The sequence below is a fragment of the Thamnophis sirtalis genome, unplaced genomic scaffold (genome assembly GCF_051295495.1).
Source record: "Thamnophis sirtalis isolate CommonGarterSnake01/CBP01778 unplaced genomic scaffold, rThaSir2_p1.2 scaffold_7, whole genome shotgun sequence".
Taxonomy (NCBI): domain Eukaryota; kingdom Metazoa; phylum Chordata; class Lepidosauria; order Squamata; family Natricidae; genus Thamnophis; species Thamnophis sirtalis.
The window spans coordinates 94,167,232-94,239,139 of NW_028261387.1; the positions used below are offsets into that span (position 1 = coordinate 94,167,232).

General features: G+C 42.8%; 3 protein-coding genes across 3 annotated transcripts in view; all 3 read left to right on the plus strand.

Moving 5' to 3' along the window:
• Positions 1-31,178: 31,178 nt before the first annotated feature.
• LOC148044781 (tyrosine-protein phosphatase non-receptor type substrate 1-like) lies at positions 31,179-35,096 on the plus strand. The gene is made up of 4 exons (XM_087720857.1): positions 31,179-31,254; positions 32,313-32,627; positions 33,531-33,848; positions 34,424-35,096. The coding sequence occupies exons 1-4, from the start codon at positions 31,179-31,181 to the stop codon at positions 34,591-34,593; spliced, it is 879 nt and encodes a 292-aa protein (XP_087576983.1). The 3' UTR covers positions 34,594-35,096.
• Positions 35,097-43,051: 7,955 nt separating this feature from the next.
• On the plus strand, positions 43,052-58,651 carry LOC106556100 (signal-regulatory protein beta-1-like). Its single transcript, XM_087720877.1, has 6 exons — positions 43,052-43,100; positions 43,822-44,160; positions 52,725-53,063; positions 53,895-54,221; positions 57,532-57,858; positions 58,632-58,651. The coding sequence occupies exons 1-6, from the start codon at positions 43,052-43,054 to the stop codon at positions 58,649-58,651; spliced, it is 1,401 nt and encodes a 466-aa protein (XP_087577003.1).
• Positions 58,652-67,687: 9,036 nt separating this feature from the next.
• LOC148044782 (signal-regulatory protein beta-1-like) overlaps positions 67,688-71,908 on the plus strand; it is a 13,685-nt gene continuing 9,464 nt past the window's right edge. The window contains exon 1 of the mRNA XM_087720637.1: positions 67,688-67,787. Within this exon, the coding sequence (XP_087576763.1) occupies positions 67,688-67,787 (100 nt within the window). The remainder of the gene's footprint in view (positions 67,788-71,908) is intronic.

Consider the following 71,908-nt stretch of genomic DNA (forward strand, 5'->3'; position numbering starts at 1 on the left):
TTTTCCCCCCCAGTTAAAAATGAGAGAAGAAAGTTCACATATAGGCTGCTGCGTGTCCTGGGTATTCCTAGTATATATTAGAGATTCTTGATGATCTCTAATGAAAGAGGTTTTAAATTTAGCAGTTGTAAAGAGGACAGTCAACAGGCAATTTTTAAAACCCCAAGATGACAGCCACAATCACATGACCAAGCCATGCTGCTTTTTTATATGCATAACCAGCAGTGGTGAGTTTCAAAAATGGTTCGAACCTACTCTCTGGGTGTGGCCTCCTTGGTGGGAGTGGCTTGCTGCCCATGTGACCGGATGGGAGTGGCTTGCCACCCATGTGACCGGATATGAAGATGCCGAGGAGATGGATTGACTATATTCAAAATAAATACGAGACTAAGAGATTCCAAATAATTTATGACTGAAGAAACAAGGAATGATATAATCTGTTTAGAGCTAGCCTAGCAAAGAGGAGTTAAAGCTCAAATGAAAGATGATACTAACTTTCTTTAAGTTTATTTTAGAACATCTTTGTTAAAGATTTATACCCTGTATTTGTTCTGGGAAGTCGGGGGGAGGGGAAGGTTGGGGGGGCTTCGGGGGGGGGAGGGCAGGGGGGGAAGGTAACTATTTGCAAAAGTTTTTTTTTCCTAAAAATTTTCAATTAAAAAAAGAGAAAAAAATGGGTAAAAATGCCATCCACTTTATCTTTTATTTGTAAATTTATTTATAAAGAGGACGAAATGTGATATCAATTTTTTTAAAATAGGAGAAATAAAACAGAAGGATTTTTCCTTCAGAACTAGTGTCTAATTTATAGTGTTTATTTCTGAGATCTTCCTTTTTCCTCACTCTCACAAAACTCATGTGGCATGTAGAGTTTTGGATCGCAAGCTCCTTTTCAACATTATCTTCTCTTATTATATGTAGATACATTTAACATTTGTGGAAAAATGGGGTGAAATCATCAGGATTCCATTATTATATAAGAAATTTTTAAATTTCTTGGTATTGTATTGTATTCATGAACACATTTTTTTCTACCTTATTGTTATATGCAGTTGGAATGTGTACAGAAATATAATAGAAATTGTCACAGCTTCAGTGACCTAATGCTTACTTTCCATGTAAAAAATTCATGGTTCAGTCCAGGGGTGGGTTTCTCCTTTGATTTTTTTGTTTTTGAATGTCTCTATTGGTTAGATTGAGTAGAGTAACATGGCTGGAATAAGGACTGTGCTTCAACAAATGGATGAAAAGAAATAAAACCAAACCAGGTGGCCAAGGAGCTTGGACTCCACCGCCGTAGATCCAGCCGAGACACAGGGGGATTACTTGGCAAACCATCTCTGGGTTGAGTTCCAGGATGTTGCCTCTGGGGATGTGGACAAGGCCATTCGAGCTGTAAGTGCCTCCACCTGTATTCTGGACCCGTGTCCCTCCTGGCTGGTTGCCAACAGCAGGGAGGTGACACATGGCTGGATCCAGGCGGTCGGGAGGGGCACTTCCCCGCCGCACTTAAGACGGCGGTGGTGAGACCCCTCCTGAACAAACCATCTTTGGATCCAGCCATTTTAAACAACTATCGTCCTGTCTCCAACCTCCCCTTTATTGGGTTGTCGAGAAGGTGGTGGCCTTCCAGCTTCAACGGGCCTTGGAGGAAGCTAGCTATCTTGACCCCTTCCAGTCCGGCTTCAGACCCGGCTACAGCACTGAAACCGCTTTGGTCGCATTGACCGATGATCTCTGGAGGGCCAGAGATGGAGGCCATGCGTCCATCCTGGTTCTCCTTGACCTCTCAGCGGCTTTCGATACCATCGACCATGGTATCCTTCTGCGAAGACTGCGGGAGGTGGGGGTGGGAGGCACTGTTTTGCAGTGGTTCTGCTCCTACCTCTCGGACAGGTCGCAGTCGGTGTTGGTCGGGGGGCAGAGATCGTCCCTGAGGCCCCTAACATATGGGGTGCCGCAGGGTTCGGTCTTATCCCCCCTACTATTTAACATTTACATGAAACCGCTGGGCGAGATCATCCGGAGGCACGGGATAAAATACCATCAATATGCGGACGATACACAACTGTATCTGTCCGCCCCGTGCCAACTCAATGAAGCGGTGGACGTGATGAACCGGGGCCTTGAGGCCGTTAAGGACTGGATGAGCGCTAACAAACTGGTACTCAACCCTGACAAGACCGAGTGGCTGTTGTGTTTCCCTCCCAACAATTTGGCTGACATTCCAACTCTCAGGCTGGGGGGGTCAAATTTTATACCCCTCAGATAGGGTCCGTAATCTAGGAGTCCTCCTGGATCCACAGCTGACTTTTAACCATCAGTTGTCGGCTGTGACCAGGGGGGCATTTGCCCAGGTTCGCCTGGTCCGCCAGTTACGGCCCTACCTGAACCGGGAGGCTCTCACAACAGTCATTCGAGCCCTTGTGATCTCTAGGCTGGAATACTGCAATGGGCTCTACATGGGGTTGCCCTTGAAGTGCATCCGGCGACTGCAGTTAGTCCAGAATGCAGCCGCCCGAGTGATAGTGGGCGCACCGCGGTTCACCCACATTACACCCATCCTCCGCGAGCTGCACTGGCTACCTGTCGGTCTCCGGGTGCGCTTCAGGGTATTGATGACCACCTTTAAAGCACTCCATGGTAGTGGATCTGGGTACTTGAGAGACCGCCTTCTGCCGATCACCTCCCTTCGACCGATTAGATCGCACAGATTGGGCCTCCTCCGGATCCCATCCGCCAGTCAATGCCGACTGGCGACTACACGGAGGAGAGCCTTTTCTGTTGCAGCTCCGACCCTGTGGAACGATCTCCCCGTTGAGATTCGTACCCTCACCACCATCCAGACCTTCCGCACGGCCCTTAAGACCTGGCTCTCCCAGCAGGCCTGGGGATAAGTTTTTAAATTACCCGCCCGAGTGTTGGTTGACTGTTGAATGCAAGTTGGTGTCTTATTATCTATTTTGTTTATTCACTGTTTGTCTTGTATTATTGCACCCCCTTCCCGTGATTGTAAGCCGCCCTGAGTCCCCTCAGGGAGAAGGGCGGCCTATAAATCGTAATAAATGTCTAAAATGTCTAAATATGTTCTGTTCTATTTTACTCTTGCTCTACTCTACTCTACTCTACTCTACTCTACTGTACTCTACTCTACTAAGAGGAATGGAATGGAATGGAATAGAACAGAACAGAACAGAGAATGGAATGGAATGGAATACAACACAACACAACACAACAATATATGGAAAGGAATGAAATGAAATGGAAAGGTAAGGAATAGAATGGAATAGAATAGGACAGAACAGGACAGGACAGAATAGAGGAATGGGATGGGATGGGATGGGATGGGATGGGATGGGATGGGATGGGATGGGATGGGATGGGATAGGATAGGATAGGATAGGATAGGATAGGATAGGATAGGATAGGATAGGATAGGATAGGATAGGATAGGATAGGATAGGACAGAATGCCCTTAACAATCTGGGTCCTCATTTTACCAACCTCAAAAGCACAAAAGGCGCATCAACCTTGAGCTGGTGAGGATCGAACTCCTGGCAGTCGGCAGAATTAGCCTGCAATACTGCATTCTGACCACTGCGCCACCATGGCAAGAATGGAATGGAATAATATCATCATCAGCATCATAACATGATACAGCTGTCGTAAACACACGGTGTTTGCCAAGAGTCTTAATTTTGATGACAATGGGGACTCTGAAGATGTCGTAAGCTCAAGAACTGGGGATAAGTCACTTTTTCCACCACTGAAACTTCGAAGAGACATTGTGCGGATAGTGGTATGCATTGCCTGCGGCTTGAATGAAGATGGCTGATCTCATGCAGGAGAGACCCTTGATTTCAATCGTGAATGGTTATGATGGTTACCAATAATCCATTGTCTTTTCTCCACAGGATCACAGCCACACTTCATTTTCACTCTTGGTATCATTCTTTTCCTCAGCAAAGTAGTCATCATTCTTCCCATCTCCTGCCTTTTCCAAATAAAAATGCACAGACGGGAGAGGACAAACTCCATTCCGGAACATTCCAGGGAGTGAGACTGTCTGGAACTTAAAGTTAGGAACTCCGGTTCCCCACAGAATTTCAGGATGGGAAAGGATCCCATTAGGAAATCAATAATAATAATAATATTAAAAAGCTTGTACAATGAGAGGTTCACTCTCCCAAGTGTATGAAGTTCTAAGCCTATAAAACCAAGACGGAGATTAAAAAATATTAATCTTACTTTATTTTGCCATAAAAGTGATTCAAATGTAATGCTGCTTCTTTATTTTTAATGTTTAAAAAAACCTTGAAAACCAAAGTACTTGTTGTTTTGACATAAATTGAAATGATTAGGCAAGAAGGACGAAAAGAATTTCCTTACGGAAGTGATAAAGGAGCAAATGTAAAAATCAGAGAAATCCCAGAACTAAGGAGAAAATTCCTAGCAGTGAGGACAATTAAACGGTGGAATAGCTTGCCTCCAGAAATTGTGGCTGGAGGTTTTCACTGAAATGGTGTAGTTTCCTCCTTGAGCAGGGGGCTGGACTAGAAGACCCCCAAGGTCCCTACCAGCCGTATTCTGATTGATTGGTATATATACTGTATATATACACACAGACACTTACATATAGCATACTTACTCATCTCTCTCTCTATATATATTATGCAACCAGTACAATTTGTTGTGATTTCAACTTCCCTCTGGTCTTCCAAGAACCTCTTGTGTTCAGCTGAAAGTGATTTGAGTGTGGCAATTTTGTGGTGCTGTGAATGTGTGATTGAGTAACCAGAAGGTAAATTTGCAAGCACTTGCTAACCTCTTTGTCTTTTGACTAGAGATAGAGGACATGTGGGTTTTTGTCAACAACTAAAAGGAGAAGCAAAGAAGAAAAGAGCAGCAAACTGTGTTAAAACCAGTGTATGTAGAGAGACAGAGAGAGAGGGAGGGAGAGAAAGAGAGAGGGGGGAAGAGAGAGGGGGGAGGGAGGGAGAGAAAGAGGGGGGGAGAGAGAAACAGAGAGAGATTTGTGAGCAAACGGAAGAGCTGTGATTAAATTTGTTTATTTACTCTACGCATGTTTGACGGTTGGGCACCTTAAATAACCCACCAACCTCATCTGACAGTGTTTACACGGATGATGGTGCATAGTGTGCACTGAAAGAATTTTTTTTTCTAAAATATTCTTTTCTTTTTCAAAATCAAATTCCACTCTATTTTCCTCGTGAGAAAACGGTCCATCCCTCCGATAAAGAGGAACGGGAAGAATAGCTCTACCACAAATTCAGTAATCCTTCACCACAGAATTTAGTTCCGTTCTGATTATCTGAAGTTTTACTTCTAGGAAAGGTGCAGAGCGTGTGGTGGCCCCATTTTCCCAACACACTGAAATAATTGAGAGGGGGGGGGGGGGTCCCTCTGAAAGGCTGGAGATAAGGGGGCAAAAGTCAAAGAAGGTGGAAGAAGCAGGGAGATGGTCTCAGGGGATTCTGGGAGAGGAGAATTCAGACCTCCAACCGGCTCCTTGGGCTCAGCCCTGAGACTGCAACAGAATCACAGAGTTGGGAGGGACACTGAAGGTCTTCTAGTCCAACCCACTGCTCAAGCAGGAGACCCTATATCATTTCAGACAAATGGTTGATACTAACATGATGAGTATCAGACCTTGTACTAAGGAAGAAGTTCTAGGCTGCATAAACAGAGGGATAGAATCAAGATCAAGTGTTAATACCACTTTATAAGGCCTTGGGAAGGCCACACTTGGAATACGGCATTCAGTTTTGGTCGCCACGATGTAGAAAAGATGTGGAGACTCTGGAAAGAGTGCAGAGAAGAGCAACAAAGAGGATTAGGGGACTGGAGACTAAAACATATGAAGAACAGTTGCAGGAACTGGGGATGTCTAATTTGATGAAAAGAAGGATAGGTGGGACATGATAGCAGTCTTCCAATCTCTCAGGGGTTGCCATAAAGAAGAGGGAGTCAAGCTATTCTCCAAAGCAACTGAAGACAGGACAAGAAGCAAAGGGGGGAAATTAATCAAGGAGAGAAGCAACCTAGAACTAAGGAGAAATTTCCTAACAGAACAATTAATCACTGGAACAATTTGCCTCCAGAAGTGGTGAATAATCCAACACTGGAGGTTTTAAAGAAGATGCTGGATAACCATGTGTCTGAAGTGGTCTAGGGTTTCCTGCCTAAGTAGGGGGTTGGACTAGAAGACCTCCAAGGTCCCTTCCAACTCTGTTATTCTATTCTATCCTATTCCTATTTCTATAATTCCATTCTCTGTGGATCCAATAAGGGCAGAAGAACAGTGGTGTATCCCCACTCTTACTGATGGAAGATAGAATAGCAGAGTTGGAAGGGATCTTGGAGGTCTTCTAGTCTAACCCCCTGCCTAAGCAGGAAACCCCTATACCGTTTCAGACAAATGACTATCCAACCTCTTCTTAAAGACTTCCAGTGTTGGAGCATTCACAACTTCTGGAGGCAAGTTAATTGTTAACTTGGTTAATTGTTCTCACTGTCAGGAACTTTCTCCTTAATTCTAAATTGCTTCTCTCCTTGATTAGTTTCCATTCATTGCTTCTTGTTCTGCCCCCAGGTGCCTTGGACAATAATTTGACTCCCTCTTCTTTGTGGAAACCCCTGAGATATTGGGAGACTGCTATCATGTCTCCCCTGGTCCTTCCTTTCATTGAATTAGTCATACCCTGATCCACTTTTAAAGGAGCTCTAATTCATGTCCTGTTGGATTGATTCCTTCTTTTCCTCCATTGGTGCTGTAGGTGTCTCTTGCCCCTTTAGGGGATCCACAATTGATCCATGAACCACAGGGAGTGTCAAGAGAAGCAACAGAGAGAAGCAATCAAAGCCTTGGCGATCCATTGGGTCCAGGATTCAACCAAAGCTTCGACAGGACCTTGCAGTAAAGTCTAACTTTCTAACATTTGGGATGACAGGAAGATTAGTCATTGGACACTGCAGATTTGGAGATGGTGTGTATTGCTCCTGAGTAAGCAACAGACGTTCTCTGACTTCATTGACTTCGTCAGTTACCCAGAAATCGAAACTTGAGACATTGGTCCAACTTTATGAGAAGGAAATGGGAGTTCCTCTTTTGCTCCTTCCATGGAAGAAAACATAAGTGAGGCAAAACGGAAAGTCACCTCAGATGTTTCTCCTGCTGCTGTCGGCATGGCTGCCTTGAGGTCCTTCAAGAGAATCGGTGGTCCTTTTCGGCTGCTGCTGCTCCTCCTTCTGCAAGGTCTGGGTGAGTGTTGGCAGTTGAGATCAGACAGAATCCATCCTCAGATTTGCTACTGGAATAAAATCTAGTGTAAGAGGAATATTAAGGTTGCTTCAGACCTGATGGGCTTCTCTGAACGTTGAGATGTTTCCACAGCAAAGGCCAGTGCCAGATATTAGATCTGGGAAGGAGGAGATTTCTTCCACTGCTTCCCACCCAAGTAAGTATGTGAATAAGTGAGGAAGATCATCAGAGCTCTGAAGTTCTGGAGATCAACCAAGGGTCCCAGAAAGACAACTGGCTTCAGGGAGAAATACTGTGGTCTCCCATGTTTCGTAGGTAGCCTCCACCCAGGGGTGAAAGGCTACGGGATAGGGCAGGTTTGTCCAAACCAGTAGTAATAAATGCTTTAAAAAGTTGAAAAAAAATCTCTGATGATCAGCTGTGTGACAATCAACTGTGCCTGATTGTTTGTGAGGTCCCTGCTTGTTGCAGTGGCCATTTTGTATGAAGTCCAGCTGCTTTTGCATTGTGTGTGAGACAGTTGTGCAGCCACGCCCATCTAGTCACATGACCACCAAGTCACACCCATCTGGTCACATGACCACCAAGTCACACCCACCTGGTCACATGACCACCAAGCCACGCCCACAGAATCAGTAGGGAAAATTTTTGAATCTCAACACTGTCCCCACCCCTATTTGATTTCCAGGGAGGGAGGGAGGGAGGCACTCCCAGTCAACGGAGAGAGACATGGGAGTAAATCAAATGTTTGGAAGCCGTGTCTCTGTGACCAAAAACATTCTTGGAAACTCCTGTGTTGTTTTCTGAGGAACGTCAATTGATGTCTCTCTATTTTCTCCCTCAGTCGAACCAAAGCAGCTTCCGAGTCCCAAAGCATCTCTCCCCATTTTCAAATGCTCTGCAAAATATTTTCCCTCCCCAAATTTGGACATTGTTTGGATGAAGGACGGGAAACGGATCGAGCCTAACAAGCCTGAATTCTTTTCTAAAGTGGAAAATGGGATAAAGGAGTACAGGGTGATAACCAATGTGTCCATACCTCCTGGGCAAGGAGATGTGAGGTCAGAGCTGAGCTGCCAGATCGAACACAAGTCAGGTCAGAAGAAGGATGTCCTGAGAGGTAGGTGAATCTTGGGTTGCAGAGCGGGAGGAGGTTATGGAGTCTTTACCTGGTAGAGGGGCCTCCACAGCAGAAGGAACAGCACCAAGGAGATCTGGACACTCGTCCCATGGAAGAAGAAATATAGAAAAACAGAGTTGGAAAGGACCTTGGAGGTCTTCTAGTCCAGCCCCCTGCTCAAGTGAAATACCCTATACCATTTCAGACAAGTGGCTGACCACTCTTTTCTGAAAAACCTCCACTGATGAAGCATCCATGATTCCTGGAGGCAAGTTGTTCCACTGGTTAATTGTCCTCACTGTTAGGAAGTTTCTCCTGAGCTCCAGATTGCTTCTCTTTCTTTCGTTTCCAACCATTGTTTCTTGTCCTGCCCTCTGGTACCTTGGAGGGTCAGTTGACCCCCCTCCTCTTTGGGGCAGCCCCTCAAATAGTGGAAGACTGCTGTCATGTCCCCTCTAGTCCTTCGCTTCTCTCGACTAGCCAAACCCAAATCCTTAAAACCTTTTTCATATATTTTAGTCCCCAGGCATTTGATCATCTTAGTTGCTCTTCTCTTCCCTGGTGATCAAAATGTCGCGGAATTCCAGGTGGGATCTTAGTAGGGTTTTATAAAGCAGGAAGTACTACTGCCCCTTTATAAAGCCCTAGTAAGACCACACTGCCACTGATTTAGGTCACCGTACCACAAAAAAGATGTTGAAACTTCGGAAAAAGTTCAGAGAAGAGAGACTAAGATGATTAAGCAGGGGTGTTGGGGTGTGAGGGTCACCTCTGGATCCAATACAAACTTCAGCATCAATATCCAACCATCAGCCCTGAAGATGCCTGGATCTACTGTTGTGTGAAATCCGGACCGAGGATCCCAGAAAGAGAACTGGCTTCAGGGAAAAACACTGTGGTCTCCATGTTTCGTAGGTAGCCTCCACCCAGGGGTTAAATGCTACTGGTTAGGGCAGGTTTATTTAAATCGGTAGTAATAAATGCTTTAAAAAGTTTTTAAAAATGCTCTGATGATCAGCTGGGTGACAACCAGCTGTGCCTGATTGTTTGTGAGGTCCCTGCTTGTTGCAGGGGCCATTTTGTATGAAGTCCAGCTGCTTTTGCATTGCGTGTGAGACAGTTGTGCAGCCACGCCCATCTGGTCACATGACCACCAAGTCTCGCCCGCCATGTCACATGACCACCAGGTCACACCCACCTGGTCACATGACCACCAAGCCACGCCCACAGAATCGGTAGGGAAAATTTTTGAATCTCACCACTGCCCCCACCCCTATTTGATTTCCAGGGAGGGAGGGAGGGAGGCACTCCCAGTCAATGGAGAGACACATGGGAGTAAATCAAATGTTTGGAAGCCGTGTCTCTGTGACCAAAAATGTTCTCGGAGGCTCCTGTGTTGTTTCTGAGGAACGTCAATTGATGTCTCTCTATTTTCTCCCTCAGGTGAATCAAACCAGCTTCCGAATACCAAAGGCTGTCAACCCACTTTCACATGCTCTGCAGAATACTTCCCCTCCATCGACATCAAAATTGTTTGGACGAAGGATGGGAAAATTATACCCTCTTACCCGCCTAAATTCTTTCAGACAGTACATGGGATAAAGCAGTACAGTGTGACAAACAATTTGACAATACCTCTTGGGCAAGGAGATGTGAGGTCAGAGCTGAACTGCCGGATCCAACACAAGTTGTCTCAGAAGAAGGATGGCCTAAGAGGTAGGTGAAGCTTGGATTGCAGAGTGGGTGGAGGTTATGGAGTCTTTACCTGGTAGTGGGGTCTCCACAGCAGAAGGAACAGCACCCAGAAGATCCCATGGAAGTAGAAATATAGAACAACATAATTGAAAAGGACCTTGGAGGTCTTCTAGTCCAACCCCCTGCCTAGGCAGGAAACCCTATACCGTTTCAGACAAATGGCTATCCAACATCTTCTTAAAGACTTCCAGTGTTGGGGCATTCACAACTTCTGGAGGCAAATTCTGTTCCACTGATTCATTGTTCTCACTGCCAGGAAATTTCTCCTCGGTTCTAAGTTGCTTCTCTCCTTGATTAGTTTCCACCTGTTGCTTCTTGTTCTACCCTCAGGTGCCTTGGAGAATAGCTTGACTCCCTCTTCTTTTGGGCGACCCCTGAGATACTGAAACACGCCTGTTATGTCTCCCCTACTCCTTCCATTCATTAAACTAGACAAGGGAACTGAGGCCAGCCACACTTTCTCATGCTTCCTCAGAGGGCTGCGTTTGTGGGGAAAGATCTCTTCTCTCTGATTCCCTTTCCCAAGGACTGAGCCAAGATGAGCTATATATCTTCCCTACCCTGTGGGAGATATATATATTTAATCCTGATTGCCCTGCAATTGCTTCACATTCCTTTAGTGGTTATACTCTGTTATTTGAGGGGGGAAATGCTGACTCTGTGAAACCGCTGAGGGACGGCTGGAAAAGCACCATGAAGCGGAATATAAGTCTAAGTGCTTTTGCTATTTCCTTTGTATTTTCTTGCTCAGTGGTTTTGCACGCTGCCCAGAGTCACATGATTTGAGTTGGGTGGCCAAATGTGTGTCGTAGAAAGAAGGCGGTGGAGAAGCTGACTGTTGTGGTCCTGTGAACTATATTACAACATGGTCCTCCAGCGGCCTGTGGAGCTGGCAGCAGAGTCAGACAGTGGGGAGGTTGGGAAGGAAGATGGGCCAATCTTGGAGTCTGGGGAAGATTAGATTAGATTAAATTTATTACATTTATATGCCGCCCTTTTCCCCGAAGGGGACTCAGGGCAGCTCACAATTCAGTCAGGAAAGGGGATACAGACAGGGGGAACATAACAGTACAAAAATTTAAAAAACACACAACAACCATACCATTCGAGAAGGGGGGGCAACAGCTCTTTAGCCCCAGGCCTGTCGGAACAGCCAGGTTTTAAGGGCTTTGCGGAAGGCCTGGAGGGTGGTGAGGGTTCGAATCTCTACGGGAAGCACGTTCCAGAGGGTCGGAGCAGCCACAGAGAAGGCTCTCCTCCGGGTAGTCGCCAGTCGACACTGGCCGGCGGATGGAATTCGGAGGAGGCCTAGTCTGTGGGATCTAATGGGTCTGTTGGAGGTAATTGGCAGCAGGCGGTCTTTCAAGTACCCAGGTCCAATAGGCTCGGATGAGGGCTTTGCGTCGGATGAGGCTCGGATGAGGGCTTTGCATCGGAGGCAGAGAGGGGCCAGTTATGATAATTGTACCTCCGGAGTCTGACATCAGCCAGGCAGAAGAACAGCAGGAGCCTGGTCCCAGTGTGTTCATGCGCAGGGCTGCCAGAAGGAAAGAACAATTAAGAAAAGAGGGTTGACTTGGAAGTAAGGCTTGGAGATGATTGGCCCCTCCCATAAGACATAAAAGAGGAGCAAAAGGGACGTGAGCTTTTGCAGGAAGCAATTAGTTCATCTAGTCGGTTCATACTCTGAGAAGTCCTGTTTGACTCTGTGCTAAGTTTGGCCTTGCGGAACTAATTGGCAGCGTTTCAAGGGAGATAAAGGTGGGTGCTTATCGATATTCCCCTGAAAGACGGTGGCAACTCGAGCAGACATCTGTCGGAAGCTTCACAGACTTTTTGTGAATCATTGTGGGCTGTAAGAACTTCGTCCCTCCTAAATCTGAGCCAACACAAGAAAGTGAAAAAAAAAATACTAATTTTGCTGCTCGGAAGCTTAATGTCTTCGTGCTTCAAAGCTCTGCAACTAAAAGTGATAAGAGTCAAGGCCATAAATTGTTTACCACAGCTGTCTCTTGAGAGCCTTATCGGTACTGGGAGAAGGGGAAAAAAACAAAACGGAACCTCTCTCTTGTGAAGATTAAAGCTACAGCGGCAGTAATTTACAATTTGGAACATGGAGTGATTTACAGAAGAGGAAACTCTAATTTTGCAAACGATTTGGGATGCAATTCAAGAGTTATTGGTAACTTGGAGAATTGACAAGAACGTAGAGTTTATGCCAGGAAAAAATGAGGGAGGTGGAGTTCCAAAAACTGAAGAGAAAAAGGAACACAAAGATAAAAAAAACTAATGGTTTGATTTCTGAACTGAAAGTGGTTGAATGCGAAAAAGATGGGAGTTTGGAGGGGGGAATTCGATGGTCTGGAGCTCTACCCCAAATTTCAAGGCACAAACGAAGAAAAAAGAGAAAAAAATGATGGTTTAAAAAAAAAAAGCCTTCTCAGAAACAGGACTGGCAATCAAAGAGAAATCAATTGAAGTAGCAAAAGGGCACCGAGATTGCCTGAGAGATCCAATAGACAATAAGATTCGGAGTGATGTCCATAAAAACTTTACCAAGGAAATAAATAGAAAATTAACTCCACAAATGGCAAAAGAAATAAGACTACATGCCTTCGGGAAGGACACAGGTTGATATATGAAAATCGATAATAAAAATAATAATAATAATAGCTAAGTTTGATGATTAGTAAGTAGGAATTTAGTACTTCTTTAGATTGCTTGCTTAAATAAATAGTTGATAATGGTAACAAGGTATATTTCTATGTTGGCTGGAGGTGAGGAAGCTGGATATAAGTAATAAATGATTTTGTTATATAAACATTAATGATAATAATAATAATAATAATAATAATAATAATAATAATCCTTTACTGAAAAGGCAATGAAACAATGGAGAACTGAGTTGGCAGTAGGGAATGAGAGCTACGGAATGGTTAATATCAAGCGAGGAATTTTCCAGGGTGATTCACTTTCACCTCTTCTCTTCATCATCGCAATGATCCCACTATCAGTAATCTTTAAAAAAATGAAATTAGGCTACCAAACAGCCAAAAAAGCTGAAAAAATTTCGCATTTACTATATATGGATGATTTGAAACTCTATGGAAAGTCAGAAATAGAAATCCAATAATTGACAAATACAGTCCGAGTATTCAGCACTGATATTTCAATGCAGTTTGGCATGGAAAAATGCACCACTGTATCCATAAAAAGGGGCAAAATCACTGCATCTGAGGGAATTGAAATGCCCAATGGCCAACTAATTAAATGCAAAGAAAATGAAGCCTACAAATACTTAGGCATTCTGCAGTTGGATAACATCAAGCATGGAGAAGTAAAAACTATTGTCAGGCGAGAGTACACCAACAGAGTTAGGAAAATTTTGAAATCTAAATTGAATGGTGGAAATACAATCAAGGCCATAAATACCTGGGCAATACCAGTTATAAGATACACAGCTGGCATAGTTAACTGGACACAAGCTGATTTGGACCTTTTGGACCGAAAAACCAGGAAACTAATGACAATGCACTACAGTTTACATCCACGTGGTGATACTGATAGACTGTATCTGCCCCGAAAATCAGGTGGCAGAGGATTATTACAAGTGAAGCAAACAGTTGAAGAAGAAAAACATGCACTGGCTGATTATTTAAAAGAAAGTCAAGAACATCTATTAATCGAAGTAAAGAACAAAAATCTACTGAAGGCCCAACAGACAAAACAAGAATACAGAAAAGATGTGATAAAATCAAGAATGGAGAGTTGGCAGAACAAAGCACTGCATGGTCAATTTCTGGAAAAAATAAAAGATAAAGTGGACAGGGAACAAACTTGGTTATGGTTAACAACAGGTACATTAAAGAAAGAAACAGAGTCACTAATCCTGGCTGCGCAAGAACAAGCTATCCGCACAAATGCCATTAAGGCCAAAATCGAAAAATCCTCTGATGATGCCAAATGCAGACTTTGCAAAGAAGCTGACGAAACTGTTGATCACATACTCAGCTGCTGTAAAAAAATCACGCAGACTGATTATAAATTGCGGCACAATTCAGTAGCACAAATGATCCATTGGAATTTGTGCAAAAATTATAATATTAAAACAGCAACAAACTGGTGGGAACATCAGCCTGAAAAAGTCACAGAAAATCAGATGGTCAAGATCTTGTGGGATTTCCGTATACAAACCGACAAAATACTGGCGCATAATACACCAGACATCACACTGGTCGAGAAAAATAAGGTCACAATCATAGACATCGCAATACCAGGTGATAGCAGGGTCGCCGAGAAGGAACATGAAAAAATCGCAAGATACCAGGACTTAAAAATCGAAATTCAACGACTATGGCACAAACCAGCAGTGGTAATTCCAGTGGTAATTGGCACACTGGGTGCTATTCCAAAAGCACTGGAATTACATTTAAAACAGTTAAATATTGACAAAATCACCATCAGTCAAATGCAAAAAGCCGCACTGCTTGGATCTGCACGCATATTACGAAAATACGTTACGACGTCCTAGGCCCCTGGGTGGGGCCCGACTAGTAACCAATGCCAAATCCGGCGAAACAACTGGCCGCTGTGATACAATTGTATAATAATAATAATAATAATAATAATAATGAAATGATAAGAGTTATAGTTAATGACATATATATGTACTGGCTTAATATAAGGAATTTGGATATAAATTGCAAACAATGATTCTTATAGATGGTTATGTTAAATAAATAATTGATAAGGGCAATAAGGTATACATATATGTTGGTTTGATGAGAAGAAAATAGATATAACAGTAAAGGGTCTTTTGTTAACCAATATTAATTATAACAACTAACAATGGAATGATAAGGAGAAGGGATACAGTTAATGATACATATATGTTCCATCATAACAAAAGAAACATGGACACAAATTATAAACAGTGATTTGGGGGGGAGAAAAGGGCTTAGAAATTTTGTCAACTAATTTTTGTTTAGAATATGTTATAAATCTTTAAGGCTATTGGATGACTCTGTAATAATTAATGAAATGCCATCAGGTGATTGTGTTTTTTAACTATGGATTATTCTAGGCAAAAGGACTTTAAAACAATTTCAGCTAAATGAGAACTAGGATATGTTGAAAGTTAAGACTCATCAAGAACTTTGACATTTGATATGAATGTAAGAAATGACTCTGGAAGAGATGCACGGAAGCTAATTGTAACCAATTGACACACTTTCTACAAGATGTAATGTAAGATGATTGTTTTGTGTGTGTGTTGTTTGTTTTGTAAAAATAAAAAAAATGTTTTTAAAACAAACAATAGGAACAATTGGAACAGTGGAACAGCTTGCCTTCAGAAGTGGTGGGTTCTCCATCACTGGAGATTTTTTTTAATGAGATCGTATAGCCATTGGTCTGAAATGCTAGAGAGTCTCCTGCTTCAGCAGGGGGTTGGACTAGAAGACCTCCAAGGTCCCTTCTAACTCTGTTATTCTGTTTTGTTAATCCACAGACTCCCAGAAACATTCAGTTGTTTTTCTCTACATCGGCTTTTTCCTGACCAAAGTAGCCATCCTCATTTTCATCTTTTGCCTTTTCCTAATAAAAGTGTATGGACGCAAGGGGACAGATGAGATGACCATTCCGGAACATTCCAGGAAGTGAGACAGTCTGGGATTTCAACTTAGGGATTCCGCTTCCCCACAGATTTTCAGGACGGGAAAGGATCCCATTTGGAAATCAATAATAATAATAATAATATTAAAAGTATGTATGATGAGCACTTCACGCCACGAAAGGTATAAAGTTCTAAGCCTATAAAACCAATATGGAGTTTTTAAAATAATAATAATAATAATGTTTTGCCCTGTTTAAAATGTAAATGCTGCTTCTTTATTTTTCATTATTTTTTAAAAAAATAAAAACCTCGAAAACTGAATTGTTCTTTTGAGATACATTTAAAAGATTAGGAAGGAAAGGTGAAAAGTATTTTTCTATGGAAGCGTTAAAGGAAGAAATGTAAAAATCAAAGAATTTGGGGGCTGTAGAAGAAATATGAAGAAGTGGACAAAACGTTAAATGTCCATGTTCAATATTTGCATCTCTGCTGTTTGTGGAGACAAAAGATAATTTGCCAGAAATTATGTCAGTCAAATAATTTATGTTGTGGATACAAGGAAAGAGAAGGTATTGGTTTCCGTTCCTTTGCTTAATTAATTGAATTAATTGCCTACCTCGTACAGCTTTCATTTTTTTTGAAAAAGTTTTTTTTTATTTTCATACATATAAGCACAAGTATAGGATTACATCTAGACAAAAGTATTTTGTATTATCCAATATTATATCATTTCCTCTTTCCATCAAACCACAACAGCTATCATTTGTTCTTCTGCTTCCCATACACCATTTTATACCCTATTTCACCCTCGCCCTTTCTCCTCTCCTTCTCTCCTCCTCCCTACCTCCTTTCTTCCCTCTGCCATCCCTCTCTTCTGCCCCTTCCTCTCCTTCTCCTCTCTCCTCTTTCCATTCCTTCTCTCTCTCCAGCTTCTCATCTCCCTTCTATTTCCCTATCTTTTCCTCCTCCCTACCTCCTTTCTTCCCTCTGCCATCCCTCTCTTCTCTACTTCCCCTTCCTCTCTCCTTCTCCTTCCCCTTTCCATTCCTTCTCTCTCTCCTGCTTCTCATCTCCCTTCTATTTCCCTATCTTTTCCTCCTCCCTGTCTCCTTTCTTCCCTCTGCCATCCCTCTCTTCTCTACTTCCCCTTCTTTTCTCCTTCTCCTTCCTCTTTCCATTCCTTCTCTCTCTCCTGCTTCTCATCTCCCTTCTATTTCCCTATCTTTTCCTCCTCCCTACCTCCTTTCTTCCTTTTGCCATCCCTCTCTTCTCTACTTCCCCTTCTTCCTCTCTCCTTCCCCTGTCTCTTCTTTCCACTCCTTCTCTCTCTCTCCTGCTTCTCCTTTCCTTTCTATTTCCCTCTCTCCTATCCCCTCTCTTCCTCCTCCCTACCTCCTTTCTTCCCTTTGCCATCCCTCTCTTTTCTACTTCCCCTTCTTCCTCTCTCCTCCTCTCTCCTTTTTCTACTCCTCCTCTTTCTCCTGCTTCTCCTTTCCCTTCTATTTCCCTCTCTCCTATCCACTCTCTTCCTCCTCCCTACCTCCTTTCTTCCCTCTGCCATCCCTCTCTTCTCTACTTCCCCTCCCTCTCTCCTCTTTCCACTCCTTCTCTCTCTCCTGCTTCTCCCCCACCACCCCAGATATGTTAGCTTGTATTTGATTGTCTTTCAATTAAGATCCTTACTATTCAAACTATTCGAATATCTGTTTTTTTTATTGTCCTTCCCTTTTAATACTTTTTCTATCTTATCGTCTCTTTTCAACTGTAATGATTCATGCATGTTTCTTACAATCTGACATATTTCTTCAAATTCCCAACGCTCCATAATTGCCGGTTAGCAGTTTCAAATCCACTTTGAATTTATATCTCAGCTCGTTACAGTCTAAAATCCACAATCTCTTCTTATATATCAGTTCCAGTCCATTTTAAATGTTCCAGTTCCTCTCCAGCAAGGAAGAAGATTCCCCCTTTCTTCCACAGCTGTGGAGGGAGAAAACCAAACAAATCTTCCCTAAGGGTTTTCACCATTCCCCTTCGCATCAAAGACGGGGAATTTAAGTGTCACTTTCTCTGTTGCTAACAAAGTAAACCTTCCTTCCTTCCTTCCAATAGATGGCTCCCCTCCTCAGTTCTTCACTCCAGTACATTTCCAAAAGAAACGGTTTTCAAATCCAAAAAATAAAAATAACATCCAAGGAGAGACAAAAACCGCTTCTTCTTTGATTTTCTCTTCCTTAGTTATTCCAATTTAATTGAAACTAATTGTGCTGCCTCAGCAGTATAGCTAGTGTAGGAATTAAGAACTGTCTCCTTTAAGAAACTACCTTATGGGAAATGTAGTTCCATGACATGTGATCACATCTCTGTTTATGATTGGCCACCGGGGGGCATCTTGCCCACATGCAAAGTTTATAGCCGGGCAGTTCAATTGCTTTTGTGAACCGAAATAGTAGCATTCTACGTCTCCGCTCAGCATGGGGATAAAATCATCATCTTTTTACACTACGTGATGGGACAGATCATGGAAAGTCAGGAGAATCTTAACACTGAACTGTAAGTTTTGCTATTAAGGAAGGGAGGGAGTGTATCGGGGGAGAGGAGTGGTAGAGGGGGAGGGGAAGTAGGGTAGAGGGGAATGTTGGAGGGAAGATGGAAAGTTGGAGGGGGGCGAAATAAAGGGTGTATGGAGGGTCGAAGAGGTACATTGGGTTTCTATTTTGGGAGGTATTGTCGACAAGAGGAATGGCTGTGTTTATTGTTTAATGTTATATGGCCCCGGTTATGCACAGTATATATGTGACTGTACGAAAATGAAATGGAAAATAAAAACACATTTACAATAAAAAAAAAGAAAGAGAAATAAAAAAAAATAAAAAAAATAAAAAAAAACCAATAAAAAAGAAATATAAAAGCAAAATAGAAGCAAAAATAAAACACAAACAAAGTTTATAGCCGGGCAGTTCAATTGCTTTTGTGAACCAGAATAGTAGCATTCTACATCTCCGCTCAGCATGGGGATAAAATCATCATCTTTTTACACTACATGATGGGACAGATCATGGAAAGTCAGAAGAATCTTAACACTGAACTGTAAGTTTTGCTATTAAGGGTGCCTGATAATAAACGTGATTTGAAAGAGATTCCTAAGCGTGGAGTTAACTGGCTGCCCGAGCAGAACCTCATTGCCCGGGGCAGAACATTAATACATTGAAAACAAGACAAGTCCCCTTGATTGTAGCATTTTAACCACTGTTTTCTTCCTCCACCGCTTTTCCTGTGAGGTTTCTGATTGCCAAATTAGTCGCTATTTTAAAAAAACCAAATCTTTCCAGCTTCCAAATTCATCGTTTTTATGCCAATGGGTTATCCAATCCATTTCTCATTTCTGCTTCCAAAACATTTAATACAATAGCAGAGTTGGAAGGGACCTTGGAGGTCTTCTAGTCCAGCCCCCTGTCTAGGCAGGAAACCCTCTACTGTTTCAGACAACTGGCTATCCAACATCTTCTTAAAGACTTCCAGTGTTGGGGCATTCACAACTTCTGGAGGCAACCTCTGTTCCACCAATTCTTCATATGTTTTAGCCTCTGCGGCTTTTTCACACTTCTGATGGGCCGCTCATGCTTGTAGCTGAATGGGAAGAAGAAACACCGGACAAATCCTTCTTGTGATGAACTCTGGCCCCGAGCAATGCCCGGGAGAGCCTTTTTATTAGTCCCAAACAAAGGAAAGGTGTATACAATATTACATCAACAAGCACATGACTAAATAATCCAATGATAAATATACAGCGTGGCAAAAAGCTTCGTCTCTGGGCAAAAGAGGGGGTGCGTGGCAAGGGGGGCTGCTTCTTCCCCCCGGCAGGAGAAGAGAGATAAGGAATAGGGAGGGGGAAGGGAGGAAAGTGAGCAGCTCCGCATTCCTGCCTTTGAAGTGTTAACTGCTACTTTGAAGTGCTAACTGCTAGATAAATGCTGGTACAGAAAGGCACACTAATTAATCAAGAATGTTTTTGTTAGTATCCATCTTTGGCCTATATTTTCCAGACAGCCTTGGCCGTCCTATATACAGAGATAGCAATGGGTCTCAACATCTCCTCATTTTTGTTTTAAAATGAGAAGGAGGAAAGCAAACATATCAAAATGCAGATTCTTCATCATCACTGGTTATAGCAAACACCTTTACAAACGAATTGTTGTCCAACTCATGGTCGTCCTCAGCGTCCAGAAGGGACTTAGTTTCGTGGATAAGCACGTTCTTCCTAGCTGAGGAAAAAAGGCCTTTGAATAGCTGAAATAGGGAGGGTAGGCATTGAATGCAGCAGCAAAGGGACACCAGCACTACTATAATACATATAATGGAGGAAAAAATGCTTCTTAACCAGGAGCCATCCGGTAGCCAGGACCACAGACCATCCCACCAGGCTGGCAGGACGTCTTCTCGAATCTGGGAAGCCAACTCCTTTAAGGAACTGATCTGATGCTTAACCAAGTGAGAGGTGTCTGACAGGTTAAAACAACACATGTTTTTGACAGATTCACAGCCTAGATGATGTACCAGTAACAGAAAATCAATGGCAGCACGGTTGTCTAAGACAGCATGTCTGATCTCTGCCTGTTCCATATTCAAGGCAGCTATGGCTGCAGATGTGATGTTTATAGTTTTTGCAAGGGAACAGGCAATGCGATGGGCTGTCCTGTGGTTATGCATTGCTAATGCCGGAACACCAACTATAGAGGTAGCAAGGGAAAGATATTCAGCCTCGTTAAAAAGATTAATTGAGCTGTCACATGTTTCATCAAGGACTACCGACCTCTGTGGTCGTGAAGTGAGGTCCTGTTTGGTTGGTAGAACCGCAGTGAGGCGACTCAGACAGCAACGTGTATCTGATAGATTAGCAGGTATGTAATTAAAAGTTTTTTGACCACATGTGAAAAACCAACCAGCAGGAAGCAGAACGTGAGCCCGATTATAGGAAATGTTCTCGTAGGTGGAACAGTTGGCGGGAAAGATTCCCGTGGGCATACAGGATTGTGTGAAAGAAGCAGTACAATTTTGAATGCGTGCACATGTAACGTTGGGTCCACTAGCTACAAAGGGTGTGGTGAGAGACATGGCATCAGCTGGGAGCCGTCTTGTGAAAGGGCCCCACACCATAGAGTCACCGTAATTAACTTCCTTCCTTTTTTTAAACATTGCTAGCTGGGTGTCTTTTAAAATAACAGAAAGAGGTGTGCAAACTGGTATTAAACAATTCCCTAATAACATGTTCAGGTCCACAGCTTCGCTTAGGCAAAAATTGGATACGTTTGCCTGTTCTGCCAAACGCATCCACAGGTTGTATGTCATTCGAGTGTGCAGACTGTGAGAAGCAGCTGACCTTTTCACCCTGTGTGTGAGAGATCTAGTAGGCACATGTAATGGTTCCTGTAACTTGTAAGAGGCACGATGGGAAATTTCACAGCGTATAAAAAGTGCAAGCAATACTAAAACTATGCCACACAGTGAAAAAATAACATAATGATATGAGAAAGTTCTAAAACTAAAAGGTTTCATACACTCCTGCCACCGCGACAGGGGATAACCTTGAGGTCTTCTTCGAAATAAGGGACATCCTTCTGGTGGTGAATACGGTGGAGGGTGTCCTTCCCCGTTTTCCTGGTCAGGGCAGGAAACAGCCTCTGTGTTCTCATATGGTGGAGGGTGTCCTGGCCCGTTCTCCAGGTCAGGCCAGGAGGCAACCTCCACAAGCTGTACCTCATTTGGGGACTGACGGACGATCGCCATCCCTGGAAGTGTGTGGTGGTGATTTAGGAAGAAAAGGTCTTACGTGTCTTCCTGGCACCCAGAGCACCTTGTCTTTTAGTTGAATGGCAGCGTAGCCCCGTCCCCAAGTGATCAGGTCAGCAGGTCCTCGCCACGTCAGGTCAGGCAGGCAGCGATAGTAGACAGGTGGACGGGGGGTGTCTGCAGTAGGTGGAGCTGCAAAATGACGAGTCGCTGCTGAGGATGGTGGGCTGCCGGTAAGATTTAAAAAATTCAGGGTATAAAGGCAGAGGTTAAGCGTGTCTTGCACTGCTGGGAGGCCAGGGGGTATTTTTCCCCTATTGCCAATATATCTGTCCAGGGCATGTTTTAATGTCTGGTTGGCGCGCTCAGCCAACGCCTGACCCTGGCTGTTATAAGGAATGCCAAATTTATGTACAATGCCCCATTGGTTACAAAAGGCAGCGAAGGCTGCACTTGTGTAAGCAGGGCCATTGTCTGTTTTTAATTCTTTTGGGCGTCCCAGCGATGCAAAGGTCCGAATACAATGATTAATAACATGTTTGGTGGCTTCGCCCCTTTGGGGGGATGCCATAATGTAGCCTGAATACGTGTCAATGGAAACATGTAAATTTTTCCAAGGGGCAAATTGAGGATATTGAGTAATATCCATTTGCCAAATCTGGCAACACTCTGTCCCCCTGGGGTTTACCCCCATAGGGAGAGAGTTTGCATGCCGGCTACAGGAAGGGCACTGCTGAATAATAGCAGAAGCCTCATTTGCAGTAATGCCAAATTGTTTCATGAGCGCTTTCTTGTTCTGATGAAAGTAAGAATGACTCTCCCATGGAGTGGGAGCTGTCAAGGTTAAAAGAGAAGAAGAGTTGGCAGCAGCCGCTGCTGCAGTGTCGGCCACATCATTGCCTTCCTGGAGAGGCCCAGGAAAGGGCTGATGGCTTCGGATGTGGGAAACATGAAAAAAGTGGGTGCGGGCAGAAATTAACTTCTGCAAAGATAAAAAGAGCGAGAGTAATTGTGGTTCTAATGAGGGAGAAAGATAGGCCTCATAAATTGATTTCACAATCTGAGTTACATAGAGGCTATCCAAAATCAAGTTAAAGGGTGTATTTGGAAAAGTTGAAAAAGCCAAAATGGAGGCAGCAAGCTCCGCACGCTGTGCAGAAGTCTGCGGGGGGGTGATTTTTGTACACCACTGACCATTCTCCTGCCAGGCACAAGCACCATAGGTTTTGCTTCCGTCAGCAAAAATAGTCATGGCCTGAGGAAGTGGGAGGGGGGAATATGGAGTGTGCCATTGCAAGGGAACGGTTTTCAAAAGAGCCAATCTTGGGTCAGGGGGTGCATGGCAAGAAATCTCACCTGGCCAGTCAGCGAGTGCAAATTGAAGGTTTTCCGAATTAGCAAATAAGGTCTCCCAAGTTGATAAAGAACAAGGGACAAAAATCGTGGAAGGTTCAATTCCTGCCAACAATTTTGTTCTGACACGGGCTTTTGTAATTAGAGCTGCAAAAAGTGCAGGTTTCTGAGAAATTGTGGATTTTGGGGTGTGAGACAATTGTACCCATTCAATAATTAATAATTTTGAAGTTTTTTGCACCACGGCTCCTGTTGGGAGTCCAAGAGTGTTACATATGATGAAAGCTAAGGGGGTGTTATCCTGAAAACGATCCACCCAAATTTGTGAAAGGGCCTCATTTACCTCTTTTAAAACTTGCTGATGTGTTTCATCTAATTTAATAACATCTGCAGGGTTTTTGCCCATTGTTAATGCAGAAAACAATGGAGCCAATTGAGGGGTTGTGAGCCCCATATATGGGCGTGCCCAATTAATGGAGCCCAAATATTGCTGTAACTGTACTAATGTGGGAGTGTGTGGCAAGTCCAATTTTGGCATTGCAGGTGCAGCATGAGAGGCCAAAAGCTTATGACCCAGGTACGAAAAAGGTTGTGCTGTTTGAACCTTTTCTGGAGCTATGTGCAGGCCATTTTTATGGAGAAGATTAGTTAAAAATGGTAATGTTGCTAAAACCGTGCCTGGGGGCCCACATGCTGCCACCAAGATGTCATCCATAAAGTGGTAAATTAAAAAGTGAGGATGTGCCGTCCGATACGGCTGCAAGGTTTTGTCTACAAAATATTGACACAAGGTGGGGCTGTTGAGCATTCCCTGAGGCAGGACTGTCCATTGAAAGCGAGAAGCAGGTTTGGAGTTGTTAAATTCTGGGACAGTAAAAGCAAACAGTTTGCGATCTTTTTCATGGAGTGGTATAGAAAAAAAGGCATCTTTTAAATCAATAATCATGAGATCCCACCCTTGGGGAATCAAATTTGGATTGGGGAGGCCGCACTGCAGTGCTCCCATCGGTTGGAGAATTTTATTAACAGCCCTCAAATCATGCAAAAAACGCCATTTACCAGATTTCTTTTTTATAACAAACACTGGGGTAATGTAAGGGCTGTGGGATATCTCTTTCCTCTTTCTCTCTTCTCTCTCTGTCTCTCTCATACTCTTTCTCTTTGTCTCTTTCAGTCTCAGTCACTCTTTTTTCTTTCTTCCTCTCTCCCACTCTTTTATCACTTTCTCTTCACTCTCTTTTCCATTCTTCAGTCACTTTCTCTGTTACTCCCTCAAACACACACACACACAAACACACTCATGCATGCACAAAAGCATTTTTCTCCATTCCAATTCAAATCCTATAAATCAATTGCTCTGTGAAACATCTGTGAAAAAGATTCAGGTGCTCAGGCATGAAAATATCATCAAAGCAACAGAAAAGAAATCAGAAGAGCCAGTAAGAAAAGGAATAGCAAGAACTGAACTCACGATGAGGAAAGACTAAGAGAGGCATCGTAGGGGGTAATGGAAGAGAAATAGCCGGGATCACTGGAAGGAAATAGGAAGAGCCAGGCATTGAAGCATCTATAGATTCACTTGCCAAGAGATTGAAATAAGAAGGAAGATAAGAAACAGCCTTTTTTGTGAGGCTGGCTTAGTTTGCCGACTATGAGTCAGGTTGGAAAGCAGGCAGAAGCTTCCTCTAAAGGGATGTGATGCCGGGGAGCTTCAAAGGCTGAGGGTGACAAAGGCATGCATACAAGGGAAGAGAAAGCCTTGGATTCAAAGTGTGAATTTAGTGAAGAGGTTTCCAAATATGGCAGGGGGGGGTCCGGTCCCCCCATCATGGCCTTTTCATGAACTTTTAAGCATTCCATGACAATCTGCCAAGTAGAGAGTATTTTCGCTGGTGCCCTTGGGGGCTGGTGAAAATACTTCCCTAATTTTGCCCAAATGTTTGTTCGAATTGAGCCCTTCTCAGGATATGTGGGACAAATTTGATAAATGTACCTGAGAAAATTAGTAAGATCTTTTTTTGAAGGGATGGGGAGAAAGTTCCCATTGTTTTTTAAGATTAATATTGAGGATTTGGACAATTCTCTAAGTTCGAAAAGGTGTGCAACCTGAGGCTTAGAGAATTCTGCCCCCATTACTCACGAATCTGGGAGGATGCTCCGTCTACGACGGCCGGTCCTGGTATGCAAGAGGCGTTCCTTCGCCGATGAGTAAGAGGACTCCAAATGGGACGGATGCAGCGACGTGTTTGATCAGCAATCACGTCGGAGGTCACCAGTTGCGGCTTTTTCACACTTCTGATGGGCCGCTCATGCTTGTAGCTGAATGGGAAGAAGAAACACCGGACAAATCCTTCTTGTGATGAACTCTGGCCCCGAGCAATGCCCGGGAGAGCCTTTTTATTAGTCCCAAACAAAGGAAAGGTGTATACAATATTACATCAACAAGCACATGACTAAATAATCCAATGATAAATATACAGCGTGGCAAAAAGCTTCGTCTCTGGGCAAAAGAGGGGGTGCGTGGCAAGGGGGGCTGCTTCTTCCCCCCGGCAGGAGAAGAGAGATAAGGAATAGGGAGGGGGAAGGGAGGAAAGTGAGCAGCTCCGCATTCCTGCCTTTGAAGTGTTAACTGCTACTTTGAAGTGCTAACTGCTAGATAAATGCTGGTACAGAAAGGCACACTAATTAATCAAGAATGTTTTTGTTAGTATCCATCTTTGGCCTATATTTTCCAGACAGCCTTGGCCGTCCTATATACAGAGATAGCAATGGGTCTCAACAAGCCTCCAGTCCCCTAATCCTCTTTGTTGCTCTTCTCTGCACTCTTTCTAGAGTCTCCACATTTTTTCTACATCGTGGCGACCAAAACTGAACGCAGTAAAAAGAAATGAATGCATTTAAAAGACACAGTTCTCTTTAAGCTTTGATCGTTTAAACCGCCATTTTTTTCCTCTCTCTCCCTTTCCCATGAAATTCCCAGTTTCATCCATTAACGTTGTTTCCAATACGGAAAATTCTCTCCCAGTTTCAAATTCCAAGTTATTAAATCAGTAGGTTTTTTATAGCAATAGCAATAGCAGTTAGACTTATATACCGCTTCACAGGGCTTTCAGGCCTCTCTAAGCGGTTTACAGAGTCAGCATATCGCCCCCACAATCTGGGTCCTCATTTCACCCACCTCGGAAGGATGGAAGGCTGAGTCAACCTTGAGCCGGTGAGATTTGAACCGCCAAACTGCAGATAGCAGTCAGCTGAAGTGGCCTACAGTACTGCACTCTACCCACTGCGCCACCTCGGCTCTCTTATATCTTCTCACCCGGTCTCACGCCTTCATCCAGATGCGGCTCCTGGACCGATGCTTAGTACAGTTGTCCCAATTTGGTGACTGACATTTTGCAATGTCCCCTGCACCTCTGACGCCGGATAGAGAGAGAGCCAGTCTCTGGCCTGCGAGGATCCGGTTTTGTTCCTCTTGGATGCTCGAGACGCAGCTCTGTTTTTACCGTCCCTACAAGACATTTCCAGTCCAAAGACTCCCGGAAGGCAGTTTTTCAGCCCTGGGTTTCGTGGAACTCGTCCTGCTTTCATTTTTGATCCGACATCTTCTCCAGAAACCTCAGGGAGAATCCAGAACCACAGCAGAAGATCCTTGTCTCTTAGTTGAAATAGATCTCTAGGTAGATTTCATGCTGCATGTCTCTCTTCTCTGTTTTAGCCTCCAGGAAACTGATAAATCTCCCCACAAGTTCCTTATCTATCTTTTCCTCAATCTTTGCTGCCCCCATCTAAATTCCTTAAGGTGTTTTGCTTGAGTCATCTTCCAAAATACGTCTTGCCTTGAATCTCTCATTTCCTGTTTGCTTCTACTAGAAATATCTGATCATTCAGACACTGTCCCAAAATTGTGTATTTGTGGGGCTTCTTCTATTAAATTAGTCCTTGACAGGCAATATTTCAGTCCCTGGCTCCCCCCGATGGTCAAGCAGCATCAATGCATTGGTTTCTTTTGGCATGAATATTATTTCGCAAAATTTAGTTTACAATTAATCAAATCATAAAACCTACGCAGTGGCCATGAGATACAAGGAAAGAAGAGGATGAGGAGAAATAGATCTATAGGGTCTCCTGTTTGAGCAGGGGGTTGGACTAGAAGACCTCCAAGGTCTCTTCCAGCTCCCTTCTGTGATAGATGATTGATTGATTTTGATTGATTGATTGATTGATTGATGGGTGGATGGACGGACGGATATACATACACAGACACATACTGCAAATACACTCTTACATATAGCATACATACTCATCTACACACATACACAGACCATAAGCAGTAAAATTTGTTGTGACTTTAAATCCCCTGAGTCCTGTGTCTTCCAAGAACCTGTTGTGTCTCAGTGTTTGGTTGAAAATGATTTGAGTGTGGCAATTTTCCATGGCTGTGAATGTGTGAGTGAGTAACCGTCAGATAAGGTAGCAAGCACTCGCTAACCTCTTTGTCTTTTGACTAGAGATAAGAGAACACGTGTATGTTTTTCAGCAACTGCAATGAGAACCTAAAAAGAAAAGAGCAACAAGCTGTGTTAAAACCAGGGTGTGTAAAGAGACAGAGAGAGAGGGAGGGAGGAAGAGAGAGAGATGGGGGGAGGAAGAGAGAGAAAGAGGGAGGGAGAGTAAGAGGGAGGGATGAGGGAGGGAGGGGAGACACAGAGAGAGTGGGGAGAGGAAGAAAGAGATCGTGTGAGCAAATGGAAGAGCTGTGATTAAATTTGTATTTTCTCTTTGCATGTTTGACGATTGGGCAGTTTAAGTGACCTACTAACCTCACATGGATGATGGTGCATAGAATGTATTGAAAGAAGTTTTTATAAAATATTCTTTTCTTTTTTAAAGTCAAATTCGACTCTATTTTCCTCTTGAGAAAACGGTCCGTCCCTCTGATAAAGAGGAAAGAGGGGATAACCCTCACCACAAATTGAGTAATCATTCACCGCAGAGCTTAGTTCCGGTCTGATTGACATTTTACTTCTTAGAAAAAGACGCAGAAGGTGGTGGCCCCATTTTCTCGACGAACCGGAGTAATTGAGAGGGGGGGGGTCCCTCTGAAATGCTGGAGATAAGGGGGCAAAAGTCAAAGGAGGTGGAAGAAGCAGGGAGATGGTCTCAGGGGATTCGGGGAGAGGAGAATTTCAGACCTCCAATGGGCTCCTTGGGCTCAGCCCTGAGACTGCAACAGAATCACAGAGTTGGGAGGGACCCTGAAGGTCTTCTAGTCCAACCTCCTGCTCAAGCAGGAGACCCTGTATCATTTCAGGCAAATGGTTGATACTAACATGATGAGTATCCAACTCCAGCCATCAGGAGAAACTTCCTGATGGCTGGAACAATGAACCAGTGGAACAGTTTGCCTTCAGAAGTAGAATGGCTTCCTGGTTAAACAAGGGGTTGGATTAGAAGACCTCCAAGGTCCCTTCCAACTCTGATGTTCTGTTATCTCCAGAAGGGACAGGAATCTAACTGGCAGGGGGTCCAACAGAGAGGGCTCTCAAGCTCTGTTTTCACTGGCAGAGGCACAGTGGACAAGTCCTTCACTGTTTCCAGGACATCCCTGCAGACCAGATCTAAGCACCCAGTGGGCTGAATCTGGCCCTCGGGCCTTGAGTTTGACACCCCTGATGTAGAGGGATACAAGATCCCAAGGGAGGAATATGAGAGATTGATCACAAAATTAAAAATAGGAGTTTTGGATAAAAATATGGTGGATTATGCAAAATGTTCTTTAAAAAAAGGATAAAATTTACCCCTCAGTTATTCCTGTTAGGTATAACTACTGATTGTACTGTTATAGAGACTAAGTTGATTTTGTATTTAATAACGGCAGCAAGACTGCTGGTGGCGCAATACTGGAAGAAGGAAGATTTGCCTACTATTCAAGAATGGACATTAAAAGTCACAAACTTAGCAGAGATGGCTAAAATATCAACATATCTCAAGGACCACTCAAATGAGAGCTATAAACTGGAATGGAGAAGATGGATTGACTATATTCAAAATAAATACGGGACTCAGAAATTCCAGATAGTTTATGACTGAAAAAGCGAGGAATGATATAATCTGTTTAGAGTTAGCCAAACAAAAGAGGAGTTAAAGCTCAAATGAAAGAGGATACTAACTTTTTTAAAGTCTATTTTAGAACATCTTTGTTTAAGATTTATACCCTGTATTTGTTCTGAGAAGTCGGGGGGGGGGGGTTTCAGGTGGGGAGGGTGGGGGAGGGGAGGTAAATATTTGTAAAATCATTTTTATTTCAAAAATTTTCAATAAAAAAAATTAAAAATAAGAGCTGAAATACTGAAGAGGGCAAGAGATGATGGATAAATACAGAATGCATTTTAACATGATCGTTGTCTTACTAAAGATTAGAAAATAGAGCTAGAAATTAGAAATTGGGAAAATGCTATTATGCATACTGCCACATGATATAAGCTACTATAATTACTATGTACATCAAAATGTTAGAAGTTGAAAGACTACTATCACATATGCTTAAAAAGTAAAGGATAAGAGATGATGGATTGAAACATAATATTTTTTAATACGGAAATTGTTGCAAAATCAAGAAATCACATGTGGTGATTATGCCCAAAGGCTAAACAATATTGGAATAGAATAAGAAAATGGCTTGAAGGAATTACTAAATAGCAAGTAGATATGAAACCAGAATTATTTCTGTTGGGAATACCTACAAGGAATTATGACGAAAAAGCCACAATAGTTAATTATACATATCATAACAGCAGTGAGAATAACATATGCACAAAATTGGAATAATAATAATAATATACCAACAGAGGGGAATGTTATAATGAAAGTGTTAGAGTGTGCAGGGATGGATAAATTTACAAATGAAATAAAAGAAAAGGAGGAAACAGAATATTATATGGTGTGGAATGTGTGGTACAAATGGCTAGAGGAAATAAATGGAGAGGAAATCTATCTCAAAGGGCAAGATATAGAAGAAGAAGAAGAAATTAAAGAATTTATGGACTATGAAACCTTATCAGCAAAAATATTATAACACTGCTGACAATCAATGATAAGTGGAATAAAGAAACAGAAAGAGGGCATCAAGATTATATGAGTTCTTACAAGCAAGGAGTTGCTAAGAGAAGTCCATACAAAGCTGATCAAGAAGATGTTTAGAAGATTAATACCACAAATGGCAGAAGACATGAAACTGTTTTGTCACTGGAAAGATACAGGTTGATAGATGGAAGAGTATAATTTAAAACTAGTTAAACTTAGTGAAATTTAGTGACAATAGGTATAGTTAAATAAAAAAATTGATAATAATAATAATAATGTATACAATGTGTAGTGCTATGATAAGCAATAATTGGATATGAATATTGAATGATACCCATGAAGGGAAGATCAGAAAACCGTTTTGGATTTTTTAATTTAAAAAAAAGAACTAAATTAGATAGAGTTAAGTTTTGACTATTAGGGGGAAAATGTTATGATATAGGATATAGTCAAATAAAGAAGGGATAATGATAATAATTTATGTATGTGTATATATATACATACACACACACACACACACACTCACGTACATAAGGAAACTGGATGTAAATTGTAAACAGTGTTCTGAAAAGGAGGATTGGAAATTTTTGTTACTAAATATTATGGATGTTTAGCTAGAATAGGACATAAGGACTCAGTATTATTGGAGGGTTTTAGAAATAGTAAATGAAATGCCAGTTTGTGGTTATGTATTAAATTTTGGTATATTTTATGATGAAGGAGGTCTAAACAATGATAATCAAATAAAATTGGAGATATGATGATGGTAACATGTATAAACATTTGAGTTAAAATACTTGAGTTAATATGAACCATACTTGATGGCTGTGGAAGAGATGCACGAAAGCCTTTTGTAACCAACTGAAACACTTTCTACAGTATGTAAAGAAAGAAGATTTTATGTGTCATGCTTGTTTTGAAAATAAAAAATAAAAAAGAAATGGATTAAAAAAAAAACAATGGATGTATACCAAGTTGGAAAAGTTGTACAGAAAGAAATTGCAAAAACAAAAAACTGTTTAATAAAAAATATTTTAATAAAGAAGAAGTTGAAAGACACTACCCAATCTTAACCCTTACAAAAAGGAAATGGGAGTTCCTCTTTTGGTTTCTCCGTGGTGGGAAAGATCTGTTGGGCAAGACGCAAAGTCACTTCAGATATTTCTCCTGCTGCTGTCGGCATGGCTGCCTTGAGGTCCTTCAAGAGAATCGGTGGTCCTTTTCGGCTGCTGCTGCTCCTCCTTCTACAAGGTCTGGGTGAGTGTTGACAGTTGAGATCAGACAGAATCCATCCTCAGATTTGCTACTGGAATAAAATCCAGTGCAAGAGAAATATTAAGGTTCCTTAAAATCTGTTGGGCTTCTCTGAACATTGAGATGTTTCTACAGAAAAGGCCAGTGCCAGATATTAGATTCTTCCACTGCTTCCCACCCAAGTAGCTACATGAACAAGTGAGGAAGACAATCAGAGCTCTGAAATTCTGGAGATCAACTGGGGCCACCTGGTTTGATCTGGTCCTTGAGATATGGTCACCTTCAACTCCTGATAGATTCCAAAATCTGGAACGGAAGGGACCTTGGAGGTCTTCTAATCCAACCCTGCTAAAGGCAGGAATCCTCATATCAGCTCAAAAAATGGTTGCCCATTTTTTTTCTTAGGAACTTAGAGGCTTTATGAAATAAATGTGAAGGTAACACAACTTCTAGACAAACCATACAGATGGCAGCCAGAAGGAACCTCACTGTAAAGCAGTGTTTCTCAACCTTGGTGACTTTAAGTCCTGTGGACTTCAACTCCCAGAATTCCCCAGCCAGCTGTGGGAGTTGAAGTCCACAGGACTTAAAGTCGCCAAGGTTGAGAAACACTGCTCTAACGTATACACTGTCTAGGGCAAATTTTCCCGGGGGAGGAGTTTGTGTGACAAGACCAAGACAAGGAGAAAAGACCACCACCTCATTTACAGTGATAAAGGAGGAGCTTCCAACCTGGGCTGTGTGCGTGAGGGTTATCCAACATCTCCAACACAAACTTCACCACCAACATCTGCCCTGAAGGGGCCTTCTGTTGTGTTCAGACCAAGGGTCCCAGAAACAGAACGGGATTCGGGGAAAGGCACTGTGGTCTCCACCATTGGCAGGTAGCTCCACCCTCCCTCATTCGATGGGATGGAGAGAGATGCTCCCAGTCAACCGAGAGACACCTGGGAGTAAATCAAATGTTTGGAAGCCGTGTCTCTGTGACCGAAAATATTCTCGGAGGCTCCTGTGTTGTTTCTGAGTAACGTCAATTGATGTCTCTCTACTTTCTCCTGCAGTCGAACCAACCCTGCCTAAGATTCATGGTCCCAAAGGCAAAATCACGGCAGGATCTCTGGCCACTTTCAAATGCTTTACGGGATACTTCCCCTCCAAGGACATCAAAGTTGTTTGGATGTATGATGAGAAAACCATACAGTCTAACAAGACTTCATTATTTCATAAAAGAGTAAATGGAAGTGATGTGTACCGCCTGACATGTGATGTGACAATCCCTCTTGGGCTAGGAGATGTGAGGTCAGAGCTGAGTTGCCAAATCCAACACAATTCAACTCAGATGGCTCAGAAAGTCCCACTTGGTGATTTCCTAAGAGGTAGGTGAACCTTGGGTTGCAGAGAGGGAGGAGCAGGGGTGAGTTCCTGCCAGTTCTAGCCTCTTCTATAGAAGAGGTTCCACAAATCTACAATGCTGTTTAGATACAGTTCCAACTCTGCTTCACCATTAAACCCGCTTTCCAGTCAGCCTCCATGTTTCCAGTGCCTTCCTTCCGGCCTGGAACTGTACCAGATGGATATTTCTTCCAACAACAGGAATGGCAGGATAGGAATCTCACAAGCCGATTTGACATAAACCAATGAGGACAGAGATTGGCTGAACATCGGAAGGGGTTCCTTATTCCTTTCCTTTTTTAATAACGTTCAGTTCTGACCTTGGGTTTCCTACTACCAAGCTCTGGGTTGTGTTTTGAGAATGTACTTGTTTTCTCAACGCCACAATCAGAAGAATCCGTGACCCGTCAAAACCGCGTTCCACAAAAGCGCGGTCGATGAAATCGCGTATGTGACGTCATCACAACGCGACGAAAAAGATCGAAAAATTGAAATAAAAATTAAATTACAGCAAGCCGATTCACATAAAGTTAAGGGTTAGGTTAAGGGTTAGGGTTAGGGTTAGGTTAAGGGTTAGGGTTAGAGCGTTAGCGTTACGTTTAGCGTTAGGTTAAGGGTTAGGTTTAGGTTTAGGGTTAGGTTTAGGGTTAGGTTTAGGTTTAGGTTTGGGGGGGTTAGGGGAAGGTTTTAGCTTTATTTTTACATTTTTCGATCTTTTTCGATCTTTTTCGTCACGCTGTGATGATGTCACATACGCGCTTTCGTCGACCGCGATTTTGTCGTCCGCGGTTTTGTGGTAGAACCAGAAGAATCATCTGGTTTTTCTATCTTATTCTGCATGGAGGAACCATGCGTCTGAAACTCTCTATTTGGCTTCCTTTGCTCAGTTCCTCCCAAAATGCGTCTCGAGACCATTCCAGCTTCCCCCGTCCAGATGGATGCCCCAGTGATGATCACTTGCAACGCAGAAAGCTTTTTTCCAGATGGTGCTACAGTGGAGCTGTTTGCCGAGGATGCCCCGAGCAGAAGAGGAACGGTTGCCCCGAGAATTTCAAATCCCGATGGGACCTTTTCCCTCAAGAGCTACCTGGAGGTGACGGCCACTGAAGACCAGAATTCCTCCATGTTCCTTTGCCAGGTCCAGCACGATTCCCAGCCTCCGGTCAATGAAACCACCAGGCTGTTCATTATGAAAAAATCAGAAAGTAAGTATGGAATTTCTAAACTCCTGAGGTTTTGTTGATATACAACCTGCAGGGTTGACCTTGGCTTTGAGTTTGTGTGTCAGAAGGTCGTAAAAGGGGATCATATGATCCCGTCATAAATACGAGTCAGTGATCAAGCATCTGAATTTTGATCATGTGACCCGGGGGGGTGCAGCGGTTGTGTGAAAATCGGTCATAAGTCACTTTCTTCAGTGCCGTTGCAATCTAAGCAGTCACTAAATGAACTATTGTAAGTCGAGGACAATGTTCTGACCTAGGCTTCCTGATACAGTTACTCTGTTATTCTGTAATTCTGTAAGGGTCTCCTGCTTGAGCAGGGGGCTGGACTAGAAGACCTCCAAGGTTCCTTCCAACTCTGTTATTCTGTAATTCTGTAAGGGTCTCCTGCTTGAGCAGAGGGCTGGACTAGAAGACCTCCAAGGTTCCTTCCAACTCTGTTATTCTGTAATACTGTAAGGGCCTCCTGCTTGAGCAGGGGGCTGGACTAGAAGACCTCCAAGGTCCCTTCCAACTCTGTTATTCTGTTTTTTTAACACACTGTTTTTTCTCCACAGGCTCACAGAAACACTCCATCCTTGTTCTCTGCCTTGGGCTTTTCCTGGCCAAAGTAGCCATCTTTCTTTTCATCACCTGCCTTTTCCTAATAAAAGTGCGTGAATGCAAGAGGACAGAAGATCATTCCGGAACATTCCAGGAAGTGAGACTGCCTGGAACGTCAAGTTAGGGACTCCGTTTCCACATGGATTTTCAGGATGGGAAAGGATCCGATTAGGGAATCAATAACAATATTATTAAAATGTTTGTATAATGAATGGTTCCCTCTGCTCAATTTGTAAAGTTATAAACCTGTAGAACCAACATGAAGATGGAAAAGAAAAATATCCTTACTTTGTTTTGCTATGTCTGAGACGTCATCGAACCTTCCTTAAAATATAAATGCTGATTCTTTATTTTGAAAAGGAAGGAAGGAAGAAAACTGAAGAAATTGTTCTTTTGGACACGCGTTGAAATTATTAGGAAAGAAAGAAAAAGAAAAAGTATTTACTTACAGAAGTTATTAAGGAGCAAATAATTCTGGGACGTGAGGGACGCAGTGACTCAGGGGTTCAGATGCTGAGCTTGTCGATCGGCAAGGTCGGCAGTTTGGCGGTTCGAATCCCTAGTGCTGCATAATGGAGGGAGCTCCTGTTACTTGTCCCAGCTTCTGCCAACCTAGCAGTTCGAAAACACATAAAAAATGCAAGTAGAAAAATAGGAACCACCTTTGGTGGGAAGGGAACAGCGTTCCGTGCGCCTTCGCAGTTTAGTCATGCCGGGCACATGACCACGGAGACATCTTCGGACAGCGCTGGCTCTTCAGCTTTGAAATGGAGATGAGCACCGCCCCCTAGAGTCGGGAACGACTAGCACATATGTGCGAGGGGAACCTTTACCTGCAATTCTGGGATGCAGCTATGCTTCTCTCCAAGCCACTCCTTGTATTTTTCTACTAACCATGTGTGATAATTCAGAAACTGTTACAAAACTACCTGTATGTATTTTGAGTCTTATTCTAATGAATTGCTAACCAATGGACCTTATTTTAGTTCTTGGCTAGAGCCGAGGTGGCGCAGTGGTTAGGGTGCAGTACTGCAGGCCACTTCAGCTGACTGTTATCTGCAGTTCGGCGGTTCAAATCTCACCGGCTCAGGGTTGACTCAGCCTTCCATCCTTCCGAGGTGGGTGAAATGAGGACCCCAGACTGTGGGGGCGATATGCTGACTCTGTAAACCGCTTAGAGAGGGCTGAAAGCCCTATGAAGCGGTATATAAATCTAACTGCTATTGCTATTGGCTCCATCTTATGCTTAAATAGCATCACTATGGTTTTTTTTTGCATAAATATTAATTTATAAAATTTAGTAAAAATGAATAAAATAATACTACATAGAGTTATGTATTTGCTTACAGAAGTTATAAAGGAGCAAATATTTTAAAAACACATGTAATTCAGGTGTGCAGGCAGGCAGGGTCGCAGTGGCTCAGTGGCTAAGATGCTGAGTTTGTCGATCAGAAGGGTTGGCAGTTCGGTGGTTCGAATCCCGAGTGCTGTCTAACGGAGTGAGCTCCCGTTGCTTGTCCCAGCTTCTGCCAACCTACCAGTCCGAAAGCAGGTAAAAAATGCAGGTAGAAAAATAGGAACCACCTTTGGTGGGAAGGGAACAGCGTTCCGTGCGCCTTCTGCTTTTAGTCATGCCGGCCACATGACCACGGAAACATCTTCAGACAGCGCTGGCTCTTTAGCTTTGAAACGGAGATGAGCACAGCCCCCTAGAGTCTGGAACGACCAGCACATCTGTGCAAGAGGAACCTTTACCTTTAGACATGCTTTCGAAATACGAAGAAGTGATATAAAATGTTAAATGCCTACCTTCAATACTTTTTTATCTATATATTATTTGTACAGAGATAATTTGCCAGGAATTATGTCATTCTATAATTTACATCATGGGTACAAAGAAAGATATATTTTAAATATTTTGCTGTACTTATTTGACATATTGGTATCTATGCCTGCAAAAAAATGAACACAGAAATAACTGTTGGAAGAAATGCCCACCTGGTTCAGGGGCAAGTGGGGAGAAAGACACTGGAAACATGGAGGCTGCTTGGAAAGATGCTTTAATGAAGCACATGGTTCTCTGGTGCACTGGATGGTGGGAGGCTACTGGTGGCAGTAGGTGGTCTCGCAGGTACCCTGGGCCTAAGCCATGGAGCGCTTTAAAGGTCATAATTAGTACCTTGAATCACACCCGGAAGACAACCAGCAACCAGTGCAGGCTGCCTAAAAGGGGTGTAACATGGCAGCACCTAGGTGCCCCCCATGACAACCCGCGCAGCCGCATTCTGGACCAGTTGAAGCTTCCGGGTGCTCTTCAAGGGCAGCCCCATTTAGTGAGCATTACAGTAGTCCAGGCGAGAAAGGACGAGGGCATGAGTGACTGTGCACAGAGCATCCCGATCCAGTAAGGGGCGCAACTGACGTACCAGGCGAACCTGGTAAAAAGCCCCCCCCCCCCGGTCACGGCCGTCAGGTGTTCTTCTAAACTAAGCCGCGTATCCAGGAGGACGCCCAGATTGAGGGCCCATTCTGAGGGGGCTAAAATTTCTCCCCCTATCATCAAAGATGGAACAAGATGCACAAATCGGGATGACGGAAACCACAGCCACTCAGTCTTGGAGGGATTGAGCTTGAGCCTGTTCCTCCCCATTCAGATCCGCACAGCCTCCAGGCATCGGGACATCACGTCGAGGGCATCTTTTGGGTGGTCTGGGGTAGAGATGAAAAGTTGGGTATCATCAGCATATTGATGATACTGTACCCCCAAACCAGGGATGATCTCACCCAGTGGTTTCATATATATGCTGAAGAGGAGGGGTGAGAGAACTGACCCCTGGGGCACCCCACAAGTGACGCGCCTCGGGGTCGATCCTTGCCCTCCAGTCAACACAAACTATGACCGATCCGACAGGTAGGAGGAGAAGCACCGTAAAACAGTGCCCCCCACTCCCAACCCTCCGAGTCGTCACAGTAGGATACCATGGTCGATGGTATCGAAAACCACTGAGAGGTCTAATAGGACCAGGACAGAGGAGCAGCCCCTGTCCCGGGCCCGCCAGAGATCATCGACCAACGCGACCAATGCCGTCTCCGTGCTGTATCCAGGCCTGAAACCCGACTGAAACGGATCCAGGTAGGCAGCTTCATCCAGGGACTGGGGAAGCTGACGTGCTACCACATTCTCCACAACCTTTGCTACAAAGCGAAGGTTGGAGACCGGACGATAGTTGGCTAAAGAAGCTGGGTCCAGGGAAGGCTTCTTAAGGAGGGGCCTCACCACCGCCTCCTTCAGAGCCGAGGTAGCACAGTGGTTAGAGTGCTGTACTGCAGCCACTTCAGCTGACTGTTATCTGCAGTTTGGCGGTTCAAATCTCACCGGCTCAAGGTTGACTCAGCCTTCCATCCTTCCGAGGTGGGTGAAATGAGGACCCAGACTGTGGGGGCAATAAATGCTGACTCTGTAAACCGCTTAGAGAGGGCTGAAAGCCCTATGAAGCGGTATATAAGTCTAACTGCTATTGCTATTGCTATTCAAGGCGGTGGGAAAGAACCCCTCTCTCAATGAAGCGTTGGTAATCGCCCGGAGCCAGCCTCGTGTCACCTCCCGGGCAGCCGAGACTAACCAAGAAGGACATGGGTCCAGCACACAAGTGGCAGCACTGAGTCTCCCCATAATCCTGTCCATGCCCTCGGGGGTCACAGGATCAAACTCATCCCAGATGGTCTCCACAAGAGTCGTCCCCGTCGACTCGCCCGAGTCTACCCAGTCAGAGTCTAAGCCTGTCCAGATCTGAGCGATTTTATCCTGCAGATACTGAACAAATTCTTCAGCCCTACCCTGCAGGAAGGAAATGGGAGTTCCTCTTTTGCTATTTCGACAGGAGGGAAGACCTAAAGGTCAAGCCACGAAGTCACCCCAGATGCTTCTCCTGCTGCTGTCGGCATGGCTGCCTTGAGCTCCTCCAGGAGAATCCCTGGTCCTCTTCCACTGCTGCTGCTGTTGCTGCTCCTCCTTCTGCAACATCTGGGTGAGTGTTGACAGCTGAGATCAGGCGGGCTCCATTCTCAGATTTACAACCGGAGTAAAATCCGGTGTGAGATGAATATTAAGGCTGCTTCAAACCTACAGTGAGAAGATCAGATTTCGCTGAAAAAGCCAGCTCCAGATGTTAGATTTTGGGGGAGCAGGAGAAGATTTCTTTCATTGATTCCACCCCAAGAGGCTAAGTGAGGAACAAGTTAGGAAGACCCTCAGAGCTCCGGGATTCTGGAGATCAACTAGGTCCATCTAACTTTGATTTGATCCTGGAGGTGGGGGACTTCAAGATATTGGGACCACACCTTCCTTAACTCATACAATCTGGGTGGGAAGAAGCTTAGAGTTCATCTCATCCAAACCTCTGTTCAATAGAGGAGTCCTCACACCATCTTAAAAAAAGGTTGATTATTTTGTTCTTGAAAACCTCAGTGATGGGGCGACCAAAACTTCACGAGGCAAGTTACTGTACTCCATTGATCAATAGTTCTCACTGTCAGAGAAGTCCTCCTTTTTTTGTTTAGCAGATTTTTTTATTATTTTTTCCCTTCAACAACAAGCATCAGGATGAAGAGCAGAGGTGATAGTGGGCATCCCTGCCTTACTCCTTTCATTATTTTAAAGGTCTCTGTACTTTCCCCTTTTAATAATATATTTGCCTTTTGGGTGGAGTATATTGTTTCTATTAATCTTTCAAATTGGTCCCCTAATTTCATATTCTTAATTTGTTGTATCATGAATTCCCAATTTAAATTGTCAAATGCCTTCTGGGCACCCAGAAAGACGAGTGCCACTTGTTTCTCTGGATGCGCCTCATAGTACTCTAAAATATTTGCTATTATTCTAATGTTATTCCTGATTTGTCTTGTTGGGAGAAATCCCTTTTGGTCTGGATGTATCTAGCCATTTAATAGTTTTTTTTCAATCTCTCCGCTATTATTGTGGTGAATATTTTATAGTCGGCATTCAACGACGAGATTGGCCTATAGTTTTGAATCTGTTTTTTATCTGCACCTTCTTTAAATATTAATGTAATATGTGCTTCCCTCCACGAATCCGGTATTTTTCCTTTCATCAGTGCCTCATTATACATCTATTAAATTAACAGGGTTCTATCAATTTGTTCAATTCATCTATTATTTTGTACCATTCTGCTGGGAATCCATCTGGGCCTGGCGTTTTATTATTTTCCTGTTTCTGAATCTCCTATTTCAATTCTAGTTTTGTTATTTTTTTTACAACATTTCTTTCATATCTTCTGCTATTGTCGGGGGTTCTTCTCCATTAAGATATTCTTTTATTTGTTTCCCATCTACTTGTTCCCCTTTATACAGATTCTCAAAGTACTTGTATGCAATCTTTTTCTTCCCTTCTATTGTATGTTGTAATTCACCGGTTTCCTCTTGAAGTTGATATATTAATCTTTTTTCTCTTTCTTTTCTCAATCTATATAACAGCCATCTCCCCAGTTTATTTGCATGCTCAAAGAAGTTTTGTTTTGTTAGTTTAGGCCCTTTACCATTTCTTCCTGGTCTAATATATTTAATTTATGTTTTGCTAACATCCAATCCTTTCTAATTTTGTCACTTTGTGGTTTATTTTGCAATTCTATTTCTAAATTTTTGATTTCCTCCTCTAATATCTTCTGTTGTGCCCATTTTTCTTTATTTCTTATTGCTGAATACGCTATAATAATTCCACGGGAATAAGCTTTCGTGGTGTCCCATAAATTTTGTATAGATGTCTGTTCTTTTGTGTTTTCCTTAAGGAATAACGCCAATTCGTTTCTACATTTTTGAATAAATTTTCTTTTAACATTTGCAGATTTAACATACATCTTTGCCTAGTCTTTTTTCCCCCTTTCCAGATTATTTTAATGGGGTTGTGATCTGCCCAAATATTTGGTAATATTTCAATTGTATGTATTTCTGCCCCAGTTTCTCCATTCATCCATGCCATATCAATCCGTGACCAAGATTGGTGTGGGTTGGAATAAAAAGTAATTTTTTTTTCTGGTTCCATTTTTCTCCAAATATCTATCAAGTTTAATTCCTCAATCATCTCAAAACAGCTTGTTGGTAATACTTTTTTTTATTTTTAGTTTTTTTGTCACTTACATAATCTTTTTTACTGTCTACTATGGCATTATAATCTCCTATTATGCAGATATTCCTCACTCCAATTTCTCTAATTTTTTCATGTAATTTTTTATAAAAGTCCTTCTGATTTTCATTTGGGGCGTATATTGCTACCTGTGGCATTGATTTTTTATTTATCCATATCTCTCTCATTAATATGAGAGAGATACAAACAATATTGTTTGTACTGTTTGAATATTGCAAACAATATTCTTTGTTTGCAAAATCTGATAAAGAGCCAAGGGCACAAGTTGTTTTTCGCAGGTGCTCTTGGAAAATATTTTGGCAAGAGAAGGAAAAGGAAAGAAAAAGATAGAACCCTTCTCTTTTGAAGATTACAAAAGAACTTATGCTTAAGTTAACTTTACACACACACACACACACACACACACAAACAAAAGAGGCTTGGAAGGCTAGAGTGGCTATCAGACTCATTTTTTCTTCTTTTCTTCTTCATTTTTGGGGGGTAAAATGGATCAATATGCAGATGAGGAAACCTTAAAATTTTGAAATATCCTGGCAATAATTCAAAATATTTTGGAAGGATTTGGGAGATTTGAGAAGAAGTTGGATAGACTATCATTTCTCACAGCAAAAGATGATAGTGTTGGAGCCCCAAAAATTAAAGAAGAGAATGAAAATATAGAAGATAAAGACAAGACAATAGATGAACTTATTAATGGAGCAAGCATGGGTGAAAATAGAAAGAAGGGAAGATGGAAAAGTGAATTTGATAATTTGAAGCTTTATCCCAGACTTCAAGATACACGAGAAAAAAAAAGGGGTGATAATGATGGAGTTAAGAAGAGAAACCTTTTCAGAAATAAGTTTGACAACCAAAGACAAGATAATGTTAATAACAATTCAAGAGCAACGAGACTATTTGAGAGATCTTTTAAGCAATAAAGTGTGAGAGAAGTTTATAAAAACGTTATAAAGGAGCTGAAAAGAGAATTGACACAACAACTGGCAAGAGAGATAAGACTGTTTTGCAACTGGAAAGATACAGGTTGATAATAAAAGTTGACGATAAAAAGTGAGTTAGTTTTTGGTGTTTAATAAGTAGGAATTTCAATATTTTGTAGATTGTTTTAGATTATTATTAAATGTTTATTCATTAACATATAATTAATTACAACAATAATGAAATAATAACCTCAATTAGTATAAGTAACTTGGTTATAAATTGTAAATTGGGACTTGGCGAAAAGACCTATAAATTTTATTAATAAATTTTCGTTTAGATCTTGTTATAAAGGTATAATTCCTTTGGGTCTGATGAGAGGAGATATAAATAGTAAAAAAAAATCGTTAACCACAATAATAACAAGGAAATGTTAATGGATATTTTTGGTGATAAATAAGTAGGAATGTTAGTATTTTGTAGATTGTTTTAGACTTACTAAATGTCCATTTGTTAACATATAATTAATTACGATAATAATAATGAAATGATAACCTTAATTAGTAAAAATAACTTGGATATAAATTGTAAATTGGGACTTAGGGAAAAGACCTATAAATTTTATTAATAAATTCTTGTTTAGATCTTGTTATAAAGGTATAATTTCTTTTGGGTCCGATGAGAGGAGAGGTGATATAAATAGTAAATAATTTTTAGTTAACTACAATAATAACAAGGAAATGTTAATGGATAATGTTTAATGATATATATAGGGTATATGTGCTGTATTAGTAAAAGCAAAATGGATATAAGCTTTAAATTGTGAGTTGGGAGGAAAAAGGGGGGGAAATGCTTAGATATCTTATTAACTGATTTTGTTTCAGAATATGTTATAAAGGTGTAATGTTATTGGAGGTTTATTGAAATTGCGAATGAATGCCAGTAGGTGGTTGTGTCTTTACATAAAAATGATTTCAGATAAAAGCACGTTTAAATAATTGTAGTTAAATGAGAATTGTGGTACAGTGATACATAAAGATTTTTGAATTAAAATGTACAATTCAATTTGAATGAAGTATATGTAAGGATTGTGAAAGGAACGCACGAAATGTATTTGTAACCAATTAGCAATAGCAATAGCAGTTAGGCTTATATGCCGCTTCATAGGGCTTTCAGCCCTCTCTAAGCAGTTTACAGAGTCAGCGTATCGCCCCCACAGTCTGGGTCCTCATTTCACCCACCTCAGAAGGATGGAAGGCTGAGTCAACCTTGAGCCGGTGAGATTAGAACCGCTGAACTGCAGATAACAGTCAGCTGAAGTAGCCTGCAGTACTGCACCCCTAACCACTGCGCCACCTCGGCTCTTGACACGCTTTTTACAAGATGTAATGAAGGATGGTTCTTTTTTGTGTTTTGGTTTAATTAAAACAATAAAACTTTTCCCAAAAAAAAAGGAATGGAACTTCATGAAACCTTTGGTGGCTGAAGCAGCAGAAAGCTTGACATGGTGACCAACCTTCACTTCAGAGGGTTTGCCGCGTTTGGCGAGCTGGGTCAGAACATGGAGGGGGAGGGGGACTGTGGGGTCCTTGGTGGTCCCTGAGCTTGGTTTTCCTTGCAGACATTTCATTACCCAACTAGGTAACACGATCAGTGCTAGCAGGGAGACTCTTAGTGTTTGTAGGAATGCTCTCGGTGGTCCCTAGATGACACTGTTGTTTTCTGTTAAGTTGTTCTTCGGATTGGGATATTGATGTAAGAATCGTAGATGTAGAAGGAACATCACCCTTCGGCCACTGTCTCTAGAAGAGGGGTGACCACTTTCTAGAGGAAACCTACCGTATTTTCGGATTATAAGACGCACCAGAGTATAAGACACACCAATATTTTGAAGAGGTAAATTTAAAATAAAAAATTTTGCACTCTGCAGTCCCCTCAAACCCTCTGCATGCCTCGTTTTTCTGCAAAAAAGGGGGGCATGCAGAGACTTTGGGAGACTTTTAGAGTGCTCCTGGGGGCTGGGGGGGCAAAGAAGAGCAAAAATGACCCATTGTTTTGCTCGTTTTTGCCCTCCCCAGCCCTCAGGAGCACTTTGTAACCCTCCCAAAGCCTCTGCAGGTCCATTTTTGCAAAGGGAGCAGGGTTTTGGTAGTCCAAAAATGCTGTATTCAGTGTATAAGACGCACCCAGATTTTCAACCCCTTTTGGGGGGGGAAGGTGCGTCTTATACTCCGAAAAATACGATAATTATCAATGTGTCTCTTTGTATTTCAGTTGTTACAGGACAGAAGGTAGAGGTAGCCCAACTTCCGGAGTCCGTATCGGTGAAAGCAGGAGAGACCATCACTCTAAAGTGTACAGTGACTGGAGATAATTTACCTGGAGGCGTGCGGTGGTACAAAGGGTGGGACAGAAAACAGGAAATTTACCGTGATAAACAAAGAGCTTCCAACAAGGTGGGCAGGGTCATCCCAGGATCCAACACGGACTTCAGCATCAAGATCCAAAACGTCCGTCCTGAAGATGCCGATACCTACTATTGTGTGAAGTTGAAGGCTGGGCTCCAAGAGAGCGTGCTGGCTTTAGGGAATGGCACTTTGGTCTCCGTGATCGGTAGGTGACCCTCTGCATTTGATTTCTGGGGATGGAGGGAGGTGTTCCCAGTCAACCATGAGACACGTGCAGGGGTGGGATTCAGCCGGTTCGGACTGGTTCAGGCAAACCGGATGCTAATTTTAACATCTGGTTTGCCGAATCAGTAGTTGCAAGGACTGGCTGCCCCCGCCCAGCCCTTTCCCCCCCCCCCCAGGAGTCTCCATGCGCCCCATTTTGGATGCCAGGTAAGTGCAGGGCCCACACAGAAGTTCCAGAAGGCCGGAAATGGGCCTCCGGAGCCGGGGGAGGCTGTTTTCATCCTCCTGGAGGTTTGAAAAAACACTCCAGACCAGGGGTGGGTTTCTTGCCCCGTTCCAACCGGTTCGGTTGGAACGAGGCCAGCGGCGTCCTCGCGCACATGTGCGGCGTCCTCGCACACACGTGCGGCACGAGCGTGCACGCGTGCGGTGCACACATGCGTACTAGCATCTGTGTGATGCTCCAGCTGCTCCTGGAGGATCGCGCAGGCGCTGTATGCGTCCTGCGCATGCGTGGAAGCGCAGAATTTGTCAAAACTGGGTAAGGAGCGGGCGCGGGCGCGGCGCGCGGGCGTGCGCAGGTGCGTGCGCGGGTGGGCTCTTCGCCATTCCTGGAAGTTACTTACTTCCGGGTTCGGCGACCAACCGGTTCGCAGGGACCGCCGCGAACCAGTTGAAACCCACCCCTCCTCCAGACCCTGGGGAGGGTGAAAAGACATACTCCCATGATGCAGGAGGCCGAGTAGGCCACGCCCATCATAGCCACACCCACCCAGCAACCAGGCAGAGAACCAGTTGCTGAAATTTTTGAATCCCACCTCTGGACACCTGGGAGTAAATCCCATGTTTAAAGTTGAGTCTCTCTGGCCAAAAACCATCTCGGGGCCTCCTGTATTGTTTCTGAGGAACTGGTAGGCAGGGGGGTGGACTAGAAGACCTCCAAGGTCCTTTCCAACTCTGCTATTGTATTGTATTGTATTGTGTTGATTAGGGGACTGGAGGCTAAAACATACAAGGAACGGTTGCAGGAACTGGGGAGGTCTAGTTTAATGAAAAGAAGGACCAGGGGAGACATGATAGGAGCCTTCCAATATCTCAGGGGTTGCCACAAAGAAGAGGGAGTCAAGCTCTTCTCCAGGACACCTGATGGTAGAACAAGAAGCAATGGGTGGAAACTAATCAAGGAGAGAAGCAACTTAGAACTAAGGAGAAATTTCCTGACAGTGAGGGCAATTAGCTTACCTTCAGAAGTTGTGAATGCTCCAACACTGGAAGTTTTTAAGAAGATGTTGGATAACCATTTGTCTAGAATGGTTATCCAACTATTATTGCCTGAGCAGGGGGTTGGACTAGATGACCTACAAGGTCCCTTCCAACTCTGTTATTCTGTTTTGTCTTTTCTCCACAGAGTCACAGAAACAATCCATCCTTGTTCTCTTCATTGCGCTTTTCCTGACCAAAGTAGCCATCCTTCTTTTCATCTCTTGCCTTTTCCTAATAAAAGTGTGTGGACACAAGGGGACAGATGATCGTTCCGGAACATTCCAGGAAGTGGGACCGTCTGGGATTTCAACTTAGGAACTATGGCTCCCCACGGATTTTCAGGATGAGAAAGGATCCCATTAGGGAATCAATAATAATATGATTAAAAGGCTTGTATCATGAGCGGTTCACTCCGCCAAATGTATGATGTTATAAACCTGTTCAATCAATACGGAGATTCAAAATAAAACTAACCTTACGTTGTTCTACCACGTCGGGGACTTGATCGAATCTGCCTTTAAAATGTAAATGCTAATTCTTTATTTTTTTGGAAAAAAAAGAGAAAGAAATTTTTTTAGAGTTTGCAGCAATCCATCCAGCATAGAAGTAAATCATTCATCAAGATTTCTTTGTAGAAGAACCTTGTTTATATGCAACAACATAAAACATGATGCATGTATACCATACCCATGCAGCTCTTGAAACGGAGTAGCAGAACCAGAACTAAATTCACAAGCACAGAAGTTGTAAGCACGGAACTTATATTTATACAGACCAGTTCAGCTAAGCCACGCCCAGGCTCCGGGCCGTCTCCCTTGGCTCACAACAGATTCTGTTTCTTAGTCACCAAACAGTTCCCATTGGTTGACTGGTTGTTAGGGCGATCCCAGCTCATAATTTCTTATACACTGACACGCCTCCTTTGGTGGTGGCCTGCCAGAGCCAGCGGAGCTGGCAGAAGATTTGGACAGTGAGGAGGTTGGGGGGGAACCTGGGCCAGTCCTGGAGTCTGGGGAAGGCTCAGATGAGGGCTCTGAGTTGGAGGAATAGACGGGACCAGGGCCATATAGCAGTTATCAGCTTCCTTCGGAGCTAGTCAGCAGTGAGGCAGAGGAACAGCTGGAGCCTGTTCCCAGTGTGCGCATGGACAGGGCTGCCAGAAGAAAAGAATCCGAATTTACAACCTAAATGCTGGAGATGTGATTGTCTCGATGCTACATATTATCATATATGGTGGACTTGTAAAAAGGTGAAAGCATTTTGGATAAAAATGTGGTGGATTATGCAAAATGTTCTTTAAAAAAGGATAAAGTTTACCCCACAGTTATTCCTGTTAGGTATAACTACTGAGTGTACTGTTATAGAGACTAACTTGATTTTGTATTTAATAACGGCAGCAAGACTGTTGGTGGCGCAATACTGGAAGAAGGAAGACTTGCCTACTATTCAAGAATGGACACTGAAAGTAACAAACCTAGCAGAGATGGTTAAAATATCAGCATATCTCAAGGACCACTCAAATGAGAGATATAAACTGGAGTGGAGAAGATGGATTGACTATACTCAAAATAAATACGGGACCAAGAAATTCCAGATAGTTTATGACTGAAGAAGCAAGGAATGATATAATCTGTTTAGAGTTAGCCTAGCAAAGAGGAGTTAAAGCTCAAATGAAAGATGATACTAACTTTCTTTAAGTTTATTTTAGAACATCTTTGTTTAAGATTTATACCCTGTATTTGTTCTGGGAAGCCGGGTGGGGGGGGGAGGTTGGGGGGGTTCGGGGGGGAGGTAAACATTTGTAAAAGTTTTTGTTCTAAAATTTTCAATTAAAAAAAAAATCTGTCCGTGAATCTCAGAGACTCTGTGCCTGGTCTTTCCTTGCGAAGCACCTCATTTGAAAAATATTTACATGGCAGCTTTCCAAGCTAGATAAGGTCTGTGGTCATAAATACACCTTTGAAAGACTGTTTGCTAGGCCTTGGCTGAATGTAAATGAGAGGAATTCACATTCGTTTAATAAAAGGGGTTTTGTCGGGACCAGAACTCTGCCTGGTGCTTTTCGGGGAAGCTTAGTTGAGAACACCCTTTATGACAGGAATAGACGTAAACCCAAATAATTTAATATTCTTCCCACGGTGCCCTCCACCCAATGGCTTTTGTCATTATATCTGCCAGATTGACTTCGGAAGAGCAGAGAAGCAAGCTAATTAATTAACATTTGATGGCGTTCCTTATATTACAATATTTAATATCCACATGCTTCTTTCTATTCTTTACTCTGTCACCTGTAGCCATTACAGCAAGCAGCATTAGAAGAATAGAATAGAATAGAATAGAATAGAATAGAATAGAATAGAATAGAATAGAATAGAATAGAATAGAATAGAATAGAATAGAATAGAATAGAATAGAATAGAGCTGGAAGGGACCTTGGAGGTCTTCTAGTCCAGCCCCCTCCTCAAGCAGAAGAACCTGTACAATTTCAGATAAGTCACCATCTAGTCTCTTCTTAAAAACCTCCAGTGATGGAGAAACCATCACTTGGGAACAATGACCAGCTGTTTGCAAGGAGTATAAATCCCTCCATTCCCCACTATCCAGCCAGAACTGAAGAAGCTTCTGGGATGAGAAGCGAAACGGCTTCAGAGAAAACAAACCCGAAATTCTCGTTTGAATTCTTTACTGACCGAGTGTGATTGGACACAGAAGGGATCTGTCTTCGGTGCATAAGCTCTCAGGGTGCATAAAAGATATAAATGATAGATCATGATCATAGCCACCATAAATACATTCATCATGAATCATAAGATGCAACACTTAGTGATAGTCGTAGGATACCAAATAGGCAATCCGCATAAATCATACTAGGAAGCAAATAAAACAATTTCAATTTTAAAGATAGACGCAACATGGTTATAAGTGGGAAGAGAAGGGTATTACTTACTTACTTTACTTTATTGTCAATGTATGTATGTACGCAGTATACACATACAACGGAATTCACATAGACCCAGAGACCAGGCCCAACACACATAACAATAGCAATAGCAATAGCAGTTAGACTTATATACCGCTTCATAGGGCTTTCAGCCCTCTCTAAGCGGTTTACAGAGTCAGCATATCGCCCCCACAGTCTGGGTCCTCATTTCACCCACCTCGGAAGGATGGAAGGCTGAGTCAACCTTGAGCCGGTGAGATTAGAACCGCTGAACTGCAGATAACAATCAGCTGAAGGGGCCTGCAATACTGCACCCTAACCCCTGCGCCACCTCGGCTCTTAACAATAACAATCCCCAAACACAACCCTCACCCACCCAAAAATTCCCCACCCCTAAACCATCCAAGCATCAACACAAGAGACCAAGTAGTGCTGTACAACAGCTCATTGATGGTGTCCCTTCAGTTCATTGTTGAGTGCAATGATAGCTCTGGGATAAAAGCTATTCAGAAGATTTGTGGTCTGAGGTTTAATTCTTCTGTATCTTCTGCCAGAAGGCAACAGTCTAAAGAAATGGTAAGCAGGATGGGAAGAGTCTCTGAGAAGGTTATGCAACTTCCTCAAACAGAGAGATGCGAAGATGTCATCCAGGGCTGTTAGCTGGACCCCGTTGATATTCTGAGCAGTTTTAATGATTCTCTGTAGAACTTTTTCATCCGCTGCAGAACTGCTCCCGTACCAGGCAAGAATGCCTTAAGTCAGGACCCTCTCAATGGTGCTGCGATACTAGAACAGACGTAGATGCTGAGACAGATTTATTTTCCTTAGCATTCTCAGGAAGTAAAGCCTCTTCTGTGGCTTCTTCGCAAGCATGTTAGCATTCATGGTCCATGAGAGGTCCTCCGAGATATAGATGCCCAGAAATTTAAAACTACCAACCCTCTCTTCTTAGGAAGGAAAAAAAGAAGAATAGTAATACAGTTTTAGTAAACAATTTGACAGTATTGAGGGAATTTTTTGTTTAGCAGAGTGATGGCATTCGGGGAAAAACTGTCCTTGTATCTAGTTGTCTTGGTGTGCAGTGCCCTATAGTGTCGTTTTGAGGGTGGGAGTTGAAACAATTGATGTCCAGGATGCGAGGGGTCTGTAGATATTTTCACAGCCCTCTTTTTGACTCCTGCAGTGTCCAGATCCTCAACGGAAGGCAGGTTGGCAGTAATTGTTTTTCCTACAGTTCTGATTCTCCTCTGAAGTCTCTGTCTGTCTTGTTGGGTTGCAGAACCAAACCAGACAGTTATGGAGGTGCAGATGACAGACTCAATCATTCCTCTGCAGAACTGAATCAGCAATTCATTGGGCTGATACAATTCTAATGGAGGGAAGGCCAGTTCTAATATATTATAGCAATAATAAATCATAATACAGTTCTAACTGAGGGAAGACCAGCGACTGAATTTTGCCTGTTTAAAGAAGATTTTTGTTCCTTCTTTGAATTCAGCAGAAGTGCTGTGACTTCATTAAACCTCAGAAAATCTCAGAAAATGGTCCAAATTTACAAGAAGGAAATGGGAGTTCCTCTTTTGCTATTTCGACAGGAGCAAAGACCCAGACGGTGAACTCACTCCAGATGCTTCTCCTGCTGCTATCGGCATGGCTGCCTTTAGCTCCTCCAAGAGAATCCCTGGTCCTCTTCCACTGCTGCTGCTGTTGATGCTCCTCCTTCTGCAACATCTGGGTGAGTGTTGACAGCTGAGATCAGGCGGGCTCCATTCTCAGATTTACAACTGGAGTAAAATCCGGTGTGAGATGAATATTAAGGCTGCTTCAAACCTACAGTGAGAAGATCAGATTTCGCTGAAAAAGCCAGTTCCAGATGTTAGATTTTGTGGGAGCAGGAGAAGATTTCTTTCATTGATTCCACCCCAAGAGGCTAAGTGAGGAACAAGTTAGGAAGACCCTCAGAGCTCCGGGATTCTGGAGATCAACTAGGTCCATCTAACTTTAATTTGATCCTTGGGGTGGGGGACTTCAAGATATTGGGACCACACCTTCCATAACTCATACAATCTGGGTTGGAAGAAGCTTAGAGCTCATCTCATGCAAACCTCTGTTCAAGGCAGGAGTCCTCACGGCATCTTAAGAAAATGTTGTGGACAGAAAGGAGGATCCATCCAAATTTTATAGATATGTATAAAATGCTAAGATACAGAGACATAATTGATGGACAGGGAAATTTAAAAACAATTGAAGAATTGGCAGAACAAAACATGAACACCAAAGTATGGCTTGGTCTGTGTGTGTGTGTGTGTGTGTGTGTGTGTGTGTGTGTGTGTGTGTGTCAGGGGGGGTTGTCATGTGACTGAAAGTGTGTGAATGATGTCAAGTTGGCCACGCCCACTCAGTTACATGCCCCCACCTAGCCAGGCCCACAGAACCGGTAGAAAATTTTTTTGAAACCAACCCCTGTTTTGACCTCATGTGGCCTTTTTCTTTTAGCTGATATACCGAAATGCAGAACGTACAAAACAATAGAGTTGGAAGAGACCTTGGAGGTCTTCTAGTCTAACCCCCTGCTCAAGCAGGAGACCCCTAGATCATTCCAGACAAGTGGCTCTCCATTCTCTTCTTAAAAACCTCCAGTGATGAATGGAATTATAAATACCATCAACACAAAAGGGAGTTTGCTCAGAAGCTGAAATACACCAAGTGAATGAGAGGAAGAGTGGGAAGCAGAGGAGAGAAGAAAGATAGGAAGAGAGGGACAGGAGAGAGGGGGAAGGGGGAAGATGAGGTCAACAAGGAGAAGTGGTAAGGGGAGAGAAGAGAAGGAGAAAGGAAGGGGAAGTAGAGTAGAAAATGATGGAGGGAAGACAGGATGTAGAAGAGTGGGAAGCAGAGGAGAGAAGAAAGATAGGAAGAGAGGGACAGGAGAGAGGGGGAAGGGGGAAGATGAGGTCAACAAGGAGAAGTGGTAAGGGGAGAGAAGAGAAGGAGAAAGGAAGGGGAAGTAGAGTAGAAAATGATGGAGGGAAGACAGGATGTAGAAGAGTGGGAAGCAGAGGAGAGAAGAAAGATAGGTAGAGAGGGATAGGAGAGAGGGTGAGGGGGAAAGATGAGGTATATAAGGAGACGTGGTAAGGGGAGAGAGGAGAAGGAGAAAGGAAGGGGAAGTAGAGTAGAAAATGATGGAGGGAAGACAGGATGTAGAAAGGGGAAGGAGAGAGGGGGAAGAAAGTGTCGGATAAGGTATAAATATGGTGTATGGAGAGCAGAAGAGCCAATAACTGTTTTGTTTTTTTTGCCTTTGGTGGTTGATGGTAAGATGAATTGATGTAATTACTTAATAATACAACATGATATTGACTATGTAATAGTATACATGTGATTATATGCTATGAAAATGGAAAGTAAAAAAAAATTCTATTGGAAAACAAAACCTCCAGTGATGGAGCATCCACAACCTCTAGAAAGAAGCCATTCTTTTGGCCCAATTTCAGCCCCATTTTTGGGCCATTTTGGGGATATTTCTTGGGCTGTTTTTCACCCATTTTTTGCCTGTTTTTATCCTGGTTTTTGGCCCATTTTTGGCCAGCAAAAGGCTGCAGGAGGCAATGGAGGGTGAAAAGAAAGTGTGGGTCGTCTGCATGTGGCCCATTTTAGCCACCAGAGTCACCGGCAGGCCGGTGCTTTGATATTTTCAGGCTGGCCCCACAGGCTGGATTTAGGCACCCTGCGGGCCTGCCCTTCAGCATAAACAATGAAAAAAAAACTGAAAAGCAAAATAATCTTGAGATGGATAAAAATGCACTCCAAAGTTAGTGGGCAAAGAACTTTGGATATAATGTAATGCTTGGACAATGGGAGAATATGTGGATGAAAGGTTTAAAATTTGCATCAAATTAAAATTAAAGCACCCTAGAAAGATACAAGCTGAATAAAAGCGAATAAAATGCAACCCCCCCCCCTTATAAATGAGTCCTCTGCATGGCAGTCAATCAAGAATGATCAGATCATACGCCAGAAGGTTTGCATTCAGGAAATTCAAATAATTCTCTTTTTTTTCCCAATATATATATTTTTTATTTTTAAACATAAAAAACAACGTTAAAAAATTACTCATCCTAATTCTGATGCTCAAAGGATACCCCCAGTGGTCTTTCGTGCCCAGAAGATTGATGACCACTTTCAACTTTACTGTTAAGTTGCTCTTCAGATTGGGAGGTTGGCGTAAAAAATCGTAGACGTGAAAGGAGCATCACCCATGGTTGACTGTCTCTAAAAGAGGGGTGACCACTTTCTAGAGGAAACCCAGTTACAAAAGTGTCTCTTTTTTGTTTCAGTTGTTACAGGACAGAAGGTAGAGGTAACCCAACTTCCGGAGCCCATATCGGTGAAAGCAGGAGAGACCATCACTCTAGGGTGTACATTGACTGGAGGAAATTTACCTGGAGGCGTGCGGTGGTACAAAGGAACGGACAGAAAACAGACCATTTACAGTAATAAAGAAGGAACTTCCAACAAGGGGGTCAGAATCATCCCAGGATCCGACACGGACTTCAGCATCAAGATCCAAAACGTCCGTCCTGAAGATGCTGGGACTTACTATTGTGTGAAGTTCAGAGCAGGGAACCCAGAAAGAGAGCTGGCTTCCGGAAAAGGCACTCTAGTCTCCGTGATCGGTAGGTGGTGCTCTGCATTTGATTTCTGGGGATGGAGGGAGGTGTTCCCAGTCAACCATAAGACATGTGCAGGGGTGGGATTCAGCCGGTTCAGACTGGTTCAGGTGAACCGGATGCTAATTTTAACATCTGGTTTGCCGAACCGGTAGTTGCAAGGACTGGCTGCCCCCCCCCAGCCCTCCCCCCCCCAGGAGTCTCCATGCGCCCCATCTCCAGGTAAGTAGCAATAGCAATAGCAGTTCGACTTATATACCGCTTCATAGGGCTTTCAGCCCTCTCTAAGCGGTTTACAGAGTCAGCCTATCACCCCCACAGTCTGGGTCCTCATTTCACCCACCTCGGAAGGATGGACGGCTGAGTCAACCTTGAGCCGGTGAGATTAGAATCGCTGAACTGCAGATAACAGTCAGCTGAAGTGGCCTGCAGTACTGCACCCTAACCACTGCGCCACCTCGGGCCCATGTGGAGGCTCTGGGAGGGCGAAAAACAGGCCTCCCAGAAGTCCAGAAACAATCTCATTTCCACCCTCCAGAAGGCTTCCAGAGTCTGGGGGAGGCCGTTTTCACCCTCTCAGACGTTCGAAGGAAGCCTCCAGAACCTGGGGAGGGCAAAAATCCCCCCCCCCTGTGGTGCAGAAGGCCGAGTAGGCCACGCCCACCCAGCAACTGGGCAGAGAACCAGTTGCTAAAATTTTTGAATCCCGCCCCTGGACACATGGGAGTAAATCCCATGTTCAAAGTTGAGTCCCTCTGACCAAACGCCATCTCTGGGTCTCCTGTATCGTCTCTGAGGAACGTCAACTGATGTCTCTCTCTCTACTTTCTCCCTCAGCCAAGCCATCCCAGCCTGAGATTATTGGCCCCACAGGAAGAATCACGGCGGGGTCTCGGGCCTCCTTCAGCTGCTCCACAGGGGGATTCTCCCCCCAAGAGATCACGGTCAGCTGGTTGAAGGATGGGGAAAAAATACCGGCTGCCCCAGCCAACATCCTGAATTCGGATGAAAAGCAGAGCATCTCGTACCGAGCGGAGAGCACGGTGAACATCCATCTGGAGCAAGGAGATGTGAAGTCTCAGCTGATCTGCCAGATCGAACACATATCGTTGGATGGACAAGGTCCTCTCCAGGAGACCTTCGCACTTAGGGATGTCCTAAGAGGTAGGTGAACCTTGGGTTGCCAAGAGTGATGAGGCCATGCGGTCCAGACCAGGTAGAAGGCCCTTCATGTAGAAGGAATTGCACCAGGAAGAATCAAGTTCTCCACCCATGGAAGCCCATTCAGACCAGTCATGATTTCTAAACCTAAGCTCCATCGCCGGGCTGCAGTTGTGGGGAAAAGGTTTTTAGAATGACCTTCTACTGTGTTTCCTCCAAAATACACCCTACCCTGAAAACAAGCCCTAGCCCTTTTTCATGCCTACCACCTAATATAAGCCCTATCCCCCCCAAAAAAATAAGCCCTAGTTAAGTCCCGGCCAACGTCTGGTTGTTCAAAGTGAGGTGAGACACATGCACAAAAATAAAGCTACAGCGGGGTATGTGGAGGTGGAGCTGCCCCTAGGACCACCACAGCCAGGCCTCCCACATCCCGACACCTGTCAGACCTGCTTTACGACTTCCTCTGTGGCCACTTGTAGCTGCTTGCAGCCAGATGACATATGGTGCATCACGCCTTTGTCAGGCTTCCAAAAAGCATCCAAACATAAATCAGAGTCCAAGGCAAAAGTATTGCTCAAAGTTCCAATTGATGAAGAGAGCCATGTTGGCACATCTGGGAAATCCCGAATCTGAAAGCTTCCTTGTTTTCCCCACCGAATTGAAAGTTCAAGATCCTGCCCTCCACACCCACAAGTCCATCCCATGGTCCAATCTTTCACTGCCACGCTGGCAGCTTCCTCCCACCCAGTTCCGGTCAGGTGCAGAGACAAAAGATGACCTTGGCTTTCTAGAAAGAATGTTGTTATGGCTACATCGCATCTAACTCCGTACAATCCGCCCTCCCATTTTCCCACCGTAGAAAATGCATAGCAGAAGAATAGAAAGTGTGGCAGGCCAAAGAGCTGAAAGAAAAGATGGCTGCAGGCTCACCGCTCACAGCAGGATGCCACATGGTATGTTGCACCAGTGCCACAGCTCACGCACACAATGGCACAACACAGCATGCAGCCTCCTGCCAAGGTGGCGCAGTGGTTAAATGCAGCACTGCAGGCTACTGCTAGATCAGCAGGTCAGCGGTTCAAATCTCACCGGCTCAGGGTTGACTCAGCCTTCCATCCTTCCGAGGTGGGTAAAATGAGGACCCAGATTGTTGGGGGCAATATGCTGACTCTCTGTAAACCGCTTAGAGAGGCCTGAAAGGCCTATGAAGCGGTATATAAGTCTACTGCTATTGCTATTGCTATTGCTATGAGCAGTTGCACCAGCTCAATGAGCCTCCCATGAGCGGTGGCACCGGTGTGGTAGGCCATGCAGCACCCAGCCGTAAGCGGCAGCACCAGCACAATAAGCCACATGGCCTCCTGCCATCAGCAGCTGAAAGCAGCTGCAGAAGAAATCTGGCAGTAGCGCGGCTGATGTTGGGGTGTAGAAGGCCTGCCTACAGTGGTCCTAAGGTAAGCAGGTAAGACCTCCCCTGAAAATAGGACCTGGTGCTTATTTTGGTTCCCGAAATAGAAATAACATGGGTCTTATTTTCAGAAAAAAACGCTGTTAGGCGTATCTCCGTTGGGAGACAGAAAGTAGTGCAGAGGAATGTACAGCTGGAGAGAAAGAATGTTGCTAGTAGAAACACACGAATAGAGTTTCAGACACTGCTAGTAAAAACAAGTAGCTTTACTACTGATAATTGCTTCACAAGCAGTGATAGTAGATATTAGTCCAAACACAATTCAAAGAACAAACAACAGCTTACAGTCGCAGTTCACCTTCCAGTGATCAAGTCATCAAGCATAGGACAAGCAGAGAGACAGAGAGTGAGCTCTCTCAACTCCTTCTTATTGTACAGTTAATTACAACTTTTAACTGCATCCACTCATTTAAAGCAACGACCATTTGTTGTTGTATGTATATGTATATGTATATGTATATGTATATGTATATGTATATGTATATGTATATGTATATGTATATGTATATGTATATGTATATGTATATGTATATGTATATGTATATGTATATGTATATGTATATGTATATGTATATGTATATGTATATGTATATGTATATGTGTGTATGTATGTGTGTGTGTGTATGTATGTGTATGTATGTGTGTATGTATGTACGTACACACACACACACACACACACACACATATATATATGTATATGTATATGTATAGGGATAGGGATAGGGATAGGGATAGGGAGAGATGGAGAGATGGAGAGATGGAGAGATGGAGAGATGGAGAGATGGAGAGATGGAGAGATGGAGAGATGGAGAGATGGAGAGATGGATAGGGATAGGGATAGGGATAGGGATAGGGATAGGGATAGGGATAGGGATAGGGATAGGGATAGGGATAGGGATAGGGATAGGGATAGGGATAGGGATAGGGATAGGGACATATATAGATATAGATAGATATAGATATAGATGATATAGATATAGATATAGATATAGATATAGATATAGATGATATAGATATAGATATAGATATAGATATAGATATAGATATAGATATAGATATAGATATAGATATAGATATAGATATAGATATAGATATAGATATAGATATAGATATAGATATAGATATAGATATAGATATAGATATAGATATAGATATAGATATAGATGATATAGATATAGATATAGATATAGATATAGATGATATAGATATAGATATAGATGATATAGATATAGATATAGATATAGATATAGATATAGATATAGATATAGATATAGATATAGATATAGATATAGATATAGATATAGATATAGATATAGATATAGATATAGATATAGATATAGATAGATAGATAGATAGATATAGACATATATATATATATATATATATATATATATAGAGAGAGAGAGAGAGAGAGAGAGAGAGAGAGAGAGAGAGAGAGAGAGAGAGAGAGAGAGAGAGAGAGAGGGAGAGAGAGAGGGAGAGAGATGATAGATAGATAGATAGATAGATAGATAGATAGATAGACAGACAGACAGACAGACAGACAGACAGACAGACAGACAGACAGACAGACAGACAGACAGACAGACAGATATAGCCTACCCAACACCAGGAGTATACTCCCAACAAACGCAATACCTCTGGCTCTTTCCCCAGGGACTTGGGTCAAGTTGAGTAGAGTTCCCAATTGGGGAGATATATTTTAATCCCAATTGTCCTGGAATTATTTCCCCGATGCCACAACGGGTGAGCAGAATCACTTTGGACTTCCACCCTATTCTGCAGGCAGGAACCAGGCGTCTGAAGCTCTTTTGACCGACCTCTTTGGCTTTCTTTGCTCAGTTCCTCCCAAGGTGCATCTTGAGACCAGCCCACCTTCTCCCGTCCCGCTGAACACCACAGTGACGGTCACTTGCAATGCAGAAAGCTTTTACCCAGATGCTGAAAAAATGGAGTTGTTTGCCAAGGATCCCCCAACCAGAAGAGGAACGGTTGGCCCGAAGATCTCAAATCCGGACGGGACTTTTTCCCTCAAAAGCAGCCTAGAGATGACGGCCAGCGAAGACAGGAACTCCTCCGTGTTCCTTTGCCAGGCCACGTACGATTCCCAGCCTCTGGTCAACACAACCATCACACTCTTCATTACGCAACAAGATGAAATGGAAGGAGGTGAATATATTTTGTTTTCTTCTGGGAATTTACACCTTGCAGTTTTTCCCTTTGTTTTTCAGATCACTTTTTTAAAAAAATTAGATTGTATTACTCCTTAATATGTCACGATTTAAATTGTCTTTATACAATTTAAGCTTAATATACTTAAGGTTTTATGATAGCAGAACTTCAGAAGGAAGGGCTTGTCATATACGGAGCCCCTTCTCGGGAATATCTGTGTTTTCTGTTGCATTTCCTCTTCACAACAAAGTTCTGTCAACATGCTGGACTGCAAAACCAACTGTTTCAATTGAAAAGTGTGTTGTCTGGGTTCAATCACTCATGCACACACAAACGTGTGTGTGTGTTCCAGCATAACACCAGAACACCTGGGCCGCTGAAATGAAAATCACTGAATTATATCTACCGTGTCAAGTCACAGTACCTTTGACAGTGATCGTGTGCATTTTAGATTCAAGTTCTGTTAAGATGCAGCCTGTTGTGCCTTAAAATGGCTTCTACTGTACAGCACAATAGAGTTGCCACGGTAACAGCTTCGCAGTACTCCACAAGGGTGCTCCCTATAATACAGGATTGGGATAAATACATACCTTGGCTACACCGGGTTTTCCACTAGTAAAAAATAATAATCAAAGTGTTTACAACAATATTCATTACATTAGTATCAGTTATATTAATGTTAATAACCGCAATAATCTTACTATCTACTTAGCCAAGTTAACCTATCTGTCTTGTATCACTGATCCTTTCACCTATTTCCCTTTTTCTAGCTCCTGATTTTATCAGCTAGCCATTGATAAAATAAGTCCCAAATCAAAAAATAGCCAGTTTCTCTGCACATTCTAATATTTTTCTAATCACTTCTTCATCTGCTGGGATCTCTTCCCTTTTCCAATGTTGTGCGAACTGTTTTGGAATGAGGTTGGAGTTATAAAAAAATAGGTGAAAAGGAGAGAGAGAGAGCGAGAAGGACATGTGGATTTTTTGGAAGCAAATTATGGATTTAGGAAGAAGCAATAGTCCTTCTAAGTAGTGAAGACTGCTGAATGAGTCAGTTTCCATAAGGGAAGGGCTAATAAATATCAATCTTTTCTTTAAAGAAATAAAATCAGCTAGCATTTCTTTTCCTTGTGGGATGTAAGGAAAAATAGGTTTTGGGATTAATAGGTTAACAGAGTTGGAAGAGGCTTTATAGGTCATCTAGTCCAACCCTCACCCAAGCAGGAGACCCTACACCATTTCTGACAGATGGCAGTCCAGTCTCTTCTTGAAAGCCTCCGGTGATGAAGCTCCCACAACTTTTGAAGGCAACTTCTGTTCCATTGGTTGATTGTTCTCACTGTCAGGAAATTTCTCTTTATTTCTAGGTTGAATCTCTCCTGGGCAGTTTCCATCCATTATTCCTTATCTGCCCTTCAGGTGCTTTGGAGAATAGATTGACCCCCTTCCTCCTCTCTGTGGCAGCCCCTCAAATATTGGAAGATGCTCTCCTTTCTCCCCTGGTCCTTCTCTTCCCTAGACTAGCCAGGCCCAGTTCCTGCAACCATTCTTCATATGTTTGAGCCTCCAGTCTCCTCATCCTCCTGGTTGCTCTTCTCTGCCCTCTTTCTAGAGTCTCCACCTCTTTTTTATAGTGGGGTGACCAAAACTGGATGCAGGACTCTAGGTGTGTCCTTACTAAGGCTTTACAGAGTGGTGTTAGTACCTCCCTTGATCTTGATTGTATCCCTCTGTTAAATGCAACTGAGGATTGTGTTGGCTTTTTTGGCTGCTGCATCACATGGCTGGCTCCTATTTAGCTGGTTGTCCACTAAGACTCCAAGATCCCTCCCACATTTACTGCTATTAAGCCTGATTTCACCCAGTCGATATGTGTCTTTTGAGGATTTTTTTACCTAAATGTAAGACTTTACTTTTCTCTACATTGAGTTTGATTTTGTTAGATAGGGCCCAGAGTTCACGATTGTTAAGATCTTTCTGGATCTTGAGCCAAGGACAAGGTTTGTAAGATGCCTTGGAATGAAGAGGTGGTTGCTGTTGTTTAAAGAGAAGAAAATCAGTATGTTGCACATCTGTGTAAAAAGATGGGTTTGTTTTTTTTACATTTACATCTAAGATGTGGTGACATAGTGGTTAGAATGCAGTATTTTATGCTAATTCTGTTCACTGCCAGGAGTTCGATTTTGACCGTCTCAAGGTTGATTCATGTTTCCATCCTTCCGAGGTCGCTAAAATGAGGACCCAGATCATTGGGGATAATATGCTGACTCTTTAAACTGCTTAGAGAAGGCTGTGAAGTGGTATATAAGTCTGTGCTAGTGCTATAATAGAGTTGGAAGGGACTTTGGAGGTCTGCTAATCCAACCCCCTGCTCAAGGAGGGAACCCTACACTATTTGAAACAAGTGGCTGTCCAGTCTCTTCTTAAAAACCTCCAGTGATAGAGCACCCACAACTTCTGGAGGCAAGGAGTTCCACTGGTTAATTGTTAACACTGTTAGGAAATTTCATCTTAGTTCTAGGTTGCTTCTGTCCTTGGTTAGTTTCCACCCATTGTTTCTTGTCCTGACCTCTGGTGCTTTGGAGAATAGTTTGATTCCCTCTTCTTCACGAGAGCCCCTCAAATATTGGAAGACTGCTATCATGTCTCCCCTGGTCCTTCTTTCTATTAAACTAGACACACCCAGTTCCTGCAACTGTTCTTTATATGTTTTACCCTCCAGTCTTCTAATCCTCTTGGTTGCTCTTTTCTGCACTCTTTCCAAAGTCTCAACATCTTTTTTTTTATAATGTGGCAACCAAAACTGGATGCAGGATTTCAGATGTAGCTTTACTAAGGACCATCTGAGCCAGGTGGCGCAGTGGTTAGAGTGCAGTACTGCAGGCTACTTCTGCTGAGTGCCACCTGCCTGCAATTTGGCAGTTCAAATCTCGCCAGGCTCCAGGTCGACTCAGCCTTCCGTCCTTCCGAGGTGGGTAAAATGGGGACCCAGATTGTTGGGGGCAAGAGGCTGACTCTGTAAACTGCTTAGAGAGGGCTGCAAAGCATTGTGAAGCAGTTTATAAATCTAAGTGCTGTTGCTATCTGTAGATGGAATGACGATAGCTGATCTCATGCACTGGAGTTGATAAAACATGTAAGGGAGTGAACACCGTCTGCCATTTTCATGGTTTTTTTTAATTGTACTGTGATGAAATGTATGATGGAGCAGGCTTTATTTTATTATTTTATTTTGTTTCTAAAATTTCTTGGCCGCCCGTCTTCCCCAAGCTGAGATTATGATTAAATCAAAACAATCCAATGTTTTCTTTCCTCCACAGCTTCAGCTTCACAAAACTACCTCCTTGTTCTTTTCTTGGCGCTTTTCCTGAGCAAAATAGCAGGGATATTTTTCATGTCTTTCTTTTTCCTAATAAAGAAGATCAGAGGCAACAGTCCGAACTGAAGAAGCCTCTTGGATGAGAAGCAAAACGTCTTCAAAGAAAAACAAGAAAGCCCAGTTGCCTTTTGAAAAAAAGCACCTTTGGGAGAACTGAGAAGCTACATAGATGTTGGATGCAACAATGAAAAATATTGTTCCAGAAACCCCCAAAATGTTCAGCAATCTGGAAAATCAACTTAGGAATTTCTGTTCCCAAGAGATTTTCAGGATGAGAAACAATATAGTTAATGAATCAAAAATGTTATATTAAAATGCTTCACTCTCTCTCTCAAACATATAGCATTATCAACTTATAAAATCAACATGGAGATTTTTAAAAAATCAACCCCGTGTTGTTTTGCCATGTCTGTAACTAAAATGAATCTATCCAAAAATGGATTGCCCCAAAGGTGCTTTTCCTTTTTTTTTTCCCTTGAAGACAGTTCAGCAGTGACATCAAAATGAACTTTGGACTTAGTGGAAAGAAGGGAATATGGAAAAGGGAATTCGATGAATTGGAGCTCTACCCCAGATTCCAGGATACAGAAGAAGAAAAAATACTAATGATGATAGACGTAAGAAGAGAATTTTTTTTAGAAGCAAGATTGACAACCAAAGACAAGCTAATTTTAGTAGCAACTGGTGGGCAACGAGTTGATCTGAGAGACCCTTCAAGCAACAAAGTGTGGAGATAAGTCTATAAAAACCTTATAAAGGAGATAAAAAGAAGACTGACACCACAATTGGCAAGAGAGAGATAAGACTTTTTGTTACTGGAAAGATACAGGTTGACAATGAAAGTTGATAATAAAAAATCAGTTGATTTTGGTGATTAATAAGTAAGAATTTTGTAACTCTTGGATTGTTTTAGATTGTTATCAAATGTTTATTCACTAACAATTTTTTTTAAAATAGCAATAGCAGTTAGACTTATATACCGCTTGCAGTACTGCACTCTACCCACTGTGCCACCTCGGCTCTTAGTTAATTAATTAACTACAATAACAATAAGAAAACGATAATGGATACAGCCTAATGATATATACGTGTATAGTAATCTAGCAAAAGACATTTGGATATAAATTGTAAATTGTCACTTGGGAAAAAGACCTATAAAAATTTATTAACAAATTTTTATTTAGATATTGTTATAAAGGCATAAGGTTTTTTCTTTGGGGGGAGTCTGACGAGAGGAGATGGGACATAAATAGTAAATGATTTTTAGCCAATTATAATAATAATGAATGTCATTATGTTATTGTGTTTGTAAAGATGAATGATTTGAGGTAAAAGCATGTTCAAATAATTGTAGACAAATGAGAATTGTGGTACATTGATAGTAAGATATACAAAGATTTTTGACTTAAAGTGTATAATCTAATATGAACTATAAGTAATGACTGTGGAAGAAATGCATGAAAGTTATCTGTAACCAATTGACATGCTTTCTACAAGATGTAAAGAAGGATCATTCTTTTTCTGTGTTTTTGTTCAATTAAAATAAAAAAAAATGGAGGTGAAAAATATGCTATATTATCCATGCAGCGAGGAAAAATGGAAAAAATAGAAGGAATAGAACTTGGAAATGGAAGGATTGGATTGGATTGGATTTATTAAATTTATATGTATTATACTCCCTTTCAAATAGCCAACAAAATATTTCTGGTTTTAATTCCATATCTTGCTTTACGATTGCTTCTAACCACGAACTTCTGAATAGCTACTTGGACCGACCTAAGTACTAATTCGTCATTTCATATCCGGTCACATGGGCGGCAAGCCACTCCCATCCGGTCACATGGGCAGCAAGCCACTCCCATCCGGTCAAATGGATGGAAAGCCACTCCCACAAAGGAGGCCACACCCACAGAGTAGGTTCCAACAATTTTTGAAACCCACCATTGATGTGGACCTTCTGAATTTTTCTTCTGAACTTTTATTGATTTACATCCTGTAAGGTGGGGTTTTTTCCCCAGATTTGTTTTACACGATATCAAATACAAATACAATAGCAAGAGTTGGAAGGTGTGAGGGTTGGAAATTCAGCCCTGTGTTTAAAGGAGGTTGAACGGTGGTTTTCCTTGAAGTATACTTTTTCATTAATAAAAAATAAACCCGAAGGTATATTCTAAGCAACACATTTTTTATTATAAAATAAATAACAAACAAACTTACTGGCTAATAGCTACATTTTGGCAAAGTTCCTAGCCTACCTCCTCAGTGGCAGGCAAACAGAGAAAAGTGAAAGAGAAAGGAGAAAGGGAAATGGACATGCTCAGTAGAGCTTACAGACAAGAGTCAGTCTACCGTATATCTCAGAATATAAGCACAGCTGGCAAAACAAAAAAAACCATCGCGACAGAAGGGATCTTGGAGGTCTTCTAGTCCAACCCCCTGCCTAGGCAGGAAACCCTATACCGTTTCAGACAAATGGCTATCCAACATCTTCTCAAAGACTTCCAGTGTTGGGGCATTCACAACTTCTGGAGGCAACTTCTGTTCCACTGATTAATTGTTCTCACTGTCAGGAAATTAATCCTTAGCTCTAAGTTGCTTCTCTCCTTGATTAGTTTCCACCCATTGCTTCTTAGTCCTGCCTTCAGGTGCCTTGGAGAATAGCTTGACTCCCTCTTCTTTGTGGCAACCCCTGAGATATTGGAAGACTGCTATCATGTCTCCCCTGGTCCTTCTTTTCATTAAACTAGACATCCCCAGTTCCTGCAAACGTTCTTCATATGTTTTAGCCTCCAGTCCCCTCATCCTCTTTGCTGCTCTTCTCTGCACTCTTTCCAGAGCTGTGCTCTATTAAACAAAATAATAAAAACACCGACTGGGGAAATGGTATAGGGCCTCCTGCTTGAGCAAGGGGTTGGACTAGAAGACCTCCAAGGTCCCTTCCAACTCTGTTATTCTGTTTTGTCAATCCGCTGTCTTTTCTCCACAGACTCACAGCAACAATCCGTCCTTGTTCTCTGCATCGGGCTTTTCCTGACCAAAGTAGCCATCCTCCTTTCCATCTTTTGCCTTTTCCTAGTAAAAGTGTGTGGACGCAGGAGGACAAAACCTCGCTCTGGAACATTCCAGGAAGTGAGACCGTCTGGAATTTCAAGTTAGGGACTCCGGTTCCCCACGGATTTTCAGGATGAGAAAGGATCCCATTAGGGAATCAATAATAATATGATTAAAAGGCTTGTATCATGAGCGGTTCACTCTGCCAAATATATGAAGTTATAAACCTGTGCAATCAATACAGAGATTAAAAACAAAAATAACCTTACTTTGTTCTGCCACGCCTGGAACTTGATCGAATCTGCCTTTAAAATGTAAATGCTAATGCTTTATATATATATATATATATATATATATATATATATATATATATATATATATATATATATATATATATATATATATATATATATATATATATATATATATATATATATATATATATATATATATATATATATATATATTTAAAAGAGAGGGAAAGAAAACTTGTTAGAGTTTCCAGCAATCCATCCAGCACAGATGTAAATAATTCATCAGGATTCATTTGTAGAAGAACCTTGTTTATATGCAACAACATAAAACATGATGTATGTATACCATACCCATGCAGCTCTTGAAACGTAGTAGTAGAACCAGAACTAAATTCACAAGCACAGAAGTTGTAAGCACAGAACTTACCATATTTTTCAGAGTATAAGATGCACCTTTTACCCTCAAAAAGGGGCTGAAAATCTGGGTGCGTCTTATACACTGAATGCAACATTTTTGGCCTCCTGAAACCCCACCCCCGCAATCAAAATGGCCATGCAGAGCCTCTAGGAAGCTTCCAGAATGCTCCTGGGGGCTGGTGAAGGCAGAAATGAGTGAAAAATGTGTCACTTTTTTGCTCAATTTTGCCCCCCCCCCAGCCCCCAGGTGTATTCTACAAGCCTCCTATAGACTATGCATGCAATTCTTTTGCAATTCCCACAATCCGGGTCCTCATTTCACCCACCCCGGAAGGATGGAAGGCTGAGTCAACCTTGAGCCGGTGAGATTTGAACAGCCGAACTGCAGATAACAGTCAGCTGAAGTAGCCTGCAGTACTGCACCCTAACCACTGCGCCACCTCGGTTCAAACCTTGCTGCGTCTTATACTCCGGTGCGTCTTATACTCCAGTGCGTCTTATACTCCAAAAATATGGTATATTTATTCAGACACGTTAAGCTAAGCCACACCCAGGCTCCAAGCTGCCTCAAATGGCTCACAACCAGGGGTGGCCTCCCGGAGGTTCACATGAGTTTGGGCGATCCTCTAGCTAGGATTCTGCCCGATTTAGTGAACCCTCAAATGCCACCCGGGGCTGGCTCCGCCCACACCACCCGGCCCTTGCCAGGAGTCTCCACACAAGCCTGTTCATCATCCAAGTTAAGTCCAGGGCCAGCTCAGAGGCTCTGGGAGGGCAAAAAATGGGACTGCCGGAGGTTCCGGAAGTCCAGAAATGTGCCGTTTCCAGCTTCTGGAGCCCAGGGAAGCAGTTCTCGCCCTCCCGGAGGCTCGAGGAAAGCCTCCGGCGCCTAGGGGGGCAAAGCCACCACCCACATACTGTGGTGCAGGAGGCCGACTAGGCCACGCCCACCCAGCAACTGGGCAGGGAACCCCTTGCTGGAACCTTTGAAGCCTACCCTTGCTCACGACAGATCCTGCTTCTTAGTCACCAAAGAGTTCCCGTTGCCTGAACTGTTGTTAGGGCTGTCCCAGCTCATAATTTCTTACACGTTGACACTCCTCCCTTTATGACTGGAATAGACATAAACCCGAACAACTTAATATTCTTGCCACGGTGCACTCCACCCAATGGCTTTTGTCATTGTATCTGCCAGGCTGTCTTCTGAAGGACAGTGAAGCAAGCTAATTAGTTTACATTTGATGGCTTCCCTTACATTACAATCTTTAATATCCAAATGCTTCCTTCTATTCTTTACTCTGTCACCTGTAGCCATTTTAATGCAAGCAGCATTAGAATAGAAGAATGGAATGGAATGGAATAGAATAGAATAGGAATAGAATAGAATAGGAATAGAATAGAATATACACTATAGGCTATAGACTGTAGAATAGAACAGAATAGAATATAGAATATAGAAGAGAATATAGAATGGAATGGAATGGAATAGAATAGGAATAGGAATAGAATAGAATAGAATATACACTATAGGCTATAGACTGTAGAATAGAACAGAATATAGAATATAGAAGAGAATATAGAATAGAATAGAATATAGAATATAGAATATAGAATATAGAATATAGAATATAGAATATAGAATATAGAATATAGAATATAGAATATAGAATATAGAATATAGAATATAGAATATAGAATATAGAATATAGAATACAGAATACAGAATACAGAATATAGAATATAGAATACAGAAGAGAAGAGAATATAAAAAAGAAGAGAAGAGAATATAGAATAGAATAGAATAGAATAGAATAGAATAGAATAGAATAGAATAGAATAGAGAATACAGAATACAGAATACAGAATACAGAATACAGAATACAGAATACAGAATACAGAATACAGAATACAGAATACAGGAGAGAGGAGAGAGGAGAGAGGAGAGAGGAGAGAGGAGAGAGGAGAGAGGAGAGAGGAGAGAGAAGAGAATATAAAAATAGAAGAGAAGAGAATATAGAATAGAATGGAATGGAATGGAATGGAATGGAATTTCTTAAAAGGCAACCACAATCTTCCAGTCCTCAAGGCAACAACAATTAAAGAGAGCCAGTTTAGTCTGGGAGGAGGAAGATGACTGTGGGTTTCCTAGTTCTCCTGGTGGTTCTCTTGCAGATGTTTCGTTGCCCAACAAGATAACATCATCAGTGCTAGAAAGGAACGCTGGCGGGGAGAGGGAGGAAGAAGATTGTGTGGTCCTTGGTGCTCTCTGAGCTTGGTTGTTTTCTAGCAGATATTTCATTACCCAACTAGGGAACATCATCAGTGCTAGATGGGTTTTGAGGTGCGTGGAGGAGGATTAGGAGGAGACTGTGGGGTCCCTGGCTCTCTTGGAGCTTGGTGGTTTTCTTGCAGATTTTTCATTACCCAACTAGGTAACATCATCAGTGAAAAAGAACAGAAATCACTGCTGAGGTCTCCATCTAGGTTTATTCCAGCCTCTTCTTGCATCACCGCCATCTCTTATCTTCAACTTTGGGACATTATTAATCTCAAATTCTGGAATGCCTCCTTCGACGCTCTTCCCACGGAGCCACTGGGCCAAAGAAGGCAATTGGTCCAGACTTAGAAGCAGGAAATGTGAGTTCCTCTTTTGCTCCGCCTTTAAAAGGAAGCATTTGGGGAGGGATGAGAAGAAGCCCCAGATGTTTCTCCTGCCGCTGCCGGCATGGCTGTCTTGAGGTCCTCCTCCACAATCCTGGGTCCATTTCAACTGTGGTTCCTCCTGCTGGTGCAACAGGTGGCGGGGAGTTCACTTCAGCAAATAGGTGAGTATTTTGGCTCCGGTTTCCAACTGGAAGACGGGGAGATTAGTCGATTCCTCAGCAGGTTCCAGATTATGGATCCTTTGAGGTGAAAGTTTCTCCTATGGATTCCTTCCTGAGTGTCCAGGTGGCCAGGCAGAAGGCTAAGGTTTGGGGAAAGGGACCAAGAGTGGCCCCTAATTTAGTGGGGGGAGGGGGCTTAGGAAGCTTTGAGGAAAAGAACACTGCTTGCATTTTTTTTATAAAGCTTTTTTATTTTTTTATTCTCTTACATACCATTGTAAGCATACAATCACATAATTGTGATTCTTCTTTACATTTGTCATTCTTATGCATTTGTTATTCCATTTAATAGTTTATAATATACAGTTTGGGTTGCTTTATTTACCATCCCTTCCACCCGTTGTAACACCACCTCCTTTTCTCTTTCTTTTCCCCATCCCTCCCTTCTTTCCTTCCTTCCTTCCTCCTCTCCTTCCCCTTCCTTCTTCCCTTACCTCTCCCTTACTCCTATTCTTCCTGTTCCCCTTTCTATCCTCTCTCCTTCTCCCTTCCATCTTCCTCTCCTCTATCTTCCCTCTTCCTCCGCTCCTTCTCTCTCCCTTTCTTTTTCTATTGTTATAGGTCCTTTCTTTTCTCCCTCCCTCCCTTCTCTACTTTCTCCCTTCCTCCTCTCCTTCCCCTTCCTTCTTCCCTTACCTCACCCCTACTCCTTCTCTTCCTCTTCCCCTTCCTACCCTCTTTCCTTCTCTTTCTCTCCCTTCCACCCTCCTCTCCTTCCCCTTCCTTCCTTCCCTCCTCCTCCTCTCGTGCTTGTGATGATGGTTTGCTTACGTGTTTATTCGTTTTATTAAATGTATATGCTTCCCATCTCACTGCAAAGAAACAATGTCTTATCATTCTAGGCTGCCTTAAACACATTCACATAAAGTGTTAGTACCGCTTTGTTAAGCCTTGGTAAATATTTGGAGTATTGCAACTAGTTTTGGTCTCCACGACATTAAAAAGATGTGGAGACTCTGGAAAGAGTGCAGAGAAGAGCAACAAAGAAGATTAGGGGACCAGAGGCTAAAACATATGAAGAACAGTTGCAGGAACTGGGTATGTCTAGTTTAATGAAAAGAAGGACCAGGGGAGACATGATAGGAGTCTTCCAATATCTCAGGGGCTGCCCCAAAGAAGAGGGAGTCAAACTATTCTCCAAGGCATCTGAAGGTAGAACAAGAAGCAATGGGTGGAAACTAATCAAGGAGAGAAGCAACTTAGAACTGAGGAGAAATTTCCTGACAATGAGGACAATTAACCAGTAGAACAGCTGGCCTCTAGAAGCTGTGGATGCTCCATCACTGGAGGATTTTAAGAAGAGATTGGACAACCATTTGTCTGAAATGGTACAGGGTCTTCTGGTTGAGCAGGGGGCTGGACTAGAAGACCTCCAAGGTCTCTTACAGAAGTGATGGGATTCCAGGGCAGGGAAGAGAGACAAACAAGGGTTTGACATGTAAATAACCAATTTTATGCCCAGTTTTTCTGCCAGCTCAGAAGGAATGGAATATACTTCGAATGAATTGTGGGAAGAGTCCTCAGCAGGACTCAATCCTCACTTTGAGGTTCTTCTTCCAAGCTAGATGCTTTCCTCTGATGGATAAGCCATCTAGTGGGTAGGGAGTGGTTAACTCTGTTGCTTCACCCCATCTCAATCACAATTTGAAATCAGCTAGATTGGGCAATAAAAGGCAAAGGTTCCCCTCCCACATATGTACTAGTCATTCCTGACTCTAGGGGGCAGTGCTCATCTCCGAAGAACCACTCCATGGTCATGTGGCTGGCATGACTCAACACCGAAGGCGCGTGGAATGCTATGAAGAACGGTTGCAGGAACTGGGGATGTCTAATTTAATGAAAAGAAGGACTAGGGGTGACATGATAGCAGTCTTCCAATATCTCAGGGGCTGCCACAAAGAAGAGGGAGTCAAGCTATTCTCCAAGGCACCTGAGGGCAGAACAAGAAGCAATGGGTGGAAACTAATCAAGGAGAGAAGCAATTTAGAACTGAGGAGAAATTTCCTAACAGTTAGAACAATCAATCAGTGGAACAACTTGCCTCCAGAAGTTATGAATGCTCCAATACTGGAAGTTTTAAAGGAGATGTTGGATCACCATTTGTCTGAAGTAGTGTAGGGTTTCCTGCCTAAGCCGGGGGTTGGACTAGAAGACCTCCAAGGTCCCTTCCAACTCTGTTATTCTATTCTATTCTGTTCTGTTTCTATTTCTGTTCTGTTCTATTGTATTCAAATAGTTCATCATACATCCATGATACCAATTTGACAAATTAACCATTTTTTTCATCATAGTTCTGTTTCCATTTCCAACCCATTTTTCTCTCTTTCCTTTTTTTCATCTTAAACCTATTTTCTTCTTAGTATCTAAACAATATCACCAATTTCCCTTTAAGCTTAAACCAAATTATCCCTAACAAAGTCCTTTTGACAACTCCAAAAAGGCTCCACACCCATTTACACCACTCGGATAACCCTGAGGACAGAGATGAACCTCTAAGTGGCCTCAATGTCCCTCTTAAAAGGATGTAAATGATCTGCTGTCTGTAAGGAGTATAAATCCTTCCATTCCTCACCATCCAGTCAGAGCTGAAGAAGCTTCTTGGCTGAGAAGTGAAACATCTTTAAAGGAGGCACAGATAAACCTCCAAGTGGCCTCAACGACCCTCTAAAAGGATGCAAATGACCAGCTATCTGCAAGGAGTATAAATCCTTCCATTCCTCACCATCCAGTCAGAACTGAAGAAGCTTCTTGGACGAGAAGCAAAACATTTTCAGAGAAAAAACAGGAAGTCCAGTTGCCTCTTGAAAAAAACACATGTGGGACATCCCTGACCTTGAATGACTTCTTCATAGACTCTGGGGTACAACTACTACTTAATCTTCCAGAAGACACCGTTCCCCCCCCCCCCACAGCAGCAAGCCTACTTGTGCAGGGAGAATGCATTCCCATTCAGAATCAAAGCTAACCCCAGTTCGAATGTTAATTGATTAGGGTTTACATCTGCTCGACTGCCTTGGGGTTCAGATCAAGCCCGCTTCTCCCCATCCAGGCCTTGATGGATTCCAGCCATTGATTCATCTGTTTTCCCACTTTTCAAGTTCCCCGTTCCATCCCCCCCACGAGTTACTCGCCTTATCTGAAAACCACAACATCCATCGCTGTACGATCTACCCCTACGTACGAATCCGTTATCTAGAAAACCAGGATGTTTTTCACGATGTGTGCAGATTAAAAGGAGGAACCACGCCTTAACGTGACTTAATTTCAAGGCTCTGGAGGCTAAATTGTATGACTAATGGTTGAAGGACCTACGCACGTCTAGCTTCATGAAGAGAAGGTGTTGAACTGGTTCTCAGGGTTCCAAATAGCACCCCAAATTAAATTCAGAGTCCGATTCCTCAAAAGATTCCTCAAAGTTCCAATTTATTAAGACAGCCATGTTGGCACATCGGGGAAACCCCAAATCTGAAGGCTTCCTGGTTTCCCCCACCCAGTTGAAAGTTCAAGATCTTGCCCCCCATACCCACAAGTCCATCCCATGGTCCAATCTCCCACTGCCACGCTGGCAGCTTCCACCCATCCAGTTTCGGTCAGGTGCAGAGACAAAGGATGACCTTGGCTTTCTAGAAAGAATGTTGCTATAGCTACATATCATCTCACTCTGTACAATCCCCCCTCTCATTTTATCACCATAGAAAATGCCTAGCAGAAGAATAGAAAGTGTGGCAGGCCAAAGATGCAAAAGGAAAGATGGCTGCAGGCCTGGCACTGGTTCTCCACTAAGACTCCAAGATCCCTCTCACAGTCATTGCTATTAAGCCTGGTTTCACCCAGTTTAATAAGTGTACTTTTAGGTTTGTCCTGCCTGAGTATTAAGACTTGACTTTTGTCTACAATGAATTTCATTTTGATAGATAGGGCCCAGGTTCAAGTCAGCCAAGGTCCATATGGATCTTGAGCCTATCATCCAGGGAGAGGTGGGTTCCTACCAGTTCACACCTATTTGGTAGAACCGGTTAGGGTTAGGGTTAGGGTTAGGGTTAACCATCAAATCTACCAAA

Bases quoted from the DNA above. Each gene is read 5' to 3' on its own strand.
- LOC148044781 (XM_087720857.1), top strand. From the start codon at position 31,179: ATGGCTGCCTTGAGGTCCTTCAAGAGAATCGGTGGTCCTTTTCGGCTG. The intron at 31,255-32,312 runs GTGAGTGTTGAC...TTTCTCCTGCAG, and splicing joins CCTCCTTCTACAAGGTCTGG to TCGAACCAACCCTGCCTAAG. The intron at 32,628-33,530 runs GTAGGTGAACCT...TCCTTTGCTCAG, and splicing joins ACTTGGTGATTTCCTAAGAG to TTCCTCCCAAAATGCGTCTC.
- LOC106556100 (XM_087720877.1), top strand. From the start codon at position 43,052: ATGGTGACCAACCTTCACTTCAGAGGGTTTGCCGCGTTTGGCGAGCTG. The intron at 43,101-43,821 runs GTCAGAACATGG...TTTGTATTTCAG, and splicing joins TGCCGCGTTTGGCGAGCTGG to TTGTTACAGGACAGAAGGTA. The intron at 57,859-58,631 runs GTGAATATATTT...CCCTTTTTCTAG, and splicing joins ACAAGATGAAATGGAAGGAG to CTCCTGATTTTATCAGCTAG.